This window comes from Lepidothrix coronata, unplaced genomic scaffold, assembly GCF_001604755.1.
Source record: "Lepidothrix coronata isolate B3197 unplaced genomic scaffold, Lepidothrix_coronata-1.0 Scaffold22, whole genome shotgun sequence".
Lineage (NCBI taxonomy): Eukaryota > Metazoa > Chordata > Aves > Passeriformes > Pipridae > Lepidothrix > Lepidothrix coronata.
In genome coordinates, this window is record NW_016690202.1 from 6202423 (window position 1) to 6274320 (window position 71898).

At 40.4% G+C, this 71898-nt stretch overlaps 2 protein-coding genes across 5 annotated transcripts in view; both read left to right on the forward strand.

The window, feature by feature from the left end:
- The first annotated feature begins 2966 nt into the window (after positions 1-2966).
- RCL1 (RNA terminal phosphate cyclase like 1) lies at positions 2967-32915 on the forward strand. The gene is made up of 9 exons (XM_017808200.1): positions 2967-3141; positions 5588-5659; positions 6454-6629; positions 13447-13521; positions 14658-14782; positions 17254-17379; positions 18927-19083; positions 25141-25244; positions 31436-32915. Exons 1-9 carry the CDS (start codon positions 3006-3008, stop codon positions 31584-31586), a joined length of 1122 nt encoding a protein of 373 aa, XP_017663689.1. The 5' UTR covers positions 2967-3005; the 3' UTR covers positions 31587-32915.
- Positions 32916-49577: 16662 nt separating this feature from the next.
- JAK2 (Janus kinase 2) overlaps positions 49578-71898 on the forward strand; it is an 85704-nt gene continuing 63383 nt past the window's right edge. For 3 of the 4 annotated variants that reach the window (XM_017808224.1, XM_017808223.1, XM_017808229.1), the window contains exons 1-2: positions 49598-49673; positions 50222-50270. The gene's annotated coding sequence lies outside the window, so the exon portion shown is untranslated. Of the gene's footprint in view, positions 49674-50221; positions 50271-71898 lie in introns of all 4 variants that reach the window. The other variant, XM_017808225.1, reaches the window with a different exon arrangement.

Sequence of the window (71898 nt, forward strand, 5' to 3'; positions counted from 1 at the left end):
AGGAATTATGCAGATTTGGCTGAATTTAATCGTTTGCAAGCAAGAAAACAGAGCACTGATTTATCAGGAAAGTTTTAAGAATTTCTGTGCAGTTGGAGCATAGATTTATTAGGTCTGAGGGTGTTCTTCATCTTCCTTCCACTCACAGTTTTCTCTCAGTTCTGCTCAGTGCATTACAGAAAAGAATATCAGCTGCACAAGACCCATTCTCTATTCTGTCATATCCTAGATCAGAGCTGCAACTGGCAACGAATTTCTAACACACAGAAAGCTACATTTCTTTGATTCCAAACAAACATGACAAACTCCTCTTTTTCTAAAAAAGACACATATGTTCATCTGCACACAAATAGCTCTAGACCCTCTTACCCATATCTCAGAAATCTGAGGCATTATATTACCACTGTCATTCTCTGATCCTCATTTTTCACAAATTTCTCAGCCTGCTTCCTTTAAGAAAATTTCTTAGGCTTTGTTTCAGCACAAATGTGGCCTTTTGATTCACCTATATAATTTTTCTGGTTTTGATTTTTTGCCTTAGCACCTGGGTCTGGGAAATCCACAACATCTCTACATACTGGGTGGTGAATGAATTGAGTGGAAAAGAAATCTGAGTATATGAAAAATTGGACATGAACCAGCAATTCACATTTGCAGCCCAGAAAGCCAACCTTATTTCTGAGCTGCATAAAGAGCAGCCAGCTGGTCAAGGGGTGTGATCGTCCCCCTCCACTCCCCACTTGTGAGACCCCACCTGGATTCCTGCATGCAGCTCTGGTGCCCTCAGTACAGGAAAGACATGGACCTGATACAGCCAGTCCAGAGGAGGGGCACAAAAATCATCAGGGGGCTGGAATAACTTCTCCTTGAGGAAAGGCTGAGAGTGCTGGGTTTGTTCAGCCTGGAAAAGAGAAGGCCTTGGTGAGAGCTCATTGCAGCCTTCCAGTATTTAAAGGGGCTTATCAGAGAGACTTTTTACCAAAAAGTAGTGACAGGACAAGGGGAAAGAGTTTTAAACGGAAAGAGAGTAGATTTAAAATGGACATAATGAAGAACTTTTCTGCAATGAGGGTGGTGAGGCACTGGAACAGGTTGCCCAGAGAAGCTGTGGGCACTGCATCCCTGGAAGTGTTTAAGGCCAGGATGGATGGGGTTTTGAGCAACCTGGTCTAGTGGGAGATGTCCCTGCCCATAGCAGGGGTGTTGGAACTAGGTGATTTTTAAAGGTTCCTTCCAACACAAGTAATTCTGTTTTTCTAGGATACATAGATGGAGACTGGTTTCTTAACACAACAAATGATCCTTATGCACGCTGATCAGAAAAACTGAGTCAGCAAGCAGCCATCAAAAGGAGGTCAAGTTTCTGCAGCTTCTGTAAAGCATCCCTATCATGGGTTTAAAAAAAAAAAAAGGTTTTAGTGTCTGGGAAACACTTTATTGAGAAAGAAAATTGTTATTACTTGTAAAGAAAACAGTCTGACCTTTGCTGTACTAAACTGGGAGGTGCAGTTGACTTTCTCACTGGACAAGAGTTCTTGCAGAGGGGTCTGGGTAGAGCGGAGCACTGGGCAATCACCAATGACATGAAAGTGACAAGTTGAAATGGATTCTGCACCTGAGATAGAGAAAGGCCAGACACAAGTCTAAACTGGGAGAGGGATGGCTGGAGAGCACCCTTGTAGAGGGAGCTTTGGGGTGCTGGTTGGCAGCAGGCTCTGTAGCAGCCACCAATGTACTCTGGCAGCCAGGAGGACAACGAACCCCATCCTAGGTGCATCAAACACAGCATCATCAGCCATCAAAAGAGGTGACTGTCACGCTGTATTCAGCGTTAAGGCAGGGCCTCATCTTGAGTGCTGTGTGCAGGTCTGGGCCCCACCATTTAAGAGCAATGTGAAGGTCCTCAAATGTGTCTGGAGTAGGGCAAGAAACCTGGCGGAAGGACTGGATACCATATCCTGTGATGAGCTGCTACAGACTTTAGGCTTGTCTGGTCTGGTGAAAAGGAGGCTGAAGGGTGACCTCCTTGTCTCTCTACAACTGCCTGAGGAGGGGAAGTGGACAAGGAGGTACTGATCTCTTCTCCCTGGAATATGACATGTGAGAATGGTTGAAAGCTGTATGAGGGGACATTCAGACTTGTCATTAGGAATCATTTTACAGAGAGGGTGGTCAAACCTTGGAACAGGCTTTTTAGAGAGGTTGGCTGAAGCTCTAAGCCTGTCAGTGGGTAAGGGTCATTTGGACAATGCCCGTAACAACATGCTTTAACTTTTGGTCAGCCCTGGAGTGCTCAGGCAGTTGGGCAAGATGATTGCTGTTGGTTCCTTCCAACTGGAACTACTCCACTCTAACTCTCTGTTTCAATACACATAAATGTAGCCTAGCAATTGACACTGTCACACCACCACTGCAATCGTCGTTTCTCTTAAAGCTGAGGCTGAACGCTTCTCTTGGTCTCCTCATTAAGGACAGCTGGGCTCTGGCACTGTCACTTAGTAAACAGGCTGGCCTGAGGACTGCAAGTCACACTCACGCATTCCTCCGCTCGGTTTTCCTTAAGGCAGGGATAAATTACTGAAAAGGAGTGTCTGAGGGAACGCCTTCCCAGGAACCGATTCATTTCGGTGTTGGGACAATACCCTGGTAGAGGCACCACGTTCTGCTCCGGGCCGTCCTTGCTCTCCCGCCCGCGAGGAGAACCCGCGCCACCCGGAGGAGCGGCCGGGCGGGCACTCAGCTTCGGCCAGACGCATCTACCGACACTTTTAAACTCTGAGTTTCAATTCAAAACACACAGGCAGGGAGCGCACACGTAGAGGCAGCAGCTGCCAGCCCTGTCGAGACAACCTCGTCCCAACCACGCTTTCGATCACCCGTTCGGCGAACCCGGCGGATGCGGAGCTCGGAGCCGGGAGCGACCCCTCCCAGCGCCCGCCCGCCCCCTGCCCTTTGCCCCCGCCGCTGTCTCAGCGCTTCCTGTTCCCAACCACGTGGGCAGCGGGATGGCGGGTGAGGCGCAGTGCCTCAGCTACGCGGGATGCAACTTCCTGCGGCAGCGCCTGGTGCTGGCCACGCTTAGCGGGCGCCCGCTGAAGATCCGCAAGATCCGCGCCAAGGAGGAGGATCCCGGGCTCCGCGGTGAGCGGCGGCTGCGGGGGAGGAGGTCGGGTCGGGGGGCGGCGGAGCTGCGGCGCCGGCTGTGCCTGGGACCTGCTGCCGGCGGGGTCAGCCCCGCAGCGGCGGCTGGGGCAGCAGAGCCCCCTCCGGCTGGCGAGAATGGGACCCAGCTGCGAGTCGGTGTCTTCCCGTGGATGGTCTCTCTTTCCTCTGGGCGCTGTGCACACCTGGTGCGGGCGGCGAGCTGCCGGCGCCGTCTCGGTCGGAGCTGTCACACGTGGGCTTTGGGAGGAGGAGGAGGAGACGTGGGAGCGGCACAGGGCGGTGTCGGAGGCCGGAGCAGGGAGGCTGTCGCCCACCCGCCGGTCTGTGCCATCCCCATCCCGCCGGCTCGGCTCGGCAGCCCTGCCTTTCCACGAGGACACGCGTTTCCTCCAGCGCGGGCCCTCGAGGGCCGGTCCGGCCGGCCGGGGTTCCTGATGCCCCGCCCGAGCCGTCCTGGTGGGACGGGGAGGGCACCGCACCGTCCCCCGCCGTCCCGTTCCGCAGGGGAGCGCCGGTGCGGGAGCAGCCAGGCGTGGTTCTGACCTGTTCGCTGGGTTGTGCGTGAGCCTCGTTGGCAGACCCGGAGTTGGTTCGTGTCCCCGTGACGGCGGCTCCGCAGTCGGGAGTGGCAGAATAATTCCTCGGCCCTCGGACTGCCGTTTCTGCCGCGTGCCCAAGTGTCCTGTGCTCCATCGGTTTGTGGGAGCCCGCGTTCCCACAGTGTTAATGAGTCTTGTGTTGTGCTTTGATTTTTATTAGGGTTTGTCCAAACAATAAAGGTGAAAGAGGTGGAATCCATTTACTTTTCATTTCTGAAAGCTTCCAAGACTGCAGACTCCTCTGAGGGAAACCTTTCTTAGGGAATTCCTTCTTCATTCCTGTACAAGACCTTTGGCATCCCAGGGTGAATTCCATTGTAAACCAAAGTAAGAAGACGATAGGATCGAGACTGAGGAAAAAACATTATTGTAGTGTTATTTTTTGGGGCAAGGACCCCTGCTGTGAAGTTCAGAACAGAGATAGATGCTACTCTGCCTCCTGAGCAGGCTTCAGATTATAGGTAGAAATTCTCCTCAGAAACTGTCAAAGCATTCTTGTGTACTTGACTTAACATTTACCATGACCCAAAATATTTTTTATCACCATATAGTGATGAAGTTTGTAGGTTTGCTATATTTTTTTAAAAGGTGTTTGAATTGCCTTTTTCAAGTATGAGTTAAAGTGTAAACTATGACTGTAACAGAAAAATAATAACAACAAACCGTGATTTGTGCTGGTGATTCAACATGCAGTTCTTTTTGCTTTTCATGACTGGAACATTTGTAAAGAGAACTCTTCTACACATGTTCTCCAAGACTGAAATGAGCTCACAAGGATGCACTGTTGCACTGGAAGAAACCCCAGTACTGTCATAAAGTTTATAAACATATAAACTGTCATAAAGTTTAGAAACTGTCAAAACAGAGAGCAGAACCAGTATTGTGTGACTGGGACATCAATAATGTTATGGAAATATTGACAATGTAATTTCTGCTATTGTATGTTAGAAGCATACATAGAAAAAAAGTCTGATTACTGTTTAAGGAGTAACACAGGGTTATTGCTAAGGAAGTTCTGCAGTCTACCTGCAACTATACAGGTGGTGTTGTCCCTTTAAACTGCTTGTGTTTTGAATGCTATATATGTTCATGTGTCTTCCTTGATATTGAATCTGTACCATGTTGGGATACCTAAGTACTAGAATACTAGGCTATTCATCCTGGGGTGGTTTCTTTTGGTTGCTTGTTGTTGTCCTTGTTGTGTTGTTTTGGTTTTGTTTTGTTTCATTTTTGGTTTTAGTTGGTTGGAGGGGGAGGTGTTTTTGTTTTGGATTCAATTTAGTTGTCCTTTCCCATGTCTCTTGAGCTGGAGCCCACACAAGCAAGAGAACAGCTGTGCAGCAGCAGCACTTCACATGCGAATGACCCCTGCCTTTAAGTTAACACTTTAACACAGAATGATGTGAAGCTGTTACTAACTTGTCATGCTTCAATGTGCAGGATCCTGTTTATTATGAGTTGTATGTTTTGCTTTGCACTGAGCAAAATGTAAATTGTCAAAAGTTTTATCCTGGACTGATCTCTAAGGCCACTGTGGTCAGAAGTTACCAGTTGTATCATGTGCTGTGTGCCAGGGAGAGGAGTGTGACTAGTCCCAACTGCCACATCTGAGGCTGTCTCAACTGATTTGAGATGCCTATGAGCATGGAGGCTCAAATTAACATCTCTGTTTTTACAGTTAATTGCCTTTTCTCATGTGCTAGAATTATACCACAACTTGAAGAGTGATGGTATCCTTACAGCTGTGAAAGGCAGGAAAGGGTAAAAAGTATGGTATTGAACTTCAGGAAACTTTAAAATTCTCTCTATGTTTTACTCCTTAGATTTTGAAGCAAGTTTTATTCGCTTGATTGACAAAGTGACCAATGGCTCTCGGATTGAAATAAACCAAACAGGTAAGCCCTGTTTTCTCTGCTTCCTCTGTTTTGGTCTTCCAGGCTTTATCAGTTTCTGCAGCGGAATCAGAGTTTTGTCTTGACAGAGGTAGGTGTTCAGATATGATTGACTGAGCAGATCAGAAATAACCAAGCTGAGAAGTTTTGTAGTAATTGGTTGCATGCAAGAAGATCAGTGTTCCACCATATAGTGGAGAACTAAAGAAACTGTATTGCCCAAGAACTAAAATCAGTATGTTGTTGGATATGTAGTATTTCCTAGTGGGGGAAGGTTCCTCTGAACCAGAATGGATTTTTGTTGGAGGCAAGGTTTACCCTCTACAAAGACAAACTTCTGAGCAAGTGTGATTGCTTATTCATGCTTGGAAAAGGGTTTGATTAGAGTGAGAAGCTCCCTATATAACAATTTCATCTGGTTTGGAGTTTTCTTATTTTTAAAGGATTTTAAGAATTGTGGTTGATCAGTGAGGCAGATGAATTACCACCAGATATGCCAAGGCATCAATGACCTGATGAACTGATGAAGATTTAGCTTCTGTGGAGGATAATTATTGCTTGTATCAGCATTTTGGAAATTACTAAGAGATCCTTAGTTTTGTGGGGGAGGGGAAAAGGAGGAGAAATACATGCAGGGCAGACAGACACTGGTGTGCATTGACCCATTTACTAACTGCATAAATTCTTTTGCCTCCAATTTGCCTGTATACATTGTTGCAAAGTATGTTTGTATTGTAGTAATGGCCAATGCTCTTACAGTGCCCTCATTTGGCTTGCTCCCCTGGCATCTTCCCCAGGTACTACTTTGTATTATCAGCCTGGTCTTCTGTACGGAGGCTCGTTGGAACATGACTGCAGCCCCAGTCGTGGCATTGGTTACTATTTGGAAAGTCTGCTGTGCTTGGCACCCTTCATGAAGCATCCATTGAAGATTGTCTTGAGGGGAGTAACAAATGATCAAGTAGACCCTTCGGTAAGTAATAAAGTTTAAGTACCAGAGGAGGATAATTTTCTCCCCGCTAAAAAAAAAATATTAGAGAGGAGTGTCTAAAACATCCAGAAGTATCCTGTGTTGCTGCATTTACCAGCAAACTCTCTGAATCAAACAAACATCTGCTAAACTGTTGCCTCTCCACATCACACTCGAAACTGCAGTTTATAATCCACCTTTTGACTTTCAATTCTGTAGTGCTTCTGTCTTCTCCCCTGCAAACTCCTTTTAAATGCACTGTGGGACCCTGCCAGAGGTTTGGTTCTCCTCTTCTCTTAGAATTTAGGGGGATTATTTCTCCTACCCAACACATATGTTTACTGTATAAAGAGGAAATTGTCTTTAAAATTTGAATGTGAAAAGGAAGGAATCTTTCTCTTCTGTTGGATTCTGGACATAGTTATACAAATCTGCTGTGAAGCCTTCTTTCTGTTAGGAACAGAAGTCACATGGCAATTGCAAAATTAAAGTAGCAAAAATATGTAATAACTGATTCTTCAGAAAGATGCTAGCAGGTTTGGTAGATCAAATAACTATGAAATGCTTCCTTTGATTTCTGTTACTGCTGATTTGCAGTTCTTTGTTTTGTAACAGTGTTGTTACAAAAATGAACTATGGGTGACATGGGATTAAAACATTGAAGTAATGATTAGTGGTTATGGTTTGTTTGTTTTTTTTTCCAAAAAATCCCATACATAAGCCTTTGCTTTTGGGGAACAGCGCTTCTGTTTACTTTTTGAATGGTGATTGGAGACTATTTTCCTCCTGGTAGATTAAGGAAACGTTGTAATCTGAAAATTTAGCCAGTTTAAATAAATACAAATACTGTGAAGTATAACTGCAGAAATTAGATGAGCCTCTAAGTCGTGCTAGTATTTATGACTTTTCAGCTGTGCTTTTCTTGTCATTTAAGAATCTTGCTTTCTCACCTGTGGCTATGAGAGACATCCACATAAGTCAAAGGATGATCAAAGTGGGTTGTACACAGCACTATGAAAAAAAAGGGGAAGCATGTTTTGCTAAGTTTTCAGTCATTCTGTTTAAAAGTCCTTAATATAACTGGTAAGTAATAAGAATCAAAGTCTTTTTTTGTTGACTGTGTCTATTTAATCACAATGGAGAAATTCGTGCATAATCTGGAGATGAAGAACAGTCCACTGTTGATATTGCTTTTAAGTAAGTTTGGACAGTCATCTAAGCAACCAAGTCTTGATTCTGGAAATTATCTCTTTTTAAGCCTCAGTCACGTGGGCCTGAGATTAAACAATTTTAGTTGAAAAGAGTGCAAGAATTTAAGCCAGTTAAGTTTGTGCTTGAAGGCGGCTTGCCCTTGCCAGAGCTCAGGCGCATGCCTGTTGGCATACATCAGCTGACCTTTCTGACACTAAATGTAAACAAAATTCATGCTAAAGAGTTACATCTTAAATTCCATGTGTCATAGTAGCAACTGCACAGTAGTTGTTAGTGACAGCTAACAAAGTCACAACTTAGGTTACTGTGACTTGGCTCACACTTAGTAACTTTTTCAGTGATAATAACTGAATACCAATTCCTGAAATTGGTTTAAACATGGTTTATGTCTGTTTAACTTGCCTAAGTAAACACTAAACCTGATGCCAATAAACTACTTAAAGGAGCTTTACAAGTTGTTTTGTATAGCATATGGATCTGCAGGCTGCTGAGACTAAAAGCACAAATTTAAGTGCTACCCTAATTGATTTATGTGCTTATGTAAATGGAAGCTTGGTTTTAAATTGATTTGGGCTTTTATTTTTCGGTAGACAGAGGATGTTTATAAACTGAGTGAACAATTACTACCTATGCTTATCCAAAAAGGGATGCTTAAATTTGTCTATCCATCTATACGCTTTCTGACTTTCCATGGAGAAGGTGGAAAGGCAAACCAATATAATGTGAGAGTTTAAAATGCGCAGGTGTTTTCCCTGCTGCTCTTGATGTAAGAACCTCTCAATCTCAGATTAGTAAGTTTGCATGGCCAGGTTTTGGTGGTGGGGTGCTAAAGGGGTGGTTCCTGTAAGAAGCTGCCAGAAGCCCGTGCCAGCTGGCTCCAAGACAGACCCACTGCTGGCCAAGGCTGAGCCCATCAGCCTTGGTGGTAGCGCTGCTGGGATAAACATGTTTAAGGGGGGAGCGGAGGGTGGGGGGAACTGTGGAGTAACCTGCAGCTGGAAAGAGGAGTGGAAGTACGTGAGAGGAAGACCTGCAGCCTGTGCAGACCCCACGCTGGAGCAGGGGGATGCATGAATGAGGCTGTCACCCCATGGGAAGCCTGTGCTGGAGCAGCATCCTGGCAGGATCTGTGGCCCCATGGAGAGAGGAGCCCACACTGGAGCAGGTTTGCTGACAGGGTGTGTGACCCCCTGAGAGACCCACACTGGAGTGGTTCATGAAGAACTGTAGCCAGTGGGAAGGACCCATATTGGAAAAGTTCATGGTGGACTGTCTCCCATGGGAAGGATCCCACACTAGTGCAGGGAAAGAGTGTGAGGAGCCCTCCCGCAGCAGAGATAATGGCAGCAGAGATAACATATGATGGATTGACTGCAATCCTTATTCCCTGCCCCTTAGTGCTGCTGAAGGGGAGGAGGTAAAGAATCAGGAATAAAGTTAAGTTCAGAAAGAAGAGGATTGGGATTAAGGTGTTTTTAAAATTTGGGGTTATTTTTCATTACCCTTCTCTGACTTGATTGGCAATAAATTCAATTCATTTCCTTGAGTCAAGTCAGTTTTGTTGGGTTTTTTTTTCAGCTTTGCACTAGCTAAGGGATCCTAAAAGTTACTTTTCCTCCTCTTTTTTTTTTTTTAAACTCCCTGTCCTTAACTCATGAGCCTTTCATTATATTTTGTTGCCCCTGTCTGGCTGAGGAGGGGAAGTGATAGAGCAGCTTTGGTGGCCACCTGGCATTCAACCAGGGTCTGCCCACCACATAGGTACAATAAACAAGGTGTGCACTCAAGGCGTGCTTTGGGGGATTTTTATTTGTAAAAGGGATATAATGTTTTGTAAAGGTGTCTTTATTTTGGAGCTAGGTGAATTCTGCAGAGTGTATCCTTATGTGAGTGTATTGAATATCTGTCATGTGCAGATAAATCTACAAATTCATGTATGCTTGTGGAAATTATGTATGTACATACACACACATATGCACACCCATGATCCTATAGCACCCTATTTATGCTTGAACAGAGAAGGTGGCAAACAGGAGCCCATGCTCCCTCTATGTCTCCTGCTCCTAAGAGCCACACAGTCCTGTGTATTCTTAACACCCTGGACACTTCTCACAGCCTTCCCTAAGCCAGTTCAACTAACTGGCAAAATGACAGAGAGCTGTACCCCCTGCATTTTCTCATGGAGGCATCCTCATGGATAAGTAAGTAGCAGGAATGTGCGTGCAGCCAGAGGAGTGGGACCTTTCCCTTATGGGAGCAGTGAGCAGGTAGGCTGACCTGCAGGGCTTTCTGAAATCCATTCTCAGCACTGAGCTCTCAGCTTTTCACACAGCCTCAGAAGTATTTGTGGGATGTGATTGCTGTGTGGTTTGAGGTTCCTCTTTGCCAGAGACCTCCATGTCAGAAGGACAAAAGGGAATATGGCAGATCTCCTGCCGTGGGTAGAGTAGAAATGGTCAAGGTGAGAGGAAGGATGTTTCCAAGGACAACTTGTGGAAGAAAAAAACTTCAGCTAAGTTCAGTGAGGCACGGGTCAGGCTGAGTTCTTGGAGTATAGAGTGTATGTTTACATTAGTATTTGTTTATATACATTAAATAGCCCTCCAACAGGGTGCAATGGAAAGCTCTTTGACATCTGGTACCAGTCCAAAAGAGTACTGTAGTAACTGAAATACAGGGTAGTGTGCACTTGTTCGAAGTGGGACTGTGGTGCTATTATTACTAATAATATTGCATAGGTTATTGTGTGTATTATCACATATTGTGATAATATTGCACAGTATTATTATTGTCTGAGTGATACGTCCTAAATGGGTGAGAGGAATGCTACTTTGTTCACATTTGACAGGAAGAGGCATGCGTTTGGGATACCAGCCTGAACTGTTCACTGGCAGCCTACGCTTGCACTATGTTTTAATGTGCTGTCACTGGTGAGACCTGACCATGGATAGCTTGTGGGACCACCCATGTGGGAGTGGGTTGAGGTGGTTTCGAGTTTCTCTGTATAGTGATTATGTATGCAGGGGGTGGCTTTGTATATGGCCTTTTTCAAGGGAATGGAGGTGGCACACAAATGACAGCTCCTATTTTCCATTCCTTCTCTACCAATTGATATTCTGACAAATGCGTAGTGCTGCAGTAACCTGTTTTAGTATAATCATTCTTAATGTTTGTGTTTGCAAGTGTTGAAGGTTCTTTACAGCTATGCCATAGGACTTTGAGTTGAAATTACTGTCGTGCTGATGTGAAGCTTGTGAAGTTTTGGCTTAGGAGCAGTAATCTTCAATCTTAATCAAAACTCATCAGTTGTCTGTGGAAAACAAGTTCTTCCTATGGAATTTTTTCCCCCATCCCTGGCTTTTCTTGTTTCCTTCCTAAACTGTTTTTTCTCTTCCCCTTCTCCCAGTCTGGGCCCTTTTTAACAAAATATAACACTGTATGTATGGCAGGGCTAAACGATATTCTGTGAAGTGCTAATGGCTACACAGCTCAACTGATGCTTGCCCTTCTCCAAGGTAGCCATATACTGTAGGGTCCGTGTGTGGTTTATTGGGGTTTTTTTCAGCTGTGCACTAGCTAAGGGATGCTAAAAGTTACTTTTCCTTCTCTTTTTCTTTTTTTTTAAACTGTTGTATATTTCTTTAAAGGAAAAAGATTTGCATTACACTAGTTTGTGAATAAACAATGTCTGTGGAATTTAGCATGTTAGTGTCATTTGTGCTGAGGTATACCCTCAGTTGTATGATGCATTTGCTTTGGTACAACTTGGCGTTTTGTTGTCTGTTCTGGAAATGAAATAACTGCCCTTCAAGACGAGCCGAATCTTTGGTTTATGGCTGAGAATTGACAAAAGGCTAGAAAAATGGGTTTGGGTCTCAGTTTAGCTACTGTCTTGTGATTTTCAGTGAAATACTTCACATCCTGCCTGACTTCCCACTCATCTGCTAAGCAGAACAGCCTTTTCCCCTTCTTCAAATACTGCTGATTACCGTGTCTATTTAGGCCACAAATTTGGAACAGTTAGTTTCTTATTATATGTCTGTCTGGTACCTGATAAATATCATGGAATTTGTCTGAGGACTGAAAACTATGACAAGTTTTGAAGTTTTTGGAAACAAACACGAGACTCAAAGTTGATCTGGGTTTCTAACGCTGGCATAACATGCTTTCTCTGGAGAAAGAATTGCAAAAGTGGAAATGTAGGAAGCAAACAGTTCCTAACCTACATAGTGAAGCTTTTTTTTTTTCACTGGTATGTTTTGTTTCATAAGAAAGAGGGAGAAATGTGTAATTTTAATGTGAACCAGATCAGCTTGTTGAAACTTCTGCCACTGATATTCACATTTGTCTTTATGTGTGCACATGCATATTAGTAAAGGCTTTTGCTCTAAAAGTCAAAAATTGTGTTTAACGAATAATCCTGAAGGGCCAAATTAAGGTAGCCTGGCTGAAAAAACATCAACTACATAAATATAAAAAAGGAACCATTGACTTAAAGGTTTTTTTTTTCTAATGAAGACATTCAAATATTGATAATACCGTTAAAAACAACACCAAAATGCTTCTCCACAAGAAAGGAAGTATGTTGTCCAGCAGGATTTAAAGAGTGAGAACTGCAACATACACTCGTAGCTCCTTGGGTAGCTTTAACAAGATGTTCACAAATTTGTAGGTGGAGGTATGCGCTACTGCTTTGTCAGTGGCTTATGCTCTCTGCAAAGCAGAGACAAGGACACTTAGGAATTGTGGATTCCGGCTGAAGGCATGGGAAAGAGGGTGCTTTTTATCTGCCTCCTCAGCTGCTGTCTACCTATGCCTCTTTCCTCCACCTGCATTTAGTTACTCTTTGGTCATGCTGTCCTGGTCCTGTCTCTCCTGAACTGATTGTCTCGGGTAACTCCCTGTGCTGTTGCTCTGATAAATAATTTGTTTTCACTTCTGGCAATGCTACTGAAGTTTCAGAAGAGGGAAGAGGACAGTCACTGTAATCTTAAGTCAGCAATTAGGAAGAGCAATGTTCAGACCTGAATCTGCTGAGCACCTGGCTCAAAAGGAGTACCTTGGTGATGTATCACCCACATCAGATTCTTTGAAGTGCTTCAAGAGAAGTAATATAGAAGCTTCTGTTTCTCAGAAACAGGTGAAAAGAAGTTCTTGACAGAAGACTGATGTTCTTCCTGCCAAACCAAGGGCCTTCTCTTGCAGCGATGCTTGCAAAAATGCAAAGGTTCTTGCAATAATTTATTTTTTTGTAGGAATTTTTAAGTAATGACAGAAGAATGCAATTTTTTCAATAACTGTGTTCAACGAAACAAGTAAGCTGTTTTAGCTGAACCGTAATGGAAGTAAAAATCAGGCCAAGAAGAAGCCAGAATAGCAAATTCCATCTTCCAGTAATTTGTTCTAGCAAATTTTGTTAGTAATGAGATACTGTGGCAGTCTAAGAGTAGCTGAAGCTCTCTATGCTGTATTCCCATGTCTTCCCATAGACTAACTTGTATGGAGAAAACTTGTCTTTATTAGTCACCTCATAATGCAGAGATTTTTAAATTATGGACTAATATAACTTCCAATAAAGAGTCTGCTTTTTAAATTTGGTGTTGTGTAGGTTGATGTCCTTAAAGCAACAGCTCTACCTCTACTGAAGAAGTTTGGAATTGATGGTGAAAATCTGGAAATCAAGGTAAGACAGTTTGTTCCTTTCTTTTCTAGCACGTGTTGAAATTATACTTTTGCACTGCTTCAGAGGGCCACATGTTTGCTCTTGGTTTCTGTCTCTAACAGATATCTTGTTGTGGTTACACACATCTTAAATTGCCCCTTGTTCTTGACATGTTTTAAATGGCATACCAGCCACACAGTAATTGTAGTAGGAGAGATGCAAAGGCTATGGATATGGGGGTAAGGAGAAAGTAGTGACTTCTCTTAGTCGCCAAAGAAGACTAAGAAACCTTTTTACTTTCCTGTTGCTTTTCAGTTAATTTAATATCTTTTTATTTCTATTCGCTCTTCATGCCCCATGCTTGGGGCTAGGGAGTAATAATGGCATCTTTTGCCTTCTTTGCTTTCAGTTTGGAAAATACAAGAAAGAAGCTTTTCTTAAAGACTACACTCTTCACAGGCCCAATAAATCTGGATGTAAAATCATCATGTCACTGTCCTGGGACTGTCAGCCTCTACTCCCGTGGCCCTGCAGCTGGTTTCCAGCTCGCCATAGCCCTGCCCTTACACCTGAGCCAGGCCCACTCATAGGCTTGTGTCCCAACTCCATCTTTGTGGGTGTTGACGTGGGATGGTGGATCAGGATCAGGCTAGACAGGTCTGGTCCCCCTTATACAGAATCACAGAATATTCTGAGTTGAAAGGGACCCACAAGGATCATCAAGTCCAAGTCTTAACTGAAGGACCCCTATGGGGATCAAACCTATGACCTTGGTGTTATTGGCACCGTGCTCTAACCAACTGAACTCAAGCACTTCTAGTCTTTCTTCAGCAGCAAGGTGCAGATTTGCTACTCTTAAGCCAAGGTTGTTTTGGTAAAGATGTTTTTTTGGTTGGTTGGTTTTGCTTTGTTTTCTGTTGAGAAGCCACGCCTTACTGTATTTGAGAGAAGAGGAAAAAAGAAATCAATGTTTGCTTTTAGTTTTGGTGCAAAATCCATTTCTGCCTTTAGGATGTCTTTTTCTTGCTCTGTTCACATAATGCCCCTACTTATAACATTTTATTCTATGTGAAGTAAAAGCTGTAAGTTTTGGGGTGTGTAGGTACATTCTTTGTACTCTTTACTAACCTGCTTTTTTCCTCCATTATTGTTTCTAGATCAATCGGAGAGGAATGCCTCCCAAAGGAGGTGGAGAGATACTGTTTGCTTGCCCAGTGAGAAAGACCTTGCAGCCTGTTCAGTTTACAGACCCTGGCAAAATCAAGCGTATCAGAGGAACTGCGTATCCTTTTTGTTTGACTGTTTTTCTACTTTTAAATAATTTTGCTCCAAAAAAAGAAGTCTCCTAACTTGAAGTCAGAGGAATGCACCGTGTTGTTGAACATGTATCCAGGTACACAGGATACCATTACACAGAGGAGTCACACAACTAGATTTCAGGACAGTGTCTCAAAACTGCTGTGTTCAGAACATTGCTGTTCAAAAAGCACCTGTAGATAAGTGAATAAATTTCAAACTGAACAGCAGTATTTAAAATCTTTTCAATAGCAAGGAAAAGTTAAAATACCTTCCATCATATAAGCAGCACTAAAAGAAATCTTACCTTGTGTGTAAATCCAGTAGTAACAAATAGTAGTTTTGTTACGCATCGAATAGGTGACAATAGGTTGTTAATTAGTCTATTGGAAGTTAGATGGGAGTTTAAATCTTAGTTCAATTTACACCTTACTATGCACACTAAACTTTTTGTTGTGTTTTGGAAAGAAGGTCATTGGCTCTTCACCTTTGGTAGTGCTATTGCAGATGGAAGTGGAGGAGATTTTACTTCCACAAAAAGATAAGGGCACAAAGTATTGTTGTGAACTCCTCACTTCTTTGAACAGATCTGCACATCTAGTTTATGTTCTAGATTGTTTGTTTCTTTTTGATTTTATTTTTCTCTTGTGGTTTTTGTGTGGTATCTGTCATGAATCTGCTGTCATTGTAGGAAGAAGGCAGAAATTCCTTAGAGGAAACTGTCTTGAGCAAGGGCCAGCTTGTAGTTTAATTTGTGATTGAGACTCCCAAGCATAATCTGGCTTTGATTACTCAAAAGGAAAGCAGAAATGAGATCGAGTTTTCTGCCAGAGGTGTAGACTTGCAGCCTGTTCCTTCTTTTACTTTGTGGCATACCATCATAATTATGTGTGAGAAAAGGACATCTTTCCAATTGCTGCATTTAGATGAGTGCCATATTGCCAGGCAAGAGCAGTTTTACTGGATGCATATGCTGTAGTTCAAAAAGTAGGTGGCTCATTGTGCTTTTGGTGCTGGTTGCCATGGTCTTCTGATGAAGAAAGTACTTTCCTTATGCCTCCATTCCTCTCTCTAGTGAGTAGTTCTATATATTTGTGTGTGAAGGAGGAAGGGATGATCATGACTTTACTGGCATTGTTCTAAATTGGTGTTAATGCGCAGCACCATTTGGGCCACTTTGGTTTGATTGATGTATGTGAACTACAGATTTTTGAACTTCCTCTAAGTTTTCCTGAGCTTTTTCCTCGGGAATACGGGTTTGCCTTTAGTAAGCCCAGTGAGATACAGTCTTATTTTAGTTTAGCCATTAAGTGGTCCTTCAAGACAGTAGAAAACAAAATATCTGGGAGGATAAGTCCTTAAGTCTCTTCAATGTGTATTTTTGTCCCTTCAGGATTCATCTGAGTAAATCTGCTTCCTCACAGCTGGGGGCGATTGTGTTGCAGCAACCTTTTACAGTCATCCAAAATACCGAGTGTACCAACTGTGCAGAGCAATCAGTTTTCTGATTATTATTTAATGATTTTGCCCTTAAAATCTAAAAGTTTTTGGTTTAACTAGTCCACAAGAGATGCTATAGAAATTTGTAGAAAAGGAAGTTCCTCCCTGCTAGCTGGGAGTTCTGAAAGTGTGTTTCTCTGTATGTGTGAATGTATGTGCAGATGGGTGGTTAAATGTGCACGGTGTGAGTCTGCACTATGCTTGGGATGGAATTTGGAGCACAATGTGCTTTGTACGTTTGGAGATCTGTTAGGAGTTTCTCTGAAGCAGCACCCGAGTACAAGGACAGAAAAGCAGTTCACCTCTTGTGTACTGTGAGAAGGTGGGTTGGGGTGAGCAGGAAGGTGGTAATTTCTTCCTTCTTGGAACCTTCAGACGCTTAGAGAGTCGGTGAACTTGATAGCCTTAGAGCACTGCAAAATGGTTGGAGAGAGCAAAGATATTTTTCTTACAGCCTTTTACAATTAATTTTTTTTTGTTAAAACATTTGTCTTTAATTTCTTATTCATCTTCCCAATTTCTCCCCGGTAGAAAAAGAAAGGCAGGATTTCTTGCTGCTAATTCACAGAAACTTCACCCAGGCCCATGTTTTAATAGTATATGAATAGCAGAGGACACGGGGGTTCCTCCATCATAAGAAAACACAGGATGACAGAACAGCAATTTAAATTTGTTGAAGGGCATTTTCAAGATACATGTTTACTCAGTCATAATAGGTTGTTCTTCAGCACATTCTATGTAATTCACTTCAAGGTGTATCGATGAAAAGACTGTAGAAAGCACGTACGTGCATACACTTCTCTAAGTACAGGAACATGGACCAGTGTTTATGAATAGATGTACAGGACAAAACCAGGTTTTCTGAAATAATGCGTTGGAACCTCTTGACCACTTTTGTCAATCTCCACTTTCAATTTCTTTTGTGACCACAAATAATTTCTTAGCTCAGAAATGTAGATTCTCTGTCCGAGTGTCACCACAGATGGCAAACAGAATGGTGGAATCTGCAAGGGGCATTCTAAATAAATTCCTCCCAGACATCTATATCTGCACAGATCATATGAAGGGGGTCAGCTCTGGAAAGTGAGTATCCAGTATTCACAGGGAACAGACGTAATTCTGCATTTGTTCATGTGGTAGGGTGTTCTGATCTGTAATTCTGTTGAGTTTTAGATCACAGTCTTCTGTTTGCTGACTTGAAATAAATATTCCTCACAAGGAAAAATGAAATTATTCAGTAGATGCATGTCTTTTACTCAAGTAACAGGGATAGAAGTGTGTTTTTTTTAAACAAGGAATGCAGTGCATCATTACTGCCACCTAAAGGCAACTTGAGCTCTCTTCATTTTTAAATCCTTGGCTTTGAAGTGAGATTAAGATCAGAGGTGCCATGGTACATTGAGGAAACCAACATTCAAACTTAATTGTACACCTTCTGATGGAAATGGTAGCATTGAGGATGGGACTGAACTGTTTTAAGGAAGTATTCTGCTGAATAGCTGCAAGAATGTCTTTTCACCAATGAGGACAGGAAAATTAATTTACTGTACTTCTACAAATTTTGTTTGCCATCAGAACACAGAAGTGATGGATGTGATCTAGACAATTTTACTGGTATCTGTCAGCTCTGTTATCCTCTTGTCACTCTTCACTGAAGTTGAAAGAGTTCTGGATAACTCATTTGTTTGTCTTTTGTCTGTATGCTCAAATGCAGGCATGCGTATTTTCTGTCACTGTTTCTGCTTTTTGAAATATTACCTTAAAACTTGTTAGGTTCAGAAGTTTAGAAACCTAGAAATTGTTGACTCATTTTAAAGTATTTTTCCTCTTTTCTAGTCCTTTATCTTATTTAATATCCCAGATTTGTAACTCTTGTGTCTCCAGGCTGTCAACAGTTACCAGAATTGCAGAAACTTTTCTGGGAGCTGTGTGCTTTTGGGGTCCCCTTTTTTTTTTTTATCTGTCTATAAAATTAAAAAGTCAAATTAATTGAGACAGCAGCATTTTGTTTACTACATGTAGCCCCATGCAGAGGGATAAATAATAGCATGGGAAGAGGAACTGAATCCCTTTCCACCTGGCTGGTACATGTGTGTTTCTGATGCTGCTGTGCTGTCACATTGATCATAGGTATGATTTCAGTACGACTGCAGTACCCCTGATTCTGCGTAATTGGTCTAATCTTGCTAAGTATTGAAGCTTTCAGGGAAAGAGCTCAAGCCCCAAAGAAAGGTAATTTTGTTTTTGAATGTCACAGTGAAGAAACACCAGATATCTTTGAAATGTTCAGCAAACGTGAGTTAAATTAATGTGAAAGATAACCTCCTCTTTTTTAAAAAAATGCATTTCTGATGTTTGGATGGCTTTTTCTTTTCTTTTTCTTTTTTCCTTTTGAAAGATTTTGCGGCAAGTGGTACTTGATTCGACTTTTAAATACTGCTGTTAATTTTTTTTTCCCCAGAGTGAATCTAATGTATCAACCAGGAAATTTGCCATCAAGTCCAGATTCCCAGTATTGCCCTAGGAGAGGAGCTGGTTGTGACTTAAAGAGGAGGTTGGCTGGGAGTAGTTCTTGGCCCATTACTTGATTTTTGTCCTTAAATCAAATGCACTTTTTCCCTTTCTTTCAGATCACCAGGTTTTGGCATGTGTCTTACTGCAGAAACCATCAATGGCACTATTCTCAGTGCTGAGCTAGCCTCAAACCCTCAGGGCCAGGGAGCAGCTGTGCTTCCCGAGGAACTGGGCCAGAACTGTGCTAAGCTGTTGCTTGAGGAGATCTACAGGGTAAGTGGCCAGTGTTTTGTGTCTACAGCTGTAGGGGAAGGAGGTGACGAAATTGGTAAAGGAAGAGGTGTCTTAGAGGCACCCTCAGACAGGCTCAGATCCAAACAAAGAAATGATCTGATGCTGCCAATGTCTTCTTCATCCAGGTAAAGGGTGGTTTTGAACGGTTCCTTTAACAGGGTGCTTTTTAAAGGCCATGTTATTTCCAATGTCCAAGAGATGTTACTATGAATCATAGTAATGGCAGATTTTTCTTTTTTTGCTTTCTGCCTACAACAGAATTCAGTCAGCTTCATGTGGGCTTTCAGAGGTTTTTTAAGAAGTTGGATGGGGAATATAGTCAATGCTTCTAAACTAGTAGTTGGAATGGAGCATTATGAGTGGGAGAACACACAAGGGAGAAGAAGACAAAAAAAAGTAACAGGCCTCTGTGTTGACCACTTTGTGATGATGATGACAAAGTCAAATGTGCTGAGATCTGTTGGTTGTATGGCTTGTTGGAAAGCAGCTAGGACAGTGTTTGCTTAGGAATCTTAAGTGCATCACAGTTTTTCACAGCAGTCTCATTTTTTTAATTACTGAAATGATTTTCATTTGTGGCAAGACTTCTAGTGGAAGAGCAGTTTTCAGTCTTTCAAATGATTTGGCAAACAGCACACTAGTGAGTTTCTGATTTAATAAAGAACCTACCTGCTGCTTTTGTTTCATATCTTCACAAATGTTAAAATAACTAGTTTTTAGTATTGACATAACACATTTGGCCTTTAGGAGGCAGTCATCTACAAATAATATTCACTGTTAAAAAAAAAAGTAGTTGCTCTGGACTGTAATAAGCTGAGAGGACTTTGCAAAGGGTTAAAAATGCCATTATTGAGATTCTGTATTAGGGCATGTAGTCAATGATAAAAATTCCCCTCAACCTTATAAATCACATCCATACCTGTAGTAGTTTGTTTATCCATGACCATATTATCTTTTCTTTTCCCTTATGCAAATCCTTCATCTGTTTGAATTACCAACTTGCCCCTTGTTTCAGTCTTCCATTAATATTTTGTCTTTGTTTATTCAGTATATGCACTGTGTTGCTAGAGGACTTTCTCTTTGTAGCCTAGAGTTCTTATCTCATAGAAGTACCACCAATAAATATTCTCCCTGTGTTCCTGGGTACTGTCTAGGCCCCTTGTACTTCAAAGTGCATGTATGGAGAATAGTCACAACTAGTGACTGAAGCATCTGTCTGTTTCTGCATGTAGTGTCAGGTAGCTATTTTTATTTGAGGGGGGAGTTGTAAAATCTTTCAGTTCCCTCCCACCCTCCCTGAAAAAGAAAAAACCAAACAAAAACCCCAAAACTGAAAAAACCCACACTCAACCTAAACTAAAATCTGATATATTTGTTGCTTTGTATAAATGTTTTGGAAAACATCCTCAGGCAGTCAGATGTTTGGAGACATCAAAAATCCAATTTTCAGATACTTTTATCAGCAGCAAGAAGTATCTTTTCCTTTAAAAACCATCCAGCACTTGACAGATTGAAACTAGTGAGGAAATTTGTCCAGATATTATGCTTTGTTCAGAGTCAGATGTCAGAGAACTTCTGAAATGAAAGTTTCAAGATGGAAAGGCTTGAACTAGGTGACTTTCTGCTTCAGTGTGCTGCAGCCATTTGAATGTGCTGAGTCAAATTTTGCAAAGGATAGCGAGTATCTCAAGACAAGAAAAAATGTTTGAGGAGGAAACAGGGTCAGGCAAGTCTTTGAATGAAAAAGTAATAGGCTGTGAGGATTCAATGTCTTTGAGGATCAGATTCTCTGCAAGTGAGGGTGTTTGCTGTGGCCTGCTATGGTACTGCTGGTGCTCCTGGAAGAGTCTTTTATGTGTGGGCCACTTGAGTCCAAAAGTAACTGACAAAGAGTTGAGCAGTGTACAGACTGCTGTCCTCCAGTACAGCAGCTCACTGTGGAAAAGTTCTTGTTAGCATTCTATTAGATAAGTGTGCTGCTTATCCACTGGATAAGCTCAGTCCTTATTTAGTGAATTCTTCACTCCCTCTGTCATAGGCAATATGGTGGGTTTTGTTATGTAGTTTTCAGAATATGCACTTGAATTTATATATGATACACATGTTCATATAGTGCTAGCCTGATATTTGGGAAGATGTAGTTTCTTTCTCATTTTCTCTCTCATGTACTTTTTGGGTTGGTTGGTTGGTTTGGTTTTTGTTTTGGGGTGGGCTTTTTTTGGTGTTTGGTTTTTGAACATTTGGTTTGTTTTTTGGAGGTTTTTTTGGTTAGGTCAGTTGAATCTAGTGTTGACCCCAGAGAGGATATAAAAACTTCTTGCAATGTGTGCAGTATTTGTTTAGTTTGAATATATCTTCTTTGTTTCCCTATGTTTCTTTGCCTAGGTAGAATGTTTAATGAAACTAAAAATTTGGGAAAGCAAGAATGGATTGCTCTGAACAGGCAGTCTTTAAGTCCCACTCTCTTTACATGACCTACTCACTGAATACAGGGCTCAAGGGAGAATTTCTTTTCCTGTGTTTAGATCTCCTTGTTATGGGATTGTTTCTCCATCTGTGTTTTTGCCTGTAGGTACTGTGCTGCAGGAGTTAGGGAGGGTTGGCCAGAGAAGGGCATCCTAAGAGCACTGTAAAAGGGCTTTGACTTCTCTGTAAAAGGGCTTTGACTTCTCTGTAAAAGGGCTTTGACTTCTCTGTAAAAGGGCTTTGGCTATTCAGGTCACCCACAAATCTGCTGGAGTTCATTACTGTTTAAAGGAGCCCAGGGACATTTCATAAAGTGCTTGCTTTACCTAGGAAATCTAAGAATTTGAACCTTGAAACATTAAGTGCTAAATGGTCCTTTTACTAAGAGTTAAAAAAGAAATGAAAGAGTTTGTATGATTCTTGGAATTGTGGAGCTTTTTTTATGCACATTTGTTCATGAAAGATGTCAGAGCTAATTGACTATTAATAAACAGAACAGTTCTAATTGCAGTGACTCTGTGAGAGAGGGCATGGAGTGACTGACTAGCCTTGTCATTACAAATCCATATGCAATTCTCTCTGAACCTTAATTGTAGAAGGCCAATGAGGATTTTAACTCTTGTCTTTGAAAGGCATTGTTTATGGGAGCGTTATATAGCAAGCAATTGGAAATTGCAAATGGAACGGCCTGGAAGAACTGGAAAAGGATTTAATTCTTATATTCCTTGCAATCATGAAAAATAGGAGAGGCTGCAATACTTGTTTCAGCCTTAATGAAGAAAGGACGAGTTGTTAGGGGACCTTGGAGAGGCAAGAGGGCTAAGGATGTTGGTTTTATTGAACTAGAGCTAAAATGAGTGAAGGATTTCACTGAAGGCTTAATTTTCCAGATGACCTTACTTCAGTTTGGCAAGAGTCTACTCCATTTTTCCAGAGAGAAAAAAAAACAAAAACCAAGACGGAAACCCTCTGCAATAATTTTTACCCTTTATGTAAGAAATTCTTGAGGCATGCAAATATGTACCACACAGGTAAGGGAGGAAATTGCGTGTATTCCAAAATATAACTGACACTAAATCAAAGGTCAGAAGAATAATCCTTTTTGAAACACTGTTGTCCAATAACCAGAGCTGTGATATATATATGTACATATCAGTTGTGGATTTATATAACAACGTTTCAAAATGGATGGGATTTTAATGATTTGTGTCTAATTGTCACATCTAGCCAGATTTGGCTCTGTTGTCAATAGAAACAATAATGGAGAAACTGCCATAGACTGAATTAATAGAGCCTAGAAGCTGCATCCTAGGTTGGTAACGAGTGCCAGATGTTTTGGAACAAATGTACTTTGGCTCCGACTTTGCCCATCCCATTTCTCTTGGGAGGGTTGTTTTTGATTTTGGATGCTTGAGTAAGTGGCAGCTGGATCGAAGAAAAAAAAAAACTTGGCCTTCTTGGGAGTGTGAAGTCCTTCATTTGGCAGAAGTTACTGTTCTGTCATTAGATTACAAGCAATTGCTTAATTTCGGTGTCTGGCAACTGATTATGTGGGAATGGTGTTGCAAATGAGTGGTTTGGGTCACTTAAATCACCAGGAAAGGTGATTTATAAAGCAGGCTTTATATCAATTTGTTGAAGTGCAACAAAGTTTGATGGCAAGGTTCACTCTGTTGCGTACTACACAGATGAAGTGCACAAAGGAAAATTGGATTAGAATCAATCTACAATGGAGAGCAGGGATGCAAAAGGTAAGGATGGAAAAGGATAAGAGAGATCCTCCCTTTGGGTCACGATAGTAGACCCCTTGCCAAACTAGCCTCAGATTTGATCAATGGTTTATGTCTAAAGGATATAGCGGCATTTATTCATTGACTACCGGGATGTTGACAGAATCAAATGCCTCTATAAAGTGCCTGTACAGCAGTGCACACAGTATGGGGAAAAAACAGGAGGAACTAGAGAGCTGCATGCCCTCACAGGGCTTTGATCTCATTGCAGTTACAGAGACATGGTGGGATAGCTTCCACCATGGAATGTTGTCGCAAAGGGCTATACACTGCTTAGGAGAGACAGACCAGGAAGGCCCTCTGTCTTGGGGTGGGTGATGAGCAAGTAATGAGCTTATGAGTTAGGATAAAAGTTGACATTTTTGTGAGCGTTTGCTACAGGCTCCCTGATCAGAGGGAGAAAACGGATGAGGCCTTCTACAGGCAGCTTGAAGTCCCCCATAAGAACATGGGGGTAAGTCCCCATAAGTGCCTGTGACTTGAGACTGCTTCAAGCTCAGTGAAATACATCAGGTGCCTTTGCACCTCTCAGTGAGTGAAGGGTTCAATCTTGAGGAGTGAGAGTATCAGCCCAGGTCTCATCAGCAGCTTTTGGTGATTGTCTTCCAAGTATCACAAACTTGAGGATTGGCAAGCTTCGAGAGGCATACCATTGAGAGGGAGGTGCTGGTGCAGACTGCTGTGGCCCAGGAGAGCTCAAAGAGCCTCACTTAGGACTGCTGCTTATAGGGTTGTGAGATGCTTGGCTTTCGTCTTCTGTCACTCTCCATCCTTACCAACATCTGGGTTGATTGTTACTGAAATTTTCCTCAAAAGGTGCAGTAACAATAATATCATTCCACCTGGGCTGTAATTTAGACAAAAATAATATTCCAAGGCTGTCCGTTAGATGACAGCAGTTCAGTAGGCAACAGAAGATCCTAGGAACAGACAGGCTTTCTGATAAACTCAAGAGGAGCTTAGCTGCCTAGGAGCCATTAATCAAGGTCAAGGTCTAATGAGAAATCCTGGGGACATTGTAGAGTGGCCCAAAGGTGCAGGGGGGATGTACCACCATGAATGGGCATAACAGCACATTCCCTTTGCACAAAAAACCTGGTGATGACTGACTCATTGCAGCAACAGAGCTTATGTAAGCAGCTGGGATGTGATGGATGCACTGTGTTTTGATATATTGTTTAGGACACGATTGTCTCCATGCTGATGGAAGCTTTTGCATAGATTTGGTCACAAAAGTAGATGTTTCATAACGTTTACAGATTTAGAAAAACAAAAAACAAGCTCAGAAAATTTAGTTTTCATCCAAGTGATAAGGAGCATTTTGAATTATTAACCGAGCTACAAATACAGAAAGTCCAGTGTCAGGAATACTCCCTACGAAACTCTCATCTGCTTCTTGTTTCAGATTGGCAAATACATAAAGTGCTGCAATTCATGGTATCTTCAGAGGCATATGAACTATAATTAATACCTCTTTTAAATTTACTGCAAGGAAATTCTTCAGTGTTTACCTTCTGTGATGTTAAAAGAGATTAGGAGGGATGGGAGGAATGTTTAATGTGACCTTGTTCTGGGTTTGTTTTAATTCTGTTCCTTTCCCAGCCTGCCATGTGAAATTAGTTTGTCATTGTTACAAAATCTAGATTTCTATCTTCTTGGCCCTTGAAAATTGGGACTGATATTTCAGCCTTTTAAGTGTATTTTTTTCCTTTATTACTCTCCTCCCATCCCAGTTTCTGGTTTGTACAGAAATTAATTATTAAAACATTTTGGTTTGCAGGGAGGCTGTGTAGATTCAACAAATCAGAGCCTTGCTCTGCTTCTTATGACCCTTGGACAACGGGATGTTTCCAAAGTCCTGTTAGGACCTCTCTCTCCATACACGTAAGTTGTTTTGTTCAGTTTAATTAAGCAGTCTTTTTTTAATTCACTACTTTTATTGCACAGCTATTTTTATATATAAAAGACTTTGCCTGTGGTTATGAATAGAACAACTTGTACCTGACTTCAAATGAGACAAGTGGCGTAAGTTACCTAGAGTTTATTTCTACATGTTAGATGATTATTCCCTTACTGTTCTATATTATTCCTGTTTCTGAGAATTGCAGAGACAGAGTTTATTGATGGTTCTTGACCTGGATTATATGTGTACATCAGTTTGCTTTTGCTGCCTAGTGTACACTAGTGTGTTTTCCTAGTGATCTCTCTGTAGCTGTGTCATTAAATGTCGTATTTCAAATAGCTAACCAAATTCTAAAGCTGTGATGATCTGTAAGAAACAGCTGAAGACTTTAACGCATGGAGCTATGTGCTACTTCAAAGTTTTACCCCTCTTGGGCAGCAGTCTTCTATCTAGTCATTCAGTCTCAGTTTTTATTAAAGCTTTGTCTGCTGCTGGTAGTTGTTCAGAGGAGAGAAAAAGACTAAATTTCTTACATAGCTAGTTGTAAACACAGGTTACAGAATCACGGAATCATCAAGGTTGGAAAAGACCTCCAAGATCAAGTCCAACCTTTGAGTGAACACCGCCTTACCAACTAGACCATAGTGCCACATCCAGTCATTTCTTGAACATTTCCAGGGATGGTGACTCCACCACCTCCCTGGGCAGTCTGTTCCAGTGCTTAATGACCCTTTCAGTGAAGAAATTCTTTCAGATATCCAACCTGAGGCCATTTCCTCTCATCCTGTCACTAGTTGCCTGGGAGAAGAGACTGGGCCCCGCCTGACTATAACCTCCTTTCAGGTAGTTGTAAAGAGCAATAAGGTCTCACCTGAGCCTCCTTTTCTCCAGGCTAAACAACATCAGCTCCTTCAGCCATTCTTCATATAATTTACTCTCTAAATGCTTCACCAGCTTTGTTGCCCTTCTCTGGAAATGCTCCAGCACCTGCATGTCTTTCTTGTAGTGAGAGGCCTAGAACTGAACACAGGATTTGAGGTGCAGCCTCACCAGTGCCAAGGACAGGGGGATGATCACTGCCCTAGTCCTGCTGGCCACACTATTGCTGACACAGGCCAGGATGACATTGGCCTCCTTGGCCACCTGGGCACACTGCTGGATCATATACAGCTGCTATCAACCAGCACCCCCAGGTCCTTTTCCACTAGGCAGCTTTCCTGTGTCCCCAGCCTGTAGCGCTGCCTGGGGTTGTTGTGACCCAAGGGCAGAACCAGGCACTTGGCCTTGTTGAACCTCATACCACTGGCCTTGGCCCATTGATCCAGCCCATTCAGAACCCTCTGCAGAGCCTTCCAGTGCTCCCACTCAACTTGGTGTTGTCTGCACACTGACCAAGGGTGTACTCAATCCCCTCATCCAGGTCACTAATGAAGATATTAAATAGAAGTGCCCCCAGTACTGAGCCCTGGGGAACACCACTGGTGACCACCCACCAGCTGGATGTGGCATCATTCACCACTACTCTCTGGGCCTGGACATCCAGACAGTTTTTTACCCAGCGAAGAGTGCACCTGTCCAGGCCATGGGCTGTTACTGTAGTTCCCCTAATCTTCCTTCTGACTCTTCTCATAGATGGGCATCACACTGGCTGACCTCCAGTCCTCCGGGACCTACCCGGTTAGCCAGGACTGATGATAAGTGATAGAGAGTCTCATCCCATTTGACTCCATAGACGTATGAGTGTCCAAGTGGAAGAGTAGGTCACTAAAGGCTTCCTCCTGGATTACAGGGAGGCTGTTCTGCTCCTAGTCTGCTCTCCTCTGGTTGCTCTGAGGATAACTGATCTTCCCATTAAAGACTGAGGCAAAGAAGGCATTAAGTACTTCAGCGTTTTCCTCATTAGAGATCACAATGTTCCACTCTGCATCCAATAAAGGATGGAGAATTTCTTTGGCCCTCCTTTTCTCATTAATGTATTTATAAAAACACATTTTATTATCTTTCACAGAAGTGGCCAGATTGAGTTCTAGCAGAAACTGTTCAGGGAAAGAGCATCCAGTATCAAAAATTTAATTTGCTTTATCAGACTTGCAAGTGATTGACTAGATCACAATTATTCCTAGAGACTGAGCAGTTTTTCTTAGTCAAATGAAGGGTGGTTTGTTTATCTGACAATGGCATCAAATAATAAGACTATGAACTGTCCTTTTTCGGTTATCATGGTACCGGTGCTGTATACGTGAAAGGTACAGTACTGTGATAACTGAAGAATGGTGGTGCCATCACATGAGAGCTAGAAATTGCCTAACTGCTCTTCTCAACCTCTGATACCTTGGAAGCAACATTCATTAGATTTTGAGGGGAAGACAGGGAAGTGTCCCATTGCACAGAGGTGAAGTAATCTCCTGTAAAGTAAGTATTCATGTGAAAGGCTTATAAAGAGTAGGTATTAGTGTTTTAAGTGCACAGTTAGGCATGTGAAACAATTCAATCACTTGTCATTGTCCAGTCTTTTTTATTTTTTAAAACTTTTTTTTTGTTGTGCTATGAAAATCAAGCAAACCTAGTAGTTTATTTTGTAAGTGGGCTGATTTCAAATTGGTGGGTCGTCACTTCTTCCAAGCTAGGTATGTGTGGCAGGGATAAATGTCAGGAACACTCATGCTGGAGCAGCAAGTCATAAAATCTGTGATTCTGTGAGAATGTGACTCATCAGTCCTTTGAGGATCTACGCAGAGAGAACACAGCTTTCTATGCAGCACCCCCATGCCATCACTAAGGCTGCTTATAAAGGGCTGGTAAATTTGGCTCCCGAGCAACTCATCAGATGCACAAGCTTATGAAGTACATTGTAGTACTGTCACGTTCCCTAATGTTGTCTCTTCTTTCCTCTCTTGGTGCTATGACATCTCTGCATTTAACTCTCCCACAGTGCAGAATCTGAAGCTATTTAAAAGCTGTGTTATGCTAGATTGGCTTCCCTGTCTACCATACTGTAGCATGTAGCTCTCAGCTACAGTTGAGAGCATCCCGTGGGTACATGGTGCTTTGGAATATGGCATCAGAATGAGGAAATTTCTCCCAGATTTGTGTGCTTTCATAGAAGCATCCTTTGCCCCAGCTAATGGTGGGGAGCGGAAGGGCAGGCAACACCTTGAATAGGCTGTCCTGAGTGGCACTGGGGATACCTGTCCCAGAAAGACCACTTGGCCAGTGGCCATCTGCTTTATCCTTTTCTTATCATTCAGATTTCACAGAAGTGCATGCCTCTGTCAAGCTGAGCTTAAAATCAAATGCAGTGTGCTGGCTCTGCCACTGACTCAGAGGTCAGTCTGGCAGGACAGACCTGTCTACATGCAGGTGGATTGGCATTAGGCAGGTGTTTGTGAAGGACAGCAACAGGAAGGCCTGAGGAGTGCCCCTGAGTGCCCCAACCCTTGGCTTTGCAAGGGCTTAGGGGCTTCAAGGGGAGGGGTCAGGGTGCCTTTGCCCAGCCAGGCTGACTGGCTTGCAGTTGTCCACCTGCCTGGCAATGCCCTCCTCCAGCTCCTTGGGCTGTCTTCTCCCAGGAAGATATCTGTCAGTACTCCAGGGAGCAATGCTGGGGCTGCTGGTGCTGCCAGGCAGAGCACTGTGCAAGTCCTGGGGCAGTTGAACCAGGGAGGCATTGCTGGTGCACAGGTCTTCTTTCGCACTGGTCTGTGAGTTGGTTGCTTTGCCCTGACACATGAAGTGGTTGTGTATCTTTTGGTGTTCCTTAGCGGGCTTTGGGAAAAGACAGCACTTAGATAAACAGACTTTTTACTCTTTTTTTCTTACTTTGGTTTGGTTTGGTTTGGTTTGGTTTGGTTGTTGTTATTGGCCATAAGGAAAACCTCCAGTGTGGCTCATGTAGCTGTCCCTGGGCCTAAGGTGCAGTGTTCAGCTCTACCTTGTTCTTGCCTGAACACACAGTCTAAATTTTCAGCAAAATAAACCTTCTGTGTATCTTCCACCCCCTCTCTCAGTCTTCTAGTCTGTGCCTGTGTGTTTGGTGCAGCCTGCACTATTATTTGAGGTGCCCACAGGTGATCCAGATCAACATCAAAGCTTTTACAAACCTGCTTTCTGCTGCGCTTGTCATGTACCCCTACCTTCCCCCCTCTTTCTCTCCTATTTCTAGGGCTCTTACCACTTGTGCTTCTACTTCTACAAGACAAAGCTGGCTTTGTGCTGCTTCCAAATTCTCCTCTGGTGTCCCCAGGTAGCCTCCCCTTCAATTCCACTCCCAAGAGCCTTTCCCATGTACATGGGGGCTGATAAGTGTTTTCTCACTCTGCCTTCATTGAAAAGGGAGAAGAAGCAGAGATACATGATAGCCCACCTGTGTGCAAAGTATGGACTCAGCTGATCCCACCAACATGTTGCAAAGTTTGTTCATCAGCTTTTAGGGTTTTTCTCTGAGCCTCTGGCTCCACACCGCATTTCATTTGTACAGTTTATTCTGTGCTCTCCTTGCAGTTCAGCATGTCACTTCTGCTGTTTTACACTTGGCTGCTTTCTTGTCATACTGCCAGAGGACCCAGCTAAGGACAACACTGGTACAGAGCTTGTTGCCTGTCAGCTTTACTGAAGCATTTGTGCCAGCATATACCCATTTGCTTATTATAGCTGCAACCAGAAACCTAGCGGTTGAAGAGGCATGGAAGAAAAGGTGTTTCTCATTTCTTTCTTTCAACTGTTAAATCCATTTGAGAGATGAGAGAGCTGGTATCTGTGCTGAGGCAAGTTACCAGCCTGGGAAGGTGCAGTAGAAATGTGTACATAGCTTTGGGAGCCATGTGCCCACATTGACCCTGTGGAGGCATTCAGGAGACTGCCCCAGAGATAACTCTTAAGTCAGATCATCCCAAGCACAGACCAGTATAGGTAAAGCAGCCTCTTATTGCCTGGCTCCTGCCATTTCCCTCCTCTCCCCATGCATCTGAGCACAGGAACATCAGCATGCTCAGCTGAAGTGGATAAGGCAATTTTTGCTCCTGTGACTTTCACTGTGCTTATCACAGTTTCTCTGAACAGGAGCTGCCAGGAGGCTTTCAGAGGCCTCATGATGTCACTGTGGGGACTGTCCTATCCTCGTGGTCTCCTTTTGTGGGTACTTTCTCTTGATTTGTTGTAATGATGTATGTGTGATTAGTTTGCAATTATGCTTTCAGCATGCAGAGCAGAGGCTTTTTTCAGACTGCCAGACAAGCAGATGTGTGAACTGGATCCCATTTCTTTAAAGGTTAAACTTAAACTAGAAAAGCACATACCAATTGCTGGAGGAGATTAAACCTTAGTTCAAGACTGCAGACCTACTTGTGGCCATAACTGAGACAGAGACCAAACCTTTGTTAGGAACAATTACAAATTTTGTATTTGTAGTCTTTTGGTGTAATTGTTTATTCCTTGTTTTGGAGAAGCCAGTGGAAATGTTTTCTTGCCATTTTTGTTCTTTTTGCTAATAGTTTTTCCTGTCACTTGTTCTGCAGTCAGTGGTGTTTAGGAGCACTGTGTCTGTTTAATTTCTTCATGCCTTTCTTTCTAAAATGATGAAAGGAAAATTAGTTCTGTTTTTTTGTTGGGTTTTTGTTGTGTTGTTGTTTTTTTTATGAGAAAACAGGAAGAAGTCTGACTCTAAATGTGATTTTAATGGAACATTTAACTAAGAAGAAGTGGACAAGTTAGTAGTATAAATCAAACACATGCTTTAGGATCTCTCTTCTTAAAGTATGCTCCCAACCTTCTGGCTGTCCCTGTTTTGCTTTTATTTCTGCTTTAAACATTGGGAGGGGGAATGGAGTACCACTGGTTGGTATGGGATTCATACAGCCCTGATGGAGAGTCAGCATCATGAGTAAATGACCTTGCCTGGCTACATTTCTCTCTTTTTTTCTTCCCTCACTGTTTTGTCTTGCTGTGTTACCAGGCATTCCTCTCTCTGCTTATAACAAAGAGTGCAGTGGTTTCAGTAGGGGTCACTAGCCACTTCCACAGCACAAGTGAGAAGTGTCTGGAGTCTGTAGGCTTCTTTCTCTTTACTGAGCAAAGCTTTTGTGTTTCATTCACCATGTTCATTGCTGGGATCAGTACATACTGCTAATGGGCTTTCTGTTTAATTTCTTGAACTGTGTTGCTTTCTCTCTCTCAGAATTGAATTTCTGCGACACCTGAGAAGCTTCTTCCAGATCATGTTTAAAATTGAAACAAAGACCCCTGAGGAAGAGCACGTGGGCGGCGAGAAAGTCTTAATGACCTGTGTCGGCATTGGATTTTCCAACCTTAGTAAAACTATAAGATAAAAAACATCTGCAGACTTCATAAAAGACAGAAAATGGTGCAAAGATCTAAAAAACCCTACCTGTCTCTATACTTATTCTGGCATAGGAAAACTTGTGATGATTCCAGTGCAGAGGTACCCAAGCTTGCTGCATGTAAACAATAAAGCTGACTTTAGGCTATTTAGACCTGTGCTATTTATAAATGCAATGCCAGGATTCTGTCCTGCATGGAGTGGCTGTCTGGAGTGTCAGCTGGCTTAGGACTCTTTGCACTGTAATCCACTGAATGGGACACAAGTGCCTCATGTCACTGTGCCCTCAAACCGTAATGAGGTGGGTGCTCTGGTTTTGTGAACCTACTGATTTCACTCTTAGCTTTTTCTGAAAGCTTTAGGTAGAAAGGGAAAACAAAATTAACCAAAACAGGCTTTGTGGTGCAAAACAAATGATCACAACAGAAATATTAAATTCTTGAGGTAATTGCAGAAATAATATTGGCATGGAAATAAAAGTAAACACGTGACAATAATTCTTTGTTCATACATTGCACATGCATAGAATTTGTCAGATGCTTCACTCCTGCTTATGTTGACTAAGTTGCAGTTTCACAGGAAGAATAAAATACCTGTCTTTTATTTTTCCTTAATGTTAGAATACTGGAGAAGAGATCACAGCCTATACTGACTTGTTTTAGCCTCCTTTGCAAAGATGGGCGTGGGAGGACGAACCACCATGACAGATTTAGTCTTATCACATATAGGTTTGTTTGCCATACACCACAGCTCACAGTTAGCTGCGAGAGGTAGTAAAAATAGCTGTAGGTTTTGAGGGACAAAAATACATTCAGTTACACCATCATGTTTTGTGCATGTGCACCCTTTTGAAAGTGGGGATAATTGTGTATGGGCATTACTTGGATTGACAGATGCAAAAAAGTTTTCACTGGCATATAAATATATACCCAAGAAAGGCTTTTGGTAGATTCCAGGCAAACATGCTGAAGTTAATTCTGAATGGACACAAGGAGAGAAATTTGTATTTGACTGCAGACTACACTTAGTGTGTCTGGAGTAAAATAATACGGTGTCAAAAGCTGGTATAGAGAGAGAGTAAATACTAGTGACTGTGTTATAATGGTCTTACAAACTTTGATGCCATTGTAAAGTGGGCATTACCTCTGTAATATGAAAAATGTATATTGGACCCAAAAGAATTTTAATCAAATGCCTAACTTTTTTCAGTGTTTTGCTAACTATTGCAGGCTGTGTGAGTAATCTTTGTACTGTACTTTGTTCTTGTTGCAATCTGTCAAACATGTTTCGGAAAAATAAAGTATTTTTTTTTCCTAAATAAGGTTTTATTTCCCTTTAAAACAAAACAAACAGCAACAAAGACTGAAAGCTTTTCCCCAGTCCTGTAAGATGGCACTTCACAAGATAAATGGCTATTTTGAACTGATACCTGAAAAAAGCAGCTTTGGGAGTTACCAGAGTGGAAAGAAGGGAAAGGGTGAAGCCTTTCTTACAATTCAGTAGCTTTCCAAAATTCGATTTGCAGCTAAGGAAATCCTAAATAAAACAGTAGAATGTGAAATAAAATAACTTGACTATATTTTTTAAATTTCAGGTTACATTAGAAAAAATATGTAGGCAAGAAAGAATTTACCTTGCTCCCTTCTGTCACATGTGCAGTGAAAAAGGTAGAAACTTTAAGAATTAAAATTACCCTGAATACAGGGAGACGCTGGTCCAAAAGATAAAATGTACAAGCTAAGAATAATAGCCACTAGAAGAAAAAATATAAAGCTTACACTGATTAAAGCTAAACGTTTATGGCACAGCTCAGATTTCCAAAATTGCCGTAAGTAAAAACTTCAAAAATCAAAAACTTTATTATCTTTAAACTTAACTTTGAAGCTGCAAGAGTTTTTCTAAATGTTCCACTTGCACCAAACACAGAAAAGGTAATGTATTGCCCAGGTAGCAGATTATTCAGCAATAATTATGTCATAAATTTATCTGTACTTAACCTCATTGTTAAAGTCGGACTGCAACCCTTTGCCCTGCTGCAAATTGCATAGGTCTACAGCACAATGTGTGCTGTGACCCAGAATTTGCTTATTGCTTTACAGAGAAAAAGATAGGTATGTGAAACTAAGTTACTTTTCCAGAACAGCCACTCTGGAGAAACAGGAACAATTCCAGAGGAGGTTTTAGGTAAGAGCTTTCTTAAAATTGTTTAGCTGCCATAATCTGGGAGAAGTATTGAGAGGAAATCCTGCAGATAAAAGCTGTTTGTTTATCAGGAGAACAGCAATTAACATCTGTTTTGGTGCACACAAGCAGCAAGATAGTTCAGTTTTAGAGGTGGACAGAGGAAATTAATTTTTGTTGAAAACAATTCACAGTCTTGGTAGCCACAGACTTGGTAAGGATGATAAGGATGATTGTTACTAGGAGACACATCTTTCATCTCAGTCCATCCATAGCAGAGTAATATTCAGATGACTTGAATTTGAAGTGATTAGCTGTACATTAATAATCCTGTACTCTTTGAACTATCCATCAGCGATTTAAACCCTTTGTCTGAACAGCTCTGATCACAGAATCATAGAATGGTTTGGGTTGGAAGGGACCTTAAAGATTATCTAGTTCCACCCTCTCCGACCAGGTTGCTCAAAGCCCCGTCCAGTCTGGTCTTGAACACTTCCAGGACTGGGGCATTCACAACTACTCCAGGCAACCTGTTAGAGCACCTCACCAGCTTCACAGTAAAGAATTTCTTCCTAATACCTAATCTAAACATACACAAGCTTAAAGCCATCCCCCCCTTGTCCTGTCACTACATGCCCTTGTAAAAAAATCCTCGCCAGGATCCTTTCCTGTAGGCTCTGTTAGGTACTAGAAGGTGCTGCAAGGTCTTCCCTTCTCTTCTCCAGGGTGTACAACCCTAATTCTCAGCCTGTCCTCGCCAGCCAGGAGGAGAGGTGCTCCAGCCTTCTAAGCATCACCGTGGCCCTCCTCTGAACTTGCTCCAACAGGTCCAGGTCTTACACTGGGGGCTCCAGAGCTGGATGCAGCACTCCAGGTGAGGTCTCAGGAGAGTGAAATAGAGGGGTGGAATCACCTCCCTCAACCTGCTGGTCACACTTCTTGTGATGAAGCACAGAGTAATGGTTGACTTTCTTAGCTGTGAGCGCACATTGCTGAGACGTATCAATAATACCCTAATACCCTGATTTGCGATTACAAACCTTTCTACTTACAGAAAGCTTTAAGGTTGAATCATACAAAGGACAAGGTATGAGAAGGGACTAATTAAAGAAGTGTTTTGTAATGTGCATTTTAATTGCAAAAATTGTAACGTATGGGGAGAGTGTGAAGAACACACAGAAAATTGATTTGGGGGAGAACTAAGCAGAATACCTCATTAAATTGAGAATATCTTCCTTTAAACTTGCTGTATTGGTTTTGAGTGGCAAGTTTTGGTAGCAGGAGGCTACCAAAAGCAGGGTAGCAGGGCTGGCTTCTGTGAGAAGCTGGCAGAAGCTTCCCCCATGCCAGCTGGCTCCAGACCCAATGCCAGCTGGCTCCAGGCTCCAGGGCAGACCCACCACTGGCCAAGGCTGAACCCACCAGTGACACTGGTAGCACCTCTGGGATAACATATTTAAGAAGGAAAAAAAAGAGTTTCTGCAGTTGTAATTGCACCCAAAGAAGAGCAAAGTGAGAATATGTGAGAGGAACAACTATGCAAACACCAAGGTCAGTGAAGACAGAGGAGGAGGAGGTGCTTCAGGCACTGGAGCTGAGATTCACCTGCAGCCCGTGATGAATCCCAGAATCCTTAGGGTTGGAAGGGACCTCTGGAGATCATCCAGTCCAACTCACCTTCCAAGGCAGGGTCACCTAGAACAGGTGACATGGGAACATGTCCAGGTGGGTTTTTAATGTCTCCAGAGAGGGACACTCCATGACTTTCCTGGGCAGCCAGTTCCAGGGCTCTGCCACCCTCTATGCAAAGAAGTTCTTCCTCGTGTTGAGGTGAAACATGTTGTGTTTTAGTTTAAGGCCATTGCTCCTTGTCCTGTCGCTGGACACCACTGAAAAGAGTCTGGCACCATCCTCTTGGCACCTGCCTTTGAGATATTTATGTGCATTAATGAGATCCTCTCTCAATCATCTCTTCTCTAGACTGAACAGGCCCAGCTCCCTCAGTCTCTCCTCATAAAAGAGATGCTGCAGACCCCTAATCATCTTTGTGGCTCTCTGCTGGACCCTCTCCAGTAGCTCCTTGTCTGTCTTGTACTGAGGAGTACAGAACTGGACACAGTAAAGACTGTGGTGAAGCAGGCTGTCCCCCTGCAGCCCATGGAGGTCAGTGGGAGTGCAGAGATCTACCTGCAGCCCACGGAGAAGACCCACCCTGGAGCAGACGGATGCTTGAAAAAAGGCTGTGAGCCCATAAGAAGCTTGTGTGGAGCAGGCTCCTGGCAGGGACTTGCCTGGAAAGAGGAGCCCAGGTTAGAGCAGGTCTCCTGAAAGGACTTGTGACCCTGTCAAGGACCCACATGGGAGCTGGCTGTTCTTGAGGTTCTGTACCCCATGAAAAGGGACCCACATTGGAGCAGTTCATGAAGAACTGCAGCCCATGGGAAGGACTCTTGCTGGAGAAGTTTGTGGAGAACTGTCTCCCATGGGACAGGCCTCACTGGAGCAGGGGAAGGAATTGTTTCCCTGAGCAGCAGCAGAAACAACCTGGGATGAATTGACCATAACCCCCATTCCCTGTCTCCCTGCGCTGATGGGGGGCGGGGGGTGGTGTGTGAGTATAGAGCCCGGGAAGGAGGAAGAGTTGGGGGGAAGGTGATTTTAAGATTTGGTTTACTTCTCATTAACCTGCTCTGAGTTTGATTGGCAATAAATTCAATTAATTTCCACAATCAAGCCTGTTTTGCCTGTGATGGTAACTGTTTTGTGCTCTTTCCCAGTTCTTAACTCATGAACTTTTCATTATATTTTCCCTCCCTGGTCCAGTAGTGGAGGGGAGTGATAGAGTGGCTCTGATGGGCACCTGGCATCCAGCCAGTGTCAACCCACCACACTTGCCTAACAGGAAAGGCTCCCACAGTGGTGACATGAAAAGTAGTTGTAAAATATGCCTTTACCTTACAACCACTTCCATTTTTGTAATATCTGTTTTTAAACTTTCTTTTATGATGCTATGATGGTAGTTTGACTGCATCTTCTGTGGTTATGTCAGAAAATTCATGTTAACTTGCTGTAGGACAGAATCTGGAGTAAAAGAGATTATGCTGAAAATAAAATTGTTTTAGTACAAGCCATTGCACTTTACCAAAGGCATATGACTAGAAGCCAGTGCAATAACTTTCTGGGGAAGCACGCAGTAGGTAAGTTAAATAGGCCAAAACAGTAAGCACATGGCTGTCTTGGGTAATGTTTTCAAAATGGTATTTATGTTACTGCCACAGCATAGATACTCACTCTCTTCTTCTCCTTCCCCACGGGTGATATCATAAGTCAAATGGATTTTGTTTCAAGACACTGAGGCACAATTCTGCTTTTGCAAGCTCCGACATTCACTTCCCCACTTTTCAATCATACTCTTGAGACAGCAACAGAATGAAAAGAGAAAGAAGAAGTACTAGTTTTCAGGAAGCATAATTTTGCCTGAGTTTTTTTCTCTTTTTCCTTTTTTTTTATATTGTGTGGCCATTTCCAGACTGTGGTTTATATGTCTGATGTATGTCCATTTCTATTTAGTCTGGCTCCTAAAATCTCACACAATTGTGTCAGGGCAACTCTAAACAAAAGTGTGGAAGGAGCATCTTTTGCAGTTACTGCTTAGGTCTTGGTAAGCTATGCCTTAAAAGATCATTCTTGGTGAGATATGTATAGCTTTTCTTGTGCCTGGTCTAGGAGCAACACCAACGAGCTCTGAAAAAACACCTATAACCTGTTTTCAGTGGGAGAGGTAAAAACAGAAAGTCCTGCAGGGAAGAGATTGTGTGGGCTGAACTCTGGGGTAACAGCATTGTATAAGTAATGGAAGTAAGCCATGTACTGTGTCAGAGCATCACAATGTCCAAATAGGACTTGGGCAAGATACAAATTGAGTTGTGACATTGTTACAAGACAGATCTATTAGGTTGATTAGTAGTAAATCTGTAGAAATAGATGTTAGGTGTGAGTGCTAATCTCTTTCCTGGAACAGTAAGATTATATATACACACCAAGAAGAGTGCCCAGAGCTGTATTCCCTGTGTACTACTGAATATAGAAATAACTGTGTATGTAGGGGACAATAAGGAGACCCACAGAGAAAACCTTGTTTAAACTGCTATTGATCAAGGATATAACCACAAGAAAACAAAGGCCAAAATATGTTCTTTACATCAGGGTGAATGGTGACTGGGTGCCCATGGAAGTGAAGTAGCAACCACTCTGCACTACTGTGCACACAGAGGTAGACTGTGTCATTGTCATTTTTCCTCATGTTGTATGTCTGGTTGTCACACATTCTTCCCTGTATTGGTTTGGCCACACTTCCCTGGCAGCCTACACTGTGCTGTTCACACAACAAACATCAGTACTCCTTCAACAGTGAGTGCATGGTGAAAACCTGTAGGGTCCCTGTGGAGACTGATCCATGTGAGGTACCTGGTGTTTAACCATGGATGAGGTAGTAGGATAAAGGGCTTGATTCCAGTGATGATCACTATGATATGTCAGTGACATATCCCATTATACAAAATGTAACAGGGTCAGTAGGGCACCCATGTTTGCAGGATGCCTCAAAAGTCACACCATTTGAGAATAAATGTCTTACTCCTCATCACACTTCTAACCTGCCACCACCCTGCTCCTTGAAAGTTACATCTTTATCAATCCTAAATTGTCTCTATGGATAAGAAAAAAATTTGCTTTAGCAACTATTTGTATAAATGTAGATATATTCTTTAAGTTAAGACTGTGGTCTTAACTTTGGGACCGACAATCTTCTTCACGTGTCTGGAAATGTACTGATTAACTACAAAAGACTAAGCATCTGCAAGCTGGGTCTAGAAAAAAAAAAAAAAAGGAAAAAAAAAAGAGAGGAAAGCCCCAACTTTATTGGCTTGTTTGTGTGTCAGCATTCAGAAGGTGCCTGATGCAGTAGGAGTTCCTGAGAGATTTGTTTAAGTATGTGCAATTAGAAACACATCTAAACATCCAGGATGTGCCCGTGGGCATGGGTTTTGATTGCAGAATGTTTCTGAGCACAGAATGTGTAAAAATCTACTTCATAATTCAAGCCACAAGTGTATTATCCACTATTTTTGCCTTTGTGACTTAAGTAATCTATGTAATATACATATCCTCAATAAATCAGGGCTAAATAAGACAGAGTAGGAAATTATGTTCCTGTTTCTTTTGGAAATGTGTTTGTCAAGCTGTTAATAAAAATATTGTTTCTTCATCCTTCACTATTAATGTCAATAGCAACTTTTGCCTTGAAATAGTGTCAAGATCTTGTTCTAGTCTAAGTAATGATGTATGAATTCAAAGTGAAGAGCTGTTCTGAAGGATCAGGCTTTTTACACGGTATGTAGAGCATCTTAGAAGAACAGGCTAGTAGACAACACACAGTCTTCTTAACAGTTTCTTACTCAACAAGAGGACGAGGGGGGGCTAATCTAAAGCTACGTAACCTGGGGCTAGATGTGGCAGCTGCCTACAAAGGTTTTCTTAATTTCAGTTTCAAAGTACAAATGAAGAATGAACGTCTGTTTCAGCTTGCAGAGTTAACTAAGATTGATAGCAGATTTTTTTAAGACTTGAAATTTACATAAGAAGTAAAAAGAGAGTGTAACTAATATCCAAGGAGAAGGATATATCCTACTACCCTTCTCTTCTTTCCTCAGTCTCACAGGTTTATACAGAAAAGAGCAATTTGGTCAGAAATTGTTGAATAGCTGTTGAGCCATTGTAAGGAAAACACAAGAAATTGCCAAAATCCTCACTTGCTTGACTGAAACACAGAGTAAAAACTTAACCATGCTTACGTTCATGGCATTTTCTTCACTGATCCAGCTTTCAAAGAAAGAGCTGCTATGAGAGAACTTGACTGAAACTTCTCTTTTCACATCTTTTCAGATTTCAGTAGTCTCTCGTTGATTTCCTCTGCCTTATGTCTTCTCCAGATAATAACAATGTTATTAATTAATAAACTGAGTTATTATTGCCAAGTCATAGGCATATAAATATAAAAGGTACATCACATTCACATAATGAAATTCTTGGCTTTATGGATTTTTATCCTCTGCTCCAAAGTCTGTGTTTTGGAGAACTGCTTTTGTGCCTGTGGTATAGAAGAATGAAATGACTCAGTGTCTACCACTGCTACTGCAAAGACTATTTTGAACACAAAGACAAGGTTGGCTTAGGAGAAAGAGTTCTGAGGACTAGATATTACTTTTTAGCTTCTTGCTTTTCAGTGAAGTAGGGTAGGGAATAAAAGTCACAGAGATATAAAAGTACACAATGGAAGAAACTAATATAACTATGCTAGTGTTTCAATTATCTCCTTGTGTTTAAAATATTTAAAACTACTTTAAAATATTGTTCTTTAGCCCACTCTAGCATTTTATAGGGAATAAAAAAAATCACAGCCTTTGCCAGCACGTTTTTGCAGCACTAGCTCATATAACAAACCAAGAAACCAAGATGCTAAGGATTTCAGTAGCTGTATCTCACCCACCATTCTGATGACAATCCACTCTTGCTGGTGTTACTGCAGCTGCTAGTTGAATAGTAACAAGTTATGTGTGTGGCATGTTAGTTTCACTTTTGGGGAGGAAGCAGAAAAGTAGCAGTTCTAAGTAAAAGCAGCTCCCTTTGCAATCTTTTCAGCTTGCTTCCTCTGCCATTTACTGAATGGTACCCTCTCCACTGAACTGTAAAGTATTTATTTCTGTTGCCTGCTTCAGCACAAACTGGCTCCCATTTTCACAATTTCCACTAAGCCAAAATGTCCCTGGCTGAGTTTGCTGGTAGCTCTAGCTTTCCACTTACGGCTGACTCAGTTGTGTAGAAGCAGAGGACATAGAACAGAAGACATTCTAAACCAGGAGGGTTGGACTCCTGTGACTCGCCTCAAGAGAGATGTGTTTGCTCCCCAGGTGTGGTTGTGTTGATGCACAGTGGCAGGGCTGCAGGTACTCCTGAGGCTTCTCTAGCCCCAGGAATGCCAGACTCAACAGTGGTCTGCACTGGATAGGGCATCGAGAGAAAATCATGACAAACAGCTTTCCTTCATTTCTGTGGGTGAAAACTAGTTGTATTCTTTCAAGCAATTAGATAAACACATCTAATTGCTTTGGTCCTTCACATGGAATGTATCTTGGGAATGGCGCTTTTGAAAGCTCTTGAAACCCTGGGAGGGTCAAATTAAGTTAACTACTGTTTCTGCCTCATGTACAACTACCTCAGAAATATCTTTTATAACCCTATAGAAGCTGGATTGCTTGTGATATATATTCTTTGCCCAAGCAAGAGCTTTTGTGCTTTATTCTGCGCATGTGCCTCAGTGACAGGGAATACTTGCAGGAACTGCTTATCTAAAAGTCTTCCTCCTCCACGAAAAGGAGTTTGTGGAAGCTATTTCCAGATCCTGAAATGCTCTTCCTGAGAGCTTTAACATGTGGTTTATTTCCACGACACCAGAAACAGTGGAATGAGAATCAATGTTTTTAAATGTAATAGTTGCTGGGTGAAAAAGTTGTGGTTTTTAATATAGGAAATAAAAACAGCTGAATTTGATCTACTGTTTTAGTTACAAATAAAATATTTGAACGGATCTGACTGAAGCTCAAAAACAAAAGAGAGAAAGAGAGTGATTAACATGGGTTTGATGTTGTTTGTACCAATGTAATTACAAAGCAATAGTGAAAATGACTAGTTAATTAAAATTATGTAGAGTCTGACCCCACAATTAATTAATGAAAGCAGTGTTACTCAAATGGTAGCCTGTGGGACAGGCCTCTCCCTTAGAAGTGCCTCGTAGCTGGTTTGCACAGGTCCACAGCAGGGCATCTTTTTGATCCAGACACACTTCTTCGTGAAACCCCTGTGCTCTTGGTAGTTTTAACTGAAATCGCCCAAAACAGCTATGCCAAAGATACTTAATTATTTTTAATATAAAACTTCTTGATGTTCTAGTTTTGTCAGTGTGCACACTTGATGCCAAGACTGAAATCTAGCTGCTTCCTGGGGTAACTTACTTTTTCAGAAATATTGATAAAGGGAAGCATCTCAGACCTACTTTGAGAAATAATTACTTAGCACATTTGAAAAATCAGCAGAACACATATTTTTATAATTGTATTTCAAACTGAAAAAGGTTTCTGATTTTAAATTGAACTCTACTCATCCTTTTCCATGACTGTGGTTCAAAACACAACTTGATTTTACTCTGTACTATCAACCAGAAGTAAAACTAAGTAGAAAAAAAGTGAAACTCGGTGTCTTTGCTTCACTGTCAAATACTAAGATGAGGATACCAAATGGAAAAATTAACAACAAATAAATTAAATTTTTCACTTTGAATTTACTGTTCGAGTTTTAGAAACAGTTCATAAAATTTTCTGGTTCATATATTTGTGTGTGTGTGTGTATTAACGGTTTTTGCTCTTACAGAATCATAGAATGTTTCAGGTTGGAAGAGACCTTAAAGATCATCTTGTTCCAATGCCTCTATCATGGGCAGAGACACCTTTCAGTAGACCAGTTTGCTCAGGGCCCCATCCAACCTGGCCATGAAGATTTCCAGGGACAGGGTGCCCACAATTTCTTTGGACAACCTGTTCCAGCACCTCACTACTCTCACAGTAAAGAACTTCTTCTTAATATCTAGTTTAAAACCACTTCTTCCAGTTTAAAGCCATTATCTCCTGTCACTACATGCCCATGTAAAAAGTCCCTCTCCAGTTTTCCTGCAAGCCCCCTTTACAGGAAGGCTGCTAAAACTGAAAGGCTGCTATGAAGTCTCCCTGAAGCCTTCTCTTCTCCCTGAAGCCTTCTCTTCTCCCTGAAGCCTTCTCCAGGCTGAACTCAAGAGCCTTCTTCAAGCTCTCTGGTGATTGATGTGAGTACAGGTACAGTAGGCAGTTAGGAAAATGTACAAGATACATTTGGTTCAATTTTATGACATTGACTTCCATATTGCATCCAAGTATCCTAGTATTTATATCCTAATCACACATCAAAATGAAAAAAGATTAAAAAATATCATTAATGTTGAGTGTTCAAGTGACAAAATTCCAAAACTTCAGTTGACCTTAATGGGATTTTTGTTACTCCATTCTGGTCCTTTTAGTTTAGCTGTATCACACTCCTATCCTGAAACACTAAGGGAGATTAAATTACACAAACAGATTAGATAATAAAAACCCCCAAAAAGCAACAGGATGAAAAATTACTGAGGGAAATTAATTTATATAAACATTAACTTTTGAAGCTTCCTGACTTTCGCAAATAGATAAGTGCTGCCAAACAAGTTCAGGAAGGTTAACTTTCCATAATAACACAAAATAAAGGAAGTTGGACAGAGCTGCAGTTCATTGCATTTAAAATCAGGTATCACTAATCACTACATATTTAACTTCTAGGAACTTCAATTTGAAAAATCCATAACAGATGTTATCATCTAAATGTCCATATACATCTTGAAACATGAGAAAAAAAAATATATGTAGACATATGAAAATACCTATTTAAAGACTTTCCACAAACTGATGCCATTATGTAGTCCTGAACATTGTACAGGATGAAGTCCTGGAGAATGTATTTACATAAACCTGGGCTGGAAACTTTTGAAGTAGAGTACTTCTGGTCAATTTCTAAGTCCCTTTCAAGGTCTGGAAACTCCAAGACTGAATGCAGAAATACTAGTTTGTGTATACAAGCGAAGTGGGCTGTTTCCCATATTTGACTAATGTAAGAAAGGCTGAATGGATTTTGCTTAGGTTTTTCAACAGAAAAAAACAAACCCTGGTCCATCCAAAATCTGTTACAAGAGGTTTTCAAGCTAATAGACTTCCCTACTCCCATGGGATTTTCAAAGACAATTTTTTTGTCATAAGCTACTTTCCCAATAATAGGTAGATCTGGGAAAGCACTTCAGTTTGTCTTTATTATGAATATAAATACAATTTGTATAACAGTATAACAAAAAACCTTTTGAGTTCTGTGGTGGGTTGACCCTGGCAGGATGCCAGGTATCCACCAAGCTACTCTATCACTCCCCTCCAAAACTGGATAGGGTAGATAAAATATAATGAAAGGTTCATGAGTTAAGGACAGGGAGAGATCACTCACTGAATACTGTCACGGAAAAAAGAGACTCAGCTTCTGGAAATTAATTTAATTTATTACCAAGAAAATTGGAGCAAGATAATGAGAAGTAAAATAAATCTTAAAATCACATTCTCCCTACCTCTCCCTCCTTCCTGGGCTGTGCCTCCTCCCCAACATCAGCACAGGAAGACATGGAATAGGCTGCTGCTCAGCGAGAGGAGTCCTTCCCCTGCTCCAGCATGGGGTCCCTCTCACAGGAGACAGTCTTCCATGAACTTTTCTAATGTGAATCCATCCCACGGGCAACAGTCTGCATGAACTGCTCCAATGTGAGTCACTTTTCCGAGGGGTGCAGCCTTTCAGGCACAGTCTGCTCTAATGTGGGACCCCGCAGGGTCACAGGTCCTACCAGGAAACCTTTTCCAGCATGGGCTTCTCTCTCCATAGGTCTTCAGATCCCTGCCAGGAGCCTGCTCCAGCATGAGCTTCCCATGGGCTCACAGCCCTCTCTCAGGCATCCACCTTCTGTGGGTGGGTCTCCTTCACAGCCTGCAGGTGGATATCTGCTCTCCCACTGACTTCCATGGGCTGCAGGGGCACAGCTGCCTCACCACGGTCTTCACCACGGGCTGCAGGGGAATCTCTGCTCCAGCGCCTGGAGCACCTCCTGCCCCTCCTTTTCCACTGACCACGGTGTCTGCATAGTTGTTCCTTTCATATTCTCACTCCACTCTTCTCTGGCTGCAATTCCATCTGCCCAATAACTTTTTTTCCTTCTTAACTATGCTATCACAGAGGCATTACCACAATTTCTGATTGGCCTAGCCTTGGCTAGTGGCACGTCCATCTTGGAGCCAGCTGGTATTGGCTCTGCCAGATATGGGGGAAACTTCTGGCAGCTTCTCACAGAAGCCACTCATGTAGCCCTGCCACTACCAAAACTGGGCCACACAAACTCAATAAAAATTCACATATCACTGTGTTTACATATCAGTTAAGCACAGAAGATATTGTGCTCTAAAGATGAAATAGTCTTAAGGGAAAACAAAACAAAAGCAAACCTATGCAAGCAAAAGTTGATTAGGAAATAAAGCATAACTCAACAGAGACCTAGCATACTGATGGACTCCAGAAGCATTCCTATTGCAATCGCTAGGAGTTTTGGCTCCAGAGCCACTGACAAACACTGTAAGCTGAGGTCTGCAGTGTCTGTGCTTCAAGGTTCTCCTTCAACCTCAAATTCCAGTTTTATTAATTTTGTTTTGTTTCATTCTGTTTGCAGTTTTTGAGAACCTCACCTAATGACTTTTTTCCTTAGCACATAGTACTGGTATACTTAACTGTTTACTCAGACACTAAGCAAAAAGTCATGAAGTAAGAGTAAATTTGTGATACCCTGTACTGCCATTTATACCAAGCCATTTCCCATCAGAGGACTGCATTTCAAAGATTTTTTCCTTAAGTTCTACAGTTAACCAACTGCTTGCACTTAGTTGCCTGCCTGCTTTTTCCAGCTACATAACTGTTGGCTGCATGCTAGGTTTTATCCTCTAACAGGAGAAAGGCACGTGTTCCTTAAAAGGAAATCCCATGCTGCTGCTCAGTTGTGACTCAGCTAACTTGGCAAGATCAGATCCACACCAACCTTGCTGAGCCACATGGACGAGAGTGTTCAAAGTGCTGGAGCATTTAACAGAGCCACAAGCAGTGTGGAGATCAGTGCAAGCCTTGCTGTTCACATAAGGCAATCGGCTTTATTAAAGAGTAAATTAAAAAATCACTTAATCTTTAATTGAAGGAAACCTATCAGAAACTACTGAAACCCACAAAACCAGAACATTTCAATTTGAAAGGTACAGATGAAAATGTTATACGGTACATGGGGTTGACCTGTGCATATGCTACCAACACAGAAAGTAGTGCTGTAAGAAATATGACACACATCCCTTGTACAAACCAAGAATCTGTCAGGCTGAGCACTATTACTGATCACTGTAGGCTACAAAGCAGGCTTCTTCTGTGTCTTCTTGTATCGCTTGGAGAGAATTCCAGAGAGCTGTTGGAAAATGGCAGCTTACCCAGCCCTTGGAAAATGCTATGGAAAGGAAATAGGGCAGCTATGGACACAGAGGAGGTGAGAACCTTACCTGATTCCATTCCTCTCTAGTTTATAGAAGTCGTTGTCCTGCTTTAGTCACTGTACTCTCTCATTGCTTTTCAGTTGCTCAGCAATTGAACTGATGCCTGTTCTTGCAGGTTTTTTAACATGTCTATTTGGGGATTTTTTCTATATTTTTTTCCCTGTGGGATTCTTGTATGATGCAGCATTTTGTATCTGATCAAGAACACAGCTGTTAGAGAAAAAAACAGAAAAAGAAGTGTGTCTTCCACCAGAAGCAGCAATCAGAGTAGAATTTAGTGTCTGGAGAAGTACTTTTTGTGTTCTTAGGTAAACGCTCCAAAAGCAGTTTTAGCAGAAATGCATTACAGCAGGTATTTTTAGGTACTTTCTACTGTCTCTCAAAGGAACAGTAATTAAGTGGGTGTCTAGAAGGGGACAAACTTTTGCTTACAGTTGGGGCCCTCAAAGCCAAGGGATGGTACTTTTTTCTAGTTTGTTTTCCTGAAGTGGATGAAATAGAAGTGTGTCCTTTCTGGAAATGAATCACGTGCAAACCTGTATTTACAGGTGCTTGTTCTTCCGTTCTCCTCCAGGAAAGAGGTAATCACTCACATGATTTCAGGAAATAGGTTTCAGAGAATGACTGTAAAAAACTAAAAAGTTTCCTTCAGGAGTGTTCTTTCTGCCATCTATTTAAAGGAGAAGCATGGTTGTTAAAACAAAATATGTTTTTCTCCAAGGCTAAGCCTATACAAAAAAGGGGAGAAAAAACATTACAACATATGTACTTATCATTAAACAATAAGAATTTTACATCTTACTCCAAAAGTAGAAGGAAGAGTGAAATACATGCAGCCTGATGTCATAGACCTGATTTAAATAAGTAATTCCTTAGTGTTGTAATTAATGAAGGCTTTGCAAATAATACCCCCTCCTGAACAGAGAATAGGCTTTGATTTTAGTTTCAGCTGAAAATAATAAATCTAAATCCAACTATGAGAATTTTTGAAGGAGCTACGACAGAACTATTTCTGTAATTTTTAGCTTTTTGAATACAAAAATGAAACAAAACCTATTTCCTGGCATGCATGCTTATCTCAGAATTTGGAACACAGAAGTAATCAAGAAAGTAAAACTAAGCCTTTTGCACAGATGGCCAGTTTTGTAACTTTCTTTGAAAAGCAAACAAAATCTTCTTTAGTTGTTACAAGACCTGTGGAAATCATGTATATAATTGGTGATATTTTTGTCTGTTACTTGGGGATAAGTTTACTAAGTTTAGTGTTTAACAATCTTTAATTTTTGATTCTGTAGTTATGCCTGTGTTATTATACCCTACACATGGGTATATTCACAGTGTGTGAATATGCAAAATGAAATATGTGAACAGTATGCAGATAAATGATGCTTCAACCCCCTGTTGCAGGCTGACACTTCTACCCAAGCATAGTAACATGCAAATGTATGGACACCATATATGATCATTTAGCAAACTGAAAGGAAAGGGGGATGCTTAAATGGTAGTAAGATGCAAATCTGAGATGCTTAGTTTGGGTGCAGATACCTTTTAAAGGACTTGTTAAAAATCAACGTAATAGCAAGGAACACTGTTGAAAGTAATGAATAACCCTGAACAGACTAGGGAAAGAGGATATTCCATATGACAATAGTGTTTCTTGCAATGCTATACTGAAATATGTTTAATTATAATAGAAGATTAACAAAAGCAAAAACACCAGGTATCATTAGATAATGTAATGTTTGGAGTCCTAACACATATTGGACTTCCACAATCCCATCAAGTGATGGCGTGCTTTATCACTCCAGAGGCTAGGAAGTTTTGCAGATCCAACTACACCTGACCCTGACAAACTGCTGAAACTTAACAATATATAACATCTATTTCAGTAGAATTCTTTGCATTTACAGGGTTCTGTCCACAGCTATCTTGATGAGCAGAGTCTTAAGATATGCAGTGAGCACACCCAATATCTTAAGATATGCAGAGAGCACACTCCTCTCCTAGTCTTTTTGGTCTGGATACCAGTGGCATATTAGGTAATCTTATTTGGGAGGCATGAGAGTATTTTTTATTTTGCAGTTTGTTTCCTTTCCCTGCTTGGAAGAGGTGTCAGGGTCACTGCAGCATGTTTGTGCGAGTCTTCCACGTTGCAATCTGGAAAGATACATTAAAAATGAAAAGCAAAGTAGTAGAGGATGTAATACCACAGAAACTTTCTGTGAGATGAAGGGCTAGATATTACAGAAAAAAAATGCTGTAATTGACTTTATTTCAAAATCACCAGGTATCCTTTGAACTCCATATTCAAGAAAAACAAATATGTAAAGCAATGTACCTACTGAGTTAATTTCTAGTTCTGAAATGGCCTATATTTGTTTCCTGTGAGATAATGCTATAGGACATGGGCATACTCTTTTCTTCTGCACAGAGTAAAAAACCACACATGACATTAGAGAAATGAAAGTGACAAGATTGTCCTTAAATAATTATATTTTAACAGTACCAAATTGCTAGCTGACAGGTAACAGCTGGCTTTGAAATCACTGCATGTCATGAGCATGAGCCTGTTGGTAGTTTGTGACTCGCCATCTACTGAAATTTTACATTGCTTTTTAGTTCTTGCCTGTCCCAATTTGTGTTCTTTTAACAGACAACCCGGTTCCTGAGCTTTCAGGTGAGGTGTGTTTACTTGAAATGGACAAGAAAATAAGAAAACAACACACAAGAAGTTACAGAAAAGCATACATTTCCAAAGTCAGAACTGTGCAATAAATCCCGGCAGGTGGGACAGAATTAGCACACACACGCGTTGCTTAAAGAACCACCCGTGCATTTTTCCTTTGGCCCAACTAACACACGCACTACTGTGCTGCCAGACCGCACTGGTTCTGTTTACCACGGCCGGACAAGGCTAGGTCTGTGAAACCGCTGGTCTGATGCCCTTTGCCTCACTTTAATCCAGCTTTCACCTCACCGCAGCTCCTACAGACGGAGACTTGTCAGACACAAGAATCCCTTGCCGCCCACACCAACTTTCGGGTGAGAGCGGAGGCAGGAAGCAGCATCCGCCCGCACGGCAGCGGTTCCGCTTCCCGACTGGGAAGAGGTTTGTCAACCCCCTGGTGCCCTCCGCCTCTCTAGTGCCGGCGGAGCCGGACAGAGTTCGAAATGCGTTTGGACAACGCTGTCCGGCACATGGCGTGATTCTTGGGGATATGCTGTGCAGGGCCAGGAGTTGGAGTCGATGATCCTTGTGGGTCCCTCCCAACTCAGAATATTCTGTGGTTCCGTGACGAGGGTGCTGCCGCCCCATGGGAGAGCTGTGCCGCGCTGTGCCTGCCCTCTGGCCGCTGGCACGGCGTCCCTGCACTGAGCGCCATCCCGCTGTGCGCGGCGCCGCCTCCCCGCCCCGGGGCTGAGGGCCCGGCCCGGCCGCGGCGCGGTGACGCGGGCGCGGGAGCACCGCCCAGCCGAGGGCGGGCGGAGGCTGCGGGCAGAGCGCGGGTCGGCGCGGAGGTGCCGCCGCGTCCCTCGCCGGCTCCGCCGTGCATGGGGAGGGAGCGGGCGGACGCTGCCTGCGCGCCGGGCTGCACCGCCAGCGCCGCTGGGTGAGTGGGGCCGGCGCCGCCCGGGGGGGTGGGGGTGGCGGCTGCACCCGCCGTGTCCCGTGTCCTGTCCCGCGGGCAAGGGCTCCCCCACGGCGGGCGGGCACTCGAGGGGCGCGGGCAGCCCTGCAGCCGGGAGGGGTGTGCGGGGCACCGCCGCTGCTCCCTCCCCCTCCGTAAACAGCACTCCCGGGCTCCGGGCCGGGCCGGCGGAGCAGCTGGAAGTCCGGCTGCCGCGCCTCGTCGGTGGAGGTGGTGCGTGTTTGTGTGTTGCGGGAGAACTTCCTCGAGAATTCTTACTTGTGCCATAAAACAAACAACCAAACAAACAAACAACCACCTCGTTGCAAGGGTGAGGGCAAGCAGGCACAGAAACACATCTGTGGTTTTTCTCTGTATGTCTCCATTGAATTTGCTTCTGCGTGGGGAAATGTTCCACTAGGTGTGGGTTACGAGTTAAATTCGTTTTCATAAGATTATGTGTTTTGAGAAAAGAATTGCAGATAAAACGTCTTCAGAATTTTATTTTTTTTTTTTTTTTGCGACTGAAGTCTAATTAGAACCTGATTGTGGCCTTGTCACCTCTGCAGTCAGTGACAGGTGAGAAAATGACACCTTTCTAAATTGTTTTGTGCTCAGAGACGTCGACTGTGTTCCTTTTGGTTGTTGGGCAGAAGGAAACATAGTTGGGAAGATTGTGATGGCTGTTTACAGTTTCAAATGTGATTCTGTGCTTGAGATTTGTTGCTTAAAGGTGAATGTGAATGTTTCTGACATCTTAGCCCTGTAAAGCCTTCCAATTTATCTACTTCTTAATTTGTTCTATTGTTAATAAAATTTAATGTATATGTAGTTTAGGTGAGAGAGGAGTATTTATTAAGTTTGTATTTTAAGGAAAATCAAAATTAACAGGAGATTGTAGAGAGATTCTCTGCACAGTTAAAGTAAAGGTAGTTTGGAACAGTTTGATTAACTTTTTTTTTTCCTCCTCCGCTTCTCAGTCTTCCTAGTATGTGATGTGGGAGTAACATTGTAGTGATGTTCCTTAGGCCTGCCCATTTATCTTCCCTTTTTGGGGTCAGTGGCAGTAATTTGAGGATTCAGTAGGAATACAGTAGCCATCACTGTCTTCTGCTTGATGAGAGTACCTCCCGAGTGATTTCAGGGGTGTAAATAGAGAATTTTGTATTAAACAACTACAATATTGTTGTGTGAAATGATAGAGATTTTAAGCAGTGGTGCACTTTCCAGAGGAGCCTTAAATTTGAGCTCTTTACAGAGTTTTTAATTTTTGTAAATGCAACAGCAACTTGAGGAAGTAGTATTTGCTGCTGAGAGGGGAAGTTGTGATGAACAAGAAGTTCACAGAATGCAGAAAATGGTTCAACATCCTTATTGATCAAATCAGACTGACTGGAACTGGAACTGGAAAATGAAAGGAGGCTGTTACTGCTTTTCACTTGTAGCTGTTCAGAGTGATGATTAGGCTAATAAAAAGGTTGAAATCTCTGTGGAATAACCATTTCTAATGTGGAGGTAATGTTATGCATGATGACAGAATACTACTACAGTGAATGTCACTACCATCTTGTACTAGCAGTGGCATCTTCTTGCTCAATTTGTAAGTAAAGCAGTTGCTGAACAGGGTTGTTGCTTTGCCATCGGTCTCTTTTCTCAGCTCTGGAGCATTTTTACAGTATGACCTTATGTAAACAAAAAGCTAAGTGACGAAGTTAGCAGTTACAAGAAACAACCTAGCATTTCATCTGAAAGAACTTTAAAAGGAAAATAAGATTCAGAAATGTAGTAATGTTAAACAGAGACATTAATTAAATGGTGTTGGTTATGAATAAAAGAGAACTACCATCAAATGTTACAAAACTTCCATTAAAAAACAATTGATGTAGTTGACCATGCAATAATAAAAAAAAATACTTGTTTTAATGGTGTTCTAAAAAAACCCAACTGATTTGGAAGATGGCAACCAAAATCTTTTGTCTTTTTTTAATAAAAATAACTGGAGCTTAAAGGAGGAGGTTGAACTAGATGACCCCCTGAGGTACCTTTCAACCCAGATTATCCTATACCAGTGCTCTTATTCTATTACAGGTTAGCATTTTTGTTATAACACTGCCCCCCAACTTTTTACCTAAACTTGCTTGCAGATATTATCACTTTTATTAGGCAGTACACAGTTATATTTTTTTCATTTAACTTAATAGAGCTGCTGTTTCAAAACCTCTGACCCTAGCTGTGCACTGATTTTGGTGGGTTACTTATTTATTCATATGTCCACCCACAGGGTTCTCAGCATGAGCCCAGTTAGATGACTAATATGAGTAATACTAATAATATCTGAGTCAACATTTGAGCTCATGCTTACGTTTGTATTTCTCTAACTTGTTTCAGATGCAATTTTTTTATCCAAAGGTAAATGAGGAGCTTTCTGGAATTTCCGGATATGAGACTTTGCAGATTATTGCATAAGGTAGATCTGTCTTTATGGAGACCTCTAAAACAGTAAAAAAATATGTATATACAACGAGGCTTCTTTATAGTAGTTCTGTTGGAGGAACTGCACTCAGTTTTCTTTGCCGTGTACAAATAGGTCCTGCACCTGCATGCTGTGTTCATCTAGAAAGTACATTGTATCTGTCACTTAAGTAGGTTATATGCTCCCAATACAGTGAAGTGCTACAAGGTACCAGTACAAGGTATGTTGTCACTGTCAGTTGCAGCCTGTGAGATGCTGGAAGAAAAAGGGTGATGCCTCACTCAAATATTAAGCTCTGTGAGTTATGCAGTACTGCAGAGACTTCTGGTTTGCATGGACAATGATAATCCCCATGTGTTATGTAGAATGAGTTGCCTGGAAGGCAGTTGTCTATCTAATTTTGGTTATGCAGTCATATCACACAGTCAAACATGAATCTTTAAATTTGATTTGTAGAAAAAAAGTCCGATCTAATGCAGGTAACTGTTGATTTAAAATCAATAGAAGCATCGTCCTTTTATGAGGTGAGTTGTCTCTGCATCTGTCTTTGACAATGACTTCCACAGTAGTATTACAGAGTTCCTATTGTTAGTAGATTGCTTTTTAATAACGGTTGCACATTTCCTTTTATTAGGAAAAGAGGCATTAGCTCAAAGTGTTTTGATTTTCTATCTTCTTGGCTGTCTTCTGGTTTTGTGTGGTATTTTTTTGCGGCAGAGGGAGGAGGGGGTATATGTGTGTATGTGTATGTATTTTCTTTTTTCCTAGAATCTTTAGCATTTGTTCATATCTCATGTAAGTCTATGAATCTGGTTTTCTGTGTTTTTTCTGATGTCACGAAAAACAGTATTCCAGGTGAATTGAGAATGTTTTCAATCTCTTTCCTATTTTCATTGGAACACTTTGTTTCTTGTCTTGTGTACCTCTGTTAAGCAGAGATTCTGTTGAGCTGCACATCCTGTGCATGATTGTTTTGTTTATCTGCTTACACTTGGCTCAAAATTCAATGCCATGTGGGAATAAGTGCAAGTTATTCTTTCAGGAGTTTGTTATTTTGTGTTTGTTGGCATCTAATGTCTTTTGGGTTTTTTTGCTTGGCTAGCTCTCAGTTTTGATCCTGCTCAAGTCTCATGTAAGCCAGTTATCACCAAAGTTGTTTCTAGGCTAGGACTTTGAAAGTGCTTATATGCTTGCAAAAATATGTGTGGTGTGGTATTTCTTACTCTGTGTGTGTTCCCATGTAGGACCTTTTCTGATGTTTACTCCTATTCTTGATCTATGCGTTGTTCGTGACTTAAAGTTTTTTATTGACAGTCCAGTGGAGCTATCTTAACTGGTATTCCCTTTATTGTTCTGCTTATGTGCTTGAGCCCTTGCAGTAGATTTCAGGCCTTAAGAAAATCTTTTACAGGTGTTTTAAATAAATGAATTTATTATACATGTTCAGGGTGTTGTGATTAAAGTTATTTGCATGTATAATTAAAAATCAAAAAATGCTTCTTTATGTGACTTTATTGGTCTCAAGGATTTCTTTTTTTGTAGCAATTAATGAGAGTAACTATCAAATTAATTTAAATCAGTTTGTGAGATTTTTTTTTTGCACAGTCTAAGTCATACTGTTTACCAGAAACAGTGTATGGGGATGAGGACTTTTTGGAGGTTTTTGGGAGGGAGAGCGTTAATAGTTTAGAAGAGTGTTAACATTTCCTAGTCTAGCATTGACACTATGCATAAATAACAGATCTTAAAGGACATGTCTAATGTGCTTTAAATGAATATTTTCTCTCTTTGTTATCTGTTAGTCTTACTTGACTGCTAGGATATCATAGTTATGACCAAAATGTTTATCAGTCTTCAATGTGTCACAAGACAGGCTACAGCTTGAGCTTCTAGTACTGTCAGATATTTTTAAAGTAAGAAAAATTTTGCCTTCTGAATATCCAATCTTGATACATAAATATACAGTTAATTTGGTACCTGTGTTTATAAAAAAATTTATAGGCCTCGGTTATTCAAGTGCATTTAGATTGGGAGCCCTTTTAAGTCCAACATAAAATGATGGGATTGCTTACATGAATTCAGTTATGGAGATAGGGCCATGGATGGTGTCTGAGTTATACTGAATGTATTACATAGAAATTGACTGAGATTAATGCAAGGGCATTTGAGGAGAAAGACTATTGGAAAACAAACATTAATTCCCAATAAAAGATGGTTTTTTTGTGAGTTGAAAAGGTACTTTGGAAACCTATTGAGATAATCAAGTAGTATAGGAGGCTCTGAGTTTATAAAGACAAAAGCCTCTTAAAAATACAGCTTTCAAGTGAAGGGTCACATTGAAGGATCATGTTCAGGAAAAAAACAAAGTCTGTTATGTGTGATGTAGTTAGTATACTGCATACTATAAGCCGGCAGAAATTCTCCCTTTTGCTGCATTTCTCAGTTGCAGGGAATTCTGACGTTCTTTAATGTTTTCTGCTGATTCTGCAAAATGTAGCAATGCTGTATTATGTTTGTTCATAAGTTAACTTTAATACAGTTACAAGGGACAGCAATCCCCAGCTAGCTCTATACTTCTTTCTGAAACAAAGGAGCAATGCAGAGGAGAAATAAAGCCACTTAATGTGTTTGCTGCATCCCACCTAAATGAAGGAGTACTCCTGTGGGCTTGGAAATCAGGAGTTGGGGCCAAATAGCAACTGTTCATATGAGGAGGCATCCTCTTAGAGATAAGCAGAATCAAAAACATTCTTTTTCCAATCATATAGTCTACAAAGGTAAAGAAGGCAAAGTGTAATCTTCAGAAGATGGAGGGAGTAAAAGGAGTCGAAGTAAGTGGAACCTTTAAAACTACTTCCTTATAGCTGAAGGAATCAAAACTGGACCCAAAGTCAAACCATTCCCATTTTATAGGTTGTACCAAGAGGATTGGTGAACTTGAAAGCTTGCATGGTTTTCAACTTCATCATCAAACTACTAAAGACATTTCCCCTCACTATGAAATGTACCTCATAGAGATAACTGCTTCTTGTACAAATTAATTTTGGAAATTATAACTGGCATTTCAAATCTTATTCCGCACACTATTTTGCCATAATTTGCGGCACTGGCACTGCAGATTCTCTCTTATGATTAGTTTTTTGAATCCCTGGGAGTTTTATTTTAATATGGGATGTGTTATAATAATATGTACATAGAAATGTCTTCAATTTTTCTTGTCTTGTAAAATCCTCTTTAGAGTTTCAGATAAGTTGTATGAAATTTGAATGCCCACTTCAGCATATTAAGATCAGTATTAATAAGCAGTTTTTAAGCAATGAGTTTTTTTATTATTTTGACAGATTACTGTGCATAGTTTTCAGATTTCTGCACTAAGTAAAACAGTGACATTCTTTTGGGTTTTCTTCATATTTCGTTACCTTGAGGTTTTGCTCTTTGGAGCAGTTGAAAGCATACTTAGCAATTGATGGCCAAAGGACTGTGGAATTCCTTATGCTGGGGAAAATGGGTAGGAATCCAAGCAGACAAAGAATTTTGGACTTTCTGTCAGAAATGGAAAACCGTGAAGTCATAGAGATGTAAGAGTAAGTTAGAGGTTGTAGTTTCATGATGTGCATTAACTGTTTCTTAAACTGTCTCTAGTTCTCCAAACTTTTCTTTTCTCACCCTCTCAAAAACACTGTAATATACTGCTCCGTCAATTGTGTAAACACAACAGCTCTTTGTAGAGCTGTGCTGTAAACTGTATCACAAGTGACCTAAGTTAAAATTAATTTCTTTTTTCTCTTTTGGAACAAGTGGCATGAGGGGAGGAGAACGGACAGGAAAACTTCTTAAACTGATTTACAGTGTCAGAGAAAATATTGTGTAATTGCAACGTGGATAACCCCAAAGATGGACTCAGCTACAAAAGAAATTTTGGGTTCCCAGTGGAATCTGAGGGCATTGGATTGCACAAGACCTAGATCCTCGGCTGTGGGCAGTAAAGCATGTGTCAGTCCAACAGCTGGCTCCCAAAAGATTGAGACTTTGGAACTACTCTACCAACTGTGTAAATAGGTGCATGGTTATCTTTTAATGCTGTATGCCTGGGTCTTCATAAACTTTTGTAGCTATGCTATCTGGGGGCTTGTGAAAAAGTACTTCTGGTTGTTTTTCTTTTAACCTGGCTTTGGTTAGGGGTGATTTCAAGTTAGCTGGCTAACTTGAGGGCATTCTATTCCAATGTGTCTTTTGGTCCCTAAAACTGAAGCTTAACACACTAAAATGGTGTTTCTGGTGTTGAAAGGATGATATACTAGCACTGAATTCCAATGAGCATTTCAGAAGCATGCTTGCAGAAGCCAGAGAGGAGCACATTAGACTTAAGTTTGTGACCATAAGAATGCAAAACTGTTAGTAAAATGTACAGACCCTTTGCTAGGTGGATGTAAAAATGAGCTGAAATCTTCACTTTTCATTGTTTTGCATTGGCAGACCTAAGAGCAGTGTGATGAAATAGACTTGGGTCAAAGTGGAGAATAAATAAACCAGGAGGTTTATTTGGTTGAGGTTAATAAGATTACACCAGTATCTGTCAGAACCAAATAAATTTGAAGCTATGTCTGCAATATAGTTGCATGTGTGATCTTAACACACATCGGTGTACCTGAACAAGGTCATATTTCAGCAGCTGGAAACCAGAGCAGTGCAAATACACAGAATACTGAAAGTTTCACACTGCCATTGCTACCCAGGCTGGTTCAGGTGTATTAACAGTGTTTAGAAGGATATCTTTAGACTGCAGCAGGCTTAAGCTGTGCCGTAAGTTTCTTGGGCTTGTATTTTTCCAGGTCTGTTTTCTCAGAGCTCTGCCACTTGCTCAGACTGATAGGTTATCAATATTTTTGCCTGTGAACTCACAAAACTGAGTTTTAAACTCACTTTGGAATGTTAAAATGTTTACTTCGTTTTCTAAAAAGATTGTAGGATTTGGCAATTTTATGATGGTTTGGTGAGTTTTGATACATAGGTTTTTTGAACTCTGGAACCTGAGGTAAAAATTTTGGGGTAAGTTGTTACTACCTAACATCTCTTTTTGTAGTTTAAGTTGTTGTGTTGTGGTTGTGCGGTTGTTATGACTGTGTAAGGTGATGAAATAGTATTTCTTACAGTCAGGCTTTTTAGAAGGATATCTGAAGTTTGTCATTACATGATATTACAGCAAGTTAACCACATGCCATAATGTGCTATAAGGCATTGTCTAGTTTCTTATCCCTTCAGTAGCCTTGTGGACTCTTCTACCAACTTATGGGAAAGGTCTTTGGACAGCTTTACATTTAGATTACTTGAAAACATGTCTGGAACTAATGGAAAAGCTTTGCTTTTAAACAGCATGCAGGGCACTTAGTGCTTTGTGGTAATGTGTCAAACTGCTTTTCTCCATCTTCCACATCTGTTGTACGTCTTGACTAAGAAACTAACTATTAATTTGACTTGTCACAATGTAGCAGAAGTGTTTTTGACTGAGAAGGAAGGGGAAGTGACCTGGAGTGCTCTTTTAACAGTTAATAGGTTAAATATGTGTGAAGCCAGGAAAAGTGATTACCCCTTTCATGCTAAGGGGACACACTGAATGAAAACTAGAGCATATAATTCCTGATCTTCAGTGGACAGACAGGTAATAGAGATGGAGAAGATTTCTTTAAATTATTCTTTGTTTTAAAGAAAACCATTTGGAGCTTATTACTATAGTTCTGCTAAAGCCTAGATTTAGTAAAACAATGTAACTTTTGGAGATATGGTACTTATAGAATCACAGAATACTTTGACGAGAGGGGACCTCAGTTGGTTTCTGCTCCAAAGTTCTGCATAAAGCAGGGTCACTAATGATATCATAATGGGTACAAAAGCTGTATCCAGTCAGGTCACAAAACCCTTTAAGGATGGAGACAACACGTTGACTGCTGGACTTTCTCCGGATGTCAGACTTTCTCCTTACATCCTCTTTGAACATCTTGTGTTTCAACTTGTGCCAGTTGTCTCTCGTCCTGTGAAGAGCTTGGCTCTGTCTTCTGAATAACCTCCTTGTTGGTGGCCAGGGCTGCTGTTCTGTTCCCCCTGTCTTCTCCAGGTGGAATAGGCCTTGTTCCCCTGTCTGTACTTACAGGGTCTGTGCTACAGTCTCCACTTATGTTAGTGTCCTCTGTTGTGAACTTGTTCTTGTTTGTCAGTGTTTTTTCTGTGCTGGGGCAATGAGATAGGGCCTGGACACAGAATTTGGAATTCAAGTAAGATCTGAATATTGGCAGACTTCTAAATAAAAGCCAGGGCAGTAGGTGGTCCTGAGAGACTTTTCAACAACCAAACTGGGAACAATTTCTTCTTCCAGTTTATGTGTAAAAATAACCATAAGATGATGAGCTGTGCTTGATTTAAATCCTTGAAGGACATTGTGACCAGAAACAGGCTGTTCAGTTCATGTAATGACCGTACTTCCCCTCTAATTAACTGTGCAGTTTGAAAAAAACAAATGTGTTTTAATAAATTTAGTTGGTCATGTAGCATTTCTTTATAAGTATTGTATTGAATAATGTCAACTGTAATTTTTTCAGAAGTTCTATGTTGTTGTTACATTTCAAATTTTGAAATCCAGTATGCTAGAAAAAAGTTAAAAATTACTATATTGAAAACTACAGTTGATGTACTTTTTAGCGTAATGTAATGAATTAAAACTCCAAGTTTAGATGGAACTCATTAAGTTCCATCTCTTCTTACATAAAAATGCATCATAATATGCCATGTTTAATTAAAAACAAGTGCAAAGAACTATTTGACTGCTTCAGTGATTAAACATGTGAAACAGTTTAAAAAGTAAACATGCAACACGAGTGGTTTATATTAAATGTTCTCTTCAATTTCAAACATAACTTAAAGAAGCTATTTTAAATAAATTTGGATAAATCAAATTGTCGCCATTAGATTGCTGAGTACTTAATTATACATTATAATATTACATGCATGTAATACACTTATTTATATTTGGGGGATTGTGGGTTTTTTGTCTTTTCTTTTTTTTGATTCACTTTGCTTCTCTGAGATTCATGGACTGTTAAACCAATTGGAACTTTTGGAGTGTTATGGCCTTTTGTTTTTGTCAGGTCATTAAACTTCAACCACTTGAGACCAGTGGATTCTGTTTTGCTGGAATGAATGTCTCCTAGAGCTAGTTACAAGGGTATGACTGTGCGATTCGGTTCTTTCATCAAACTGGATTCTTGAGTACGAGTTCACAAGTCAAGTTAGTTTTAATATTTGACTTTCTTAATAGTTGCTCTGTAACGTCATTGCTTACTAATAAAATTAATTGTGGAACATAAGTTTCTTCCCTTGAGGAGCATAAATGTGTGATGAATCAGTATGCCAAATTTGTTTAGTAAGAGCTTGTACTAGGGATATTATTTATGCCTAAAATTCTTCTATTTCTTACTAAGATTTGCTCTTGTGCTTGAGGAGCTACTTATATAGGTAATGTTAGAACACTTCCCTTCTTTTTTGTTTATATTGCTTTGTAAATTTCATATTGCTGCCTTTTCTCAAATTAAGATGACCTAAATTATTATGATTTCTTGATTATTCTTGATTATTCTTGATTAGTTCAAAAGGTGAAATAAGACATTTTAAGAAATCCCAGATTCTTAAGCAAAAGCAAAATTGCTTTCCCCTGTTACAGAGAAGTATCTGTTCGGAGGTGGTAAGCATACATGAATTACTGCTATTGTGTTATTAGTCAAAACAATTTTTGGTTATTTCTGATTTAAAACAAAATATAATTTCTCATCTAATAGTTAATTTGTTATAATACATTACAGTGATTCTAGAATACTTGTCTATTGTTTGGTCCAGTACCTTTCTCATCTAGACATAATTTCCGGTTACTCACTGAGCTGTTAAAAGAAGAAATTAAGGAAATAAAACTGCTGGACATCCCCTTGCTATCAGGCAAATAAGGTGGGAAATCATCCTTGCCAATGACACATAAAGAAGAAGAAAGAGAGTCTAAGGGAACAAAAAAACCCAAAACCACATAAAGGCCTCCCTGGCAAAAACATACAAGATGCAGCAACAGGGTTAAATGGTCTTCTAGCCACATTTGGTAAGCTTACATAGCAGCTGGTAGAAAAAAAAGTTAAATTGTAAAAATGGACTTTCTAATATGAATAATATTGCACCACACACAAGGTAACTATTTTTAACCTACAAATAAAAAGAAGACAGTCTCAGTCAAAGACACTTTTGGGAGAGTAGAATATGTCCTTACTGTTTCTAAATGTTTATGTGTCCAGCGTTGTAAGAAAAGGAATTTTCTTCTTTTACCACAACAGTAAAAATACTGCTGCTTTCCTTTCTTGCAGTAGTGAAGCATGAGATGAGTTTACAGGAACTCAATAGGATTCTGGAAATAAAATGGCTTAAAATGAGGAGAGAGCAAGAATGTAAATGGCTTTGTGGCTTCATCCCTGCAGATGCCTCTCTGTTCATTACTTTCTTACTGTCTCTTTACTCTTCTTTTTCAGAACTTTTCCGTCATGTTCAGCCACATCTCTCCTGTTATGGCTCTGTTGCTTTCTTACATTCCTTCCTTTTGTCCTGTTAATAAAAGAGCCATTAGTTGTTCTGTTCTCAGAGTCAAGTATGTTTTAAGATTGCTTTCTGATCTTGACGGTAGTTAACGTCTGACCTACTTGGAACCAAACTTCAGGGCCCAAATCCAGCCAAGTATTGTGTCTTTCATTTTACATTGCTGAAACACCCTTTTGTCTTTCTGGATCCATTGTTCTCAGATTTGCTTGAGCAAAGTTTTGAGTCAAGTTTTGAGTGCCTCTGGATGGTAAAATGGAAAGAAAATAAATAACCAAAAACACATTACATAAATATTAGGATCAGAAACTATATGGCGAATATGTTTGTATTTTCAGGCTAAAATTATATGGGAGGTTGGAAAATTGATTTTCAGTTGGACTGAAATGGTTTTGAAGAGGAAATTAGTTTTGATTTGTTAGTGGAAGAAACAAATTGCTTCTGAAAAACAGGTTGTGCAAAGACTCAGTTCTGTTAGTGGACAAGAGTGTGGTATTGTGATGAGAATTTCTTTTGAAGTGTGAGGAATGAGAAGTATTGATATTTGTCTGGAAGGAAAAGAGAGATTGGCAGGTTGCTTGGCAGTAGACTGGATGAGAATTGATGTTTAGTCTGAATACAAGAATAATGGAAGAAAGTCCAAATATTTTATGAATGAGGGGAAGAAAATGCAGATGTCAGATAAGTAAAAAGGTGCAAGAAACCCTGAAATTGGCTCAGTTGGTTAGAGCGTGGTGTTAATATAACACCAAGGTTGTGGTTTGATCCCCACGTAGGCCATTCACCTAAGAGCTGGACTTGATGATCTTTGTGGGTCCCTTCCAACTCAGAGTATTTTGTGATTCTTGAGGTTATAAGTGCCCTCACTTCTTTCACTGTGAAGTGTCACAAAAGTTGACAGTATTCTGTGAAGGTGTGGATGGATGAGTGGTTCTGTACTGGAAATGCAGACAGGTGCAAGGCCTTGTATGTACCTTTTTAACCTTAACTGTTACTGTACATGTTTCATTAGTTTAGCGGTTGTAGCTGTTGGAAAGTACTGTGTAATTTCAAATTTCAGTGAGGCTGATGTATCGAGAATGGAGAGCCAGACACTGGCTGTATGTGAGCATTAAAGATTTCATAATTTAAACTAAAATTGTCTCTACAATAAACTAGAATTTGTTTATCCAGGAAATGCTGTATCTAACACATGCATGCACACATTCCTTACTTATTTTTCACCAATACCTTTTTAGTTTCTTAATGGAGGAAAGAGCGGAAATACATATTTCAGATTGTAGTCCTTTCATTATTTAGGCTGTGTGGTGGAATAAAGTAGCAGCCTAATAAACCTTTTTGTTTTATGATATCTCTGTTCACACAGATCATGGACAGGATTAGTTTTGCAACTATAATTTCCGTTCTCTCCTTTCTTGTTTGTTCCTACATACTTTTTTATAATTTTATCTGTGTAATGGGCAAAGTCCTTTTGAAGGCATAATGAAAATAATGGATCACAGTGCTAATTCACTGGGTAATGAATTGCTACATAATATTATAACTTTGTTACTGAAACAATTGTATACTCATAAGCACACAGTTGTACATGCAATGTTTACTATAAAATGTTATGCAATTCTGTTGTTTTTATGACAGGGAATCTCTATTAGTATATGATTGCATATGTAAGTAGACATTAATATTTCTGTATTTTAAATTGAGTTTTATGGAACACTGGATTTAATCTAGGTAATTATTTGAATTTCATATGCTTTCACAATATGACTAGAACATTTCAAATGTATTATTACTAATGCTACTGTTTCTGCTAGTTTCAAAACATTTGAAAAGTAATCTCGGTTCAGCAAGTAGATCATCACAATGCTACTGTTGGACGAGTTGACACAAAGTCTGGCTTTAGCAAATCTCATTATATGATTACAACCGTACTTAAAGTGTTAAATTGTGTGTACAAGTAATGAAAGAAATGGCAGGTCAGCTGTGGATTACACAGCCTGTATGTGGGAGTCTCAGTTTGTTTGTCTGTCTTTTCATTTTTGCCCTTTTAACCTAAAAATCACAGTTGACTTAAGAGCATCACATATTTGCTGTCAAGACTACTATAATAATTAGACCGTTTATTTGGAACAGATGCATGATATCTAGACTCAGTGACATATCATTTGAAATCTGCAATGGTGTGTTTCTTCCACAGAAAGTAGAGGATGAGAAAAAAAACCTTATATGATTTTTAGCTCACTAATTGTGCTGGAACTAATGAAAGTAACACTGTGATGTAAACTTTATCACAGGTAGAAGTGAAGTAATTTGCAGTGCAGAAACAAGAAAAAGTTGGCATTTTTTCTTTTTGGCAACACTGCCCTTAGTGATAACATAAAAATGAGTTTTCTAGAACCTTTTTATAGATATATTTTCTTGTATATTTTAGGGTTTATATAAATTTTTAAGTTAGCTTGTTTCCCCATTAGAATTGAGTCTCTGAATGTAGCCTGTTTGCAGATAATCCTATCTTGTAAAGTTCGGTGATCATGTCAATAGTTTGATCAATAATTTATACTTTCAATGGATTATTTAAAATTACTGACTTGACAGCCGTTACAGAAGAAGACACTGAAGATTATCAACTCCAAAAGCAACTTGCATGCTCATGAGTGATAAAGAAATTAAATACTAGGGAGAGCTGGCTTTTTTGTCTTCTGCCAGGAGGAAAAGTACCCTAGACCTCTCAAAGGGCTGGAATGAGTTTCTTTGAGGAGTCCAGTGCTAGGAAAGGAAGGAGGAACTGGGAAATGGAGAATGCATAGAATAAACAAAGGAATAGGAATTTCAAGTGGGGAACTTTTACAACATACAGTATAGAGCAGGGATATAGAGTAAAGTTAAAAGAAGAAAAGTGAGTTTCTTTTTCTCCCTTCTTTTTCCCCTCATTTTTAAACTTTTGTCTTTTTGAGGGCAGGGAGAGGGTTATAGTGTACCAAAGAGAAGGGAAGACCAAAACCAAAGGAAAGAGTGAAGGGGATTTAGCTGCCACCATAATTATAGTACTGCTGGACTGAAGGCTCAGCTTGAGAAGTATTTTGGGGCTTTGCAGGACAAATAGGCAATATATTTGTTTTTGTGTGGTAAAGAGAGAAATATTTAACCACTTGTCCAAAGCTGCTGCATTGGAAAAGCTCATAAAATAGAGGACCAGTAAAGGGGTTCCTCGGTAGCTGAACAAAGGCAGTACAAAATGGACTGATTAGAGAGCAATTGCAGCTCTATGAAGACAGTTAAACTACATGTAAGACTGCTTTGGATTTGTAAAAGGAATAAGATGTAATGACACTTCATCTGTTTTGACCATAGCTGAAAATACACTTGTTTCACTGAACATGTTGTCCAGTAACCAGGATCTGGGCTCTGGTGTGTGAAGCCTTTGACTGTCTAGCTGTACCTCCTGTATTAGTGAAGTGAGACAAGTTTCCCATCCAGTATGTCAGTCATAAACACATGAAAGCAGAGTAAAAAGGAGAATAACCATACAAGTGTTCACTGGTTTTGTTGCTGATAGAGTAGAATTGCTAATAAGATGAGGTAGATGGCATTAATATGAAGGGATTTGGCAAGGCTGGGATGAGAAGGTATGTGGAAGCTTACTCTTATAAACACCTCCTACAAACAAGCTTGATAAACAAGAGGAATGAAGTCCTCTAGCAGAAAACACTGAGAAGAGAGAGGGATAAAAAAAAAAAGGAAGGTTAAAAGTTTCGGTATTGACACTTCCTTCTGTGTCAGTAGGGGCCTAGCAGACACATTCCCAAAGGGCTCCCCAAGATTGGGGTTTTCAGTGCTGCAGTGATACTCTGTTGGATCAGGGACAACTGAATTAATTGGAGTTGAGTAACATAGGTGAAGAAAGTTAGTAGACTTTTATTTGTCGTTGTTTCATTTCTAGTACTGCTGCAGTGACAAGGGGTGGGCATTAAGCTGACGAAATTAATTGCACCTAGTTACGCAGTATTGTTATAGTAGTTGAAGGAATTCAAAGAAATACTGTTTCAGAGACACAACATGTAGGTGGCTTTCATCAAAGCATCAGGTTTATTATTTGATTGCATTCAGTACAAAATAAGGTCCCTAAAGTGTTAAGAACAAAAGAACAATCATAATTGCATATATTATTACAGCTCTTGAAGCAGACAAATTCCAAGTGCTTTTAAAGAGACCCTGCAGCTGGATCATGTGGGGTTTTTTTTTGTTCCATATATTTAAAAATAACCAGACACCTGTATGCAAAAGATTCAGTATTATCACTAGAAACCTGGCTTCTGATATATACCTAAAGGACCTCCTCCTTTGGGATTCGTATTGAAATATGCATTAGATTAATATGCGAAAAGCAAGTCAACAATCAAACATGCTGGACTCCCTAATCTGACTGAGCTGCAGCTTGTTTAGTTTGATTTCCAATTTTTTTTTTCTTCTATCAGGATTCAAATACTGTTTTACTGCTTGGGCTCTCAGCCAAAGCCTTATGAAGTCAACAAAATTAATTTGAATTCATTTGAAATAAACTATTTTCATCTTGAGCTATATGGACATAATAAATATTTGAGTAATATGTGACTCAGCTAGAAGCTTAATAAATCTAAGCAGGTTTTATGTAGCGAGATTTCTTTAATTAGGTTGATTTCTGAGTCATTGCTGAGGTAATTAAAAAGTGGTGGGTTTAGATAAAAGATAAGATACAGCATTTTGGAGGCAACCATCAGTACGTTTAGCACCCACTGGATTTATTACTTTGAAAACATTTTTGTGTAGCGGTCCTGTATATTATTAAAGTGTTGAAGTTCTTGGTCTAAGTTTAACAAGCTTCCCTGTCCCAGATCTTTCTTCCAATGTAATTAAAGTGTTGAGAAGATGTATGGGAAAACTCCCATATCAATTTCCAGTTGAAACTTCTACATGTAACAGACATCTAAGGACAGGAGGACAGAGAGAGGACAGCAAGAAGCAGGTTGTAGTCCTTGCTTGTATTTATTGGCAAACTGCGTTGCAGAGAGAGAGAAATACTTTATTGGAGTTGCATAGGGAAGAAAAACCTTTAATCTCCAAATATTTTGCAATTAGGAACATCTCTTCCTCACTAAAATGGTGGTTCTCTGAAATTATTTAATTTTTTTGTCAAATTGACAGTACTTAACTTGCTAGCTGACGTAATCACCCTGCAATGTGTCCTGGTGAAAAATTCTGCCTTTATGTAGAATCCAAAACCGTACTGTTTATTTTCAGGAATTAGTCTGTGTCTGTGTGTTAACCTTTTTTCCCCATTTACAGATTGAGCTTGTGATCATTGATGTTACTGTGAATAAAATACAAGTTTCTTTCCTGTAGTCTAGCAAAGAGTATTGTGCAGTAATATGAAATATTCTTCAAGTTTGAGGCAAGGTGTTCTCTCACTTCAAAATTTAGTCTGCACTCTTGAAAAAAAAAAATTAAACTATGTTAGCCCAAAGAAAGTTTAAAACTGAACCAGGCACTTTGTGTTTGTTTTTGTTGCATAGCAAAGTTACTACATAGGAGTAGAATTTTGGGTTACTGTTGCTTCTTTCATATGCCGGTCTTAGAATTGTTTCACAGACTTTTGCAAGTCAGAAGCTGCTCCAGCAAGTTTAGTGATTGTGACAAATATGTACAACTTCAACAGACGTAGCAAATGCTTATAAATGATAGTTTTATTCTTTGATGTAGTTCAGAAATTTTGTAGTCGTTAAGCATTTTTATATTTGTAATTTATTGTCTAGATAGTCTTCAAAGTAGAATAATCTTAAATAAATGCCAATACTATAGAACTGTACTCCTTTTTTTTGGATTTCAGCCAGGTCATACATAAGGTCTCCACCCATGATGACTAAGTCCTTTACATATTTAAAGTATATAAGTAAAATTGAATGTGCATAATGCTGTATGTGTGTATGTATAAAGACGACATAATCTGATCCATATATATGGATGGTGCTTGTAAGATATATTTACTGCTCAATTATACTAAAAATTTGTATTTAATTCAGCTCTCACCACACCTGTAGTTATTGTAACTCGTACTTTTCAGGGCACACTGAATTATTTCCCAAGTGTAGCCTGCATTTTTCTTGCATATCTAACTTTGCATTTGTATTGTTAAAATATATTTCTTTTGAAAGAAAGCTTTGTTTGAAAGGGCAGTCATTTCGTCTGATTGATTTATTCCAATTCAGGGATTTTTAATACTAGATCAACTTTGGCATGCTGGAATAAATTCAGTGAAGGACCGCCAAAGATGAATAGGGGTTAAATACATGATGTAGCATAGGCTTGAGGGAATTGTGTGTTTTCATTTGAAGAAATCTGAGTAGACATCTGTTTGCATCTTCAGCTACCTGATGGGAAACTATGGAGGCTTTGGAGCGGAACTTTTTTTTGTAGGCATGTGGTGTTTGGATGAGAGATGATAGACACAAGGGACATGAGAAATTTTTGTTAGATATTAAGGAAAATTTTTTCAGCAGGAAGACTGTCAAACATTGGAACAAGCTGTTCAAAGTGGTTGTGAAATACCTATCTGTGAACAGGTAAAAAATCAGCTAAACAGGCTTTGAGCTTGGTATAATTTGACCCTGCTTTGACCAGGGATAGTGGACCAAATGACCACCATAACTGCCTTCCAGTTATATTAATCTAGGATTTCTTATTACTAGTTGTGTTTTATATAAACCTTTGTCACTTTCACATGTAATAGTTTTAACTTTAGGTTTTGTTGCTATATGAAAACAGTGTATTGTCTTACATCAAAGAAAATATTTGCCTGAATTGCACCTGTGTATGAATAATCATAACTCTAGAGAAAATAACCTTGTTTAGTTTTGATTCCCTTTTCATTTTTACTTTGAGATTCTAATAGTGTGTATAACAACCTCCCTAAAGTATGTTTTTCTCTTGTTTCTTGAAGCTGAACGCAGCGGGATATTAAGTCTTAATCCCTGCAAAAGTCTGCTGAACCTGTACACATATTTGTGGTTAATTAAAATGTGTTACTGTGTAGAAAGTACGGTCATAACCTGTTTTCTATATGAAATCTTTTATTTTCGGATTTTCCTTGAGTCTTATTCTAAGAGAATATGTTTCCAGCCATGAACCAGCTTTTTCTTAACTCTGCTATTTTTTGCAGATTTAGAGAAACTTTGATTTTCAGTCATACATGCATTGAGGATACAGTTCCAAGGCCTTTTGAGACTAGTAATAAAAATCTGAGCACTACTGAGTTTCCAAATGTAATTGTTTTCCTGGTTATAAAGCATGAAGACCAGGAAAAATAAGAGCTAGCATACTCCTGTTGGGAAAGTTCTTATTTGTAAAGTAGATTCAACTTTTTCATCCATTTTTCTGATACAGAAGAATTAGAGCATTTGGCAAACCAAACTTACAATTCAAGTAAAAGTAAACAAATATACAAAACATGCACAATGAAGTACATGGAATGGGATTGAAGTGATGTTGATATCTGCCTTTATAACCATGATGACATAAATGGTAGCGTATTTTAAAGGAGGAAACAAAGTCAAATAAGTTAATGAGTTTTCGCATTGTCAGAAATGTGACATTTCACATGATGGAGAAATTAGTTTGTACTGCCTGATCATACCATGACTACAGTGAATATCTAAATGTTCCCAATTCCAAAGTTTCTGAGAAATTATTGATACAATCACTTCTGTTAACGCAAGCAAAATTAACATTCTGTTGGGCCCATACTAGCTACTCTGAAGAAAATTAACTGTGCCCCAGTCAAAACTAGCACACAATTACAGGACTTACCTTGTTACACATTGCTGGTCTTGGTCAGCGTCCAAAATGCTTGCTGTGTGCTTTTGGCAGCGACATGGGAGTGATGCTGCTAGGAGAAGGACTAAAGATACAAATAATGTGGTGTTAGTGTAAAATATATGGGAAAGGAATCCTACGTGAAACCCTCGAATAAAACACCTTTGATGTAGAAAGTCTGACTGTTCTAAAATTGGGAAAGAAGGAAATTAATAGAATGTGTGAACGCAATCCCTTTGAAGGATTAAAGAGCGTTCCAACTAAATCACACCTAAGAGGTTTTCTGAAGATACAGGAATAGAAGGTAGTCTTGAATGTGATCTTAACAAGGTCTACAATAGTTGTAGTGTAAAGATCAACAAACAAGCACTTTTTGTACCACTTTTCATAGAATCATTAAGGTTGGAAAAGACCTCTAAGATCATCGAGTCCAACCATTAACACAATATCTCTGTGTTCACCACTAAACCACATACCCATATGCTATATTGACACGCCTTTTAAACACTTCCAGGGAAGGTGATTCCACCACTTCCCTGGGCAACCTATTCCAATGCCTGACTACCCATCTAAACCTCCTGTAGCACAACTTGTGGCTATTTCCTCTTGTTCTGTCACTTGTTACCTGGGAGAAGAGACACACCCCCTTCTCCCTACAACCTCCTTTCAGGTAATTGTAGAGAGGAAAGCTGTTATTTTCAGGTGTTGTTTGTAGAGAACACGAAGATGACTTTTTATTCATCTCGGCTTAAAATGTTTGTGAGTCTTGAATCACTATGAAACTACACTGGGAAAGTGCTGTTGTGGGCTTGTCCTCCTAAGATCTTTTCTGGGCACTTATTCTTGGCAACTGTTAGAAGAGCTAGTGCTTTCAGTCTCATCCTGCATACCTGTTCTGAAGCAAGTGAACTAACAAATGGCTTGGGAAAAACATACTGAAAGAGATTTAACTCCAAAATCATGTCACCCTGTCATAGTTTAGGTGCAGAATAAATACAAGTAACAAAATTGTTCCATAGGCAGTTAAAAAAGAAAACTACTCTGAAATCACCCAACGTGCTAAACATTGACACTAGCTGAGAAACACAGAATTACAGAATGGGTCAGGTTGGAAGAGACCACAGTGGGGTCACCTGGTCCAACCTCCTTGCTCAAGCAGGGTCATCCTAGAGCACACGGCACAGGATTCTGTCCAGACAGTTCTTGAATTTCATCTGCAGTGAGGGAGACTCCACAACCTCCCTGGACAATCTGTTCTAGTGCTCAGTCACCTGCTCAGTAAATAAGTTCATCCTTGTATTTAAGTGGAACTTCCCATGCATCAGTGTCTGCCCACTGGCTCTTTTCCTATTGCTTGGCACCACTGAGAAGAGCCTGGCTTCATTCTCTTGGCACCCTCCCTTCAGATACTTATATACATGTATGAGGTCCCCTCTCAGTCATCTCTTCTTGAGGCTGAACAGGCCCAACTTCCTCAGCTTTCCCTTGTAAGAGAGATGTTCCAGTCCCTTAATCACACCACTAGTGACTGGTCTCCAACAATCCCTGTGCCACTGATTATAATCCTCTGGGATCTGCTGTTCAGACAGTTCTCAATCCATCTCACTGTCTACTCATCCAGTCCACATTTCCTGAGTTTGCCCATGAGGAAATTGTGAGGGACAGTGGTGAAAGCCCTGCTGAAGTTGAGGCAGACATCATCCACTGCTCTCCCCTCATCCATCCAGGTTGGTGTTTCATTGAAGAAGGCAAGACCTCTGCCTTTGTGACTCTGAAACATACTTTTTCTGCCAGTAAGCAAAAAAACAGGTTTAGAGTGGAATGCTTAGGAAAGGAAAAGATGAGTAAGTATATGGAGTAAGCTTTGTGTTTATTAAGTCAAAGCTACTTCAAAATGTCTATAAATGTTCATAAATAAGTAAAAGAACCTTAATTGCAATTGCTAAGTTACCTAGAGATATTTCAAAACTGGGGTTGGATTTACAGGTGTCACAATTTTTTAGATAGCAGTTTAAAGAAAAGCAGGAATGAATGCTTTATATAACTGAAAGAAATGGAAGTGGTATGCTAACAAAGAAGTGTTTCATAACTAGTAAGTGTGAAGAATGAAGCTTTTCTTTCGTTTTTCAGTAGTTACTGTGGAGTGTAGGTGTTCCAGAAATAGTTACTGATACTCCTTCATTGTAGAAGTAAAAGTAGCACCTCTGACTATTAGGACTAAGAGACATTAAAGACTAGAGAATGGAGCTTATTTGGAAGAAAGCCAGTATTTAGGAGCTCAGCATTTGAATCAGGAAAGATATCTGTTCTGAGCCTTCAACAAAAAAGAATGAAAGGAACACAGGTATGACTGTAGTGTAAAATGCATGCAAGACATCTTTTTGTCCAAAAAGTATGGCCCATGTTTGTTATCTTTATTGCTAAGTTTACGTACTTGAAAATTATATGACCATAAACACTAATTAATTTCTGTCATACTGTCTATGCTAGTAGAGAATATCAATCTATAGAGGTTTTGTTGAAAGCTGTTGTATTGTCTACAGTGGGCACTGGGCTTCAAGCAACCACTGTAAGCAAAATCCAAAGAAGTATTAAGTAGTAATAATTAGGAACTTAAGTGGTAATCACTCTGATGGTTTCTTTTCCAGTACAGTAGACAGTTGAACCTGGGCAGCAGTTGACAAGAAATTCATGTCACATACTGGTGATGAAAGGGAAGTTAAATTTTTCAAGCTTATCACATTGGTAGTCTAGGGAAATTGTTAATAATCACAAAATCAGTTGTGATAAAGTGTTTCTTGCTGTGATACTTGCTGATCATAAAGCTAGTACTTCACTGACTGTAGAACTGTATACTGTTAATTAAAAAGGCCCTTGCAATTTAGGTGAGTACTTGAAGTAAAAAGAGCAGTTATTTTTAATTTGAATTCTTTTGAAAGACCGAAAAAAGAAACTGCTTGAAAGGCAGATACTATCTCTAATTTCCCATAAATTCATCGTATATGTTATGATAATTGTATGTAAAGCAACTGAGGGAAGGAGATGTCCTGCCAGTGCGTTTCATTAACTTTGAGAGCTGCTTCAGTGAATATAGATAAACCATGCACTAACCATTGTGGGAAGGTTTGCTTTATGTGTGTGTGTTTGATGTAATACAACTCTTTTCACACCTAGATGGACAGAATGGCTGAGAAATCAGGCAGTAGAGAGACCAATATTAACTTAACATTGACAAGTGAGAATCAGCTAATTGTGTTACCCTTGCTTTTA

Excerpts from the sequence above, each read along its gene's own strand:
- RCL1 (XM_017808200.1), top strand. The coding sequence starts at position 3,006 with ATGGCGGGTGAGGCGCAGTGCCTCAGCTACGCGGGATGCAACTTCCTG. Across the intron at positions 3,142-5,587 it reads GGAGGATCCCGGGCTCCGCG|ATTTTGAAGCAAGTTTTATT; the intron begins GTGAGCGGCGGC and ends TTTACTCCTTAG. Across the intron at positions 14,783-17,253 it reads AAGCGTATCAGAGGAACTGC|ATTCTCTGTCCGAGTGTCAC; the intron begins GTATCCTTTTTG and ends TCAGAAATGTAG.